Consider the following 72089-nt stretch of genomic DNA (forward strand, 5'->3'; position numbering starts at 1 on the left):
AGGCAGCGGCAGAAGGGAACTCCAAGCATCATTGCAAGGCCCTTTCTGCGCAGCCACATATTCCCATTAATCAGAAATATCTCTGTGGTTACCCAGACCTGCGTCCATATCTGAATCAGGCCCAGAATCAGGCCCAGAGTTCAGAGACGCATTCCAAAGGCTCTCTGCTGACTTCATCATATGCCATGTAATTGTTGTTGCCTTGGTGATCCATGACACTGTACATAATATTAAATCATTGCTACAGAAGCAACCTGAAGAAACAGGATGCTAGCAGAAACAAACCAACAATAATATAAAGAAACAAGTATCAAATCAATAGTGAATACTAAAAAAATGGTAAATAGAAAGTTTCTTCTTATACCTGAAACAGTGAATTACAGTATGTTGAAACACAAAGGATTGCTGCCTTAACATTTTATTTAAGCTTATAGTATGTAAATCAGAAAGGAACAATTGGAGACTAATTTGAGGGTATTGCAAGCAAGAGCTGCATACCACATGATGGGCCTGATTCAGAAGTGGATGCAAGCACAGCATCGGAGAAACATTAGGGCATCGCCATGGGGGTGGTGTTGGGGTCCTTATACCTTCTAGTTACTCCTACCAACTCATACCACCAGAACCATCCCTTACATTCTCTACATTTGAGGTCCATACTATACGCCTCTTCCAACCAGTCCATCTTAGAGTAGCTGTCATTTACCGCCCCCCTGGCGTTGCTTCCAAATTCATCGACAACTTTGCTTCCTGGCTTCCTCACTTCCTCTCTTCTGACATTCCTTCCATTATCCTAGGCGATTTCAACATCCCTATTGACATCCCCACACAATTCCCTGCCTCTAAACTCCTTAACCTCACCTCTTCACTTGGTCTCTCCCAGTGGACCTCCTCACCCTCCCATGTGAATGGGAGCTCACTGGATCTGGTCTTCACTCACCGCTGTGATATTTCTAATTTTTCAAATTCCCCATTTCCCCTCTCTGACCACCACCTGCTCTCCTTTAACCTCTCTCTCTCGACTTCCCCATCTCTACCTCCCAAGGCTACCATCACTAAGCGTAACATTGAGGCTATTGACACCACATTCCTTTCCTCCCTGTTTGACTCACTTCTCTCTCCTATTCTCTCTCTCTCTCATGCCCTGAACAAGCCACTTCCATATACAATGCATCCCTTACTTCTGCTCTTGGCTCTGTTGCTCCACCAACCACTATTCACCCTCGCAAATTAACACCTCAACCCTGGCACACCAAATGCACCAGATATCTGCAAAAATGCTCACGCACTGCTAAGCGACACTGGAGGAAATCCCGCTCTAAGGCAGACTTCCTCCATTTCAAACTTATGCTCTCATCCTTCAGTGCTGCCCTTTCTCTTGCTAAACAGTCATACTTCAAGAACCTCATCTCCTCCCAGTCTTCCAACCCCCGGCGCCTCTTTGCCACTCTCAACTCACTCCTCTGCCCACCTCCACCTCGTCTCCCTTCCTCACTCTCTGCTCTTGACTTTGCCACTTACTTCACATCCAAAATTGACTCCATACGTAAGGACATCACATCACACCAGACCATCAGTAGCCAGCTTTCCCCCATCCCTTACCACCCCTCCCCATCCCTCCCACCTACTCTGACCTCTTTCTCCCATGCAACTGGAGAGGAAGTCATGGCCCTCATTCGTTCCTGTCCCCTCACCACCTCCCCACTTGACCCTATCCCCTCCCGCCTCCTCCGCTACCTCTCTCCTTCTGCTTGTTCCCACCTTTCCCACCTTCTCAATCTCTCCTTCTCAATAGGCACTGTCCCCTCTGCCTTCAAGCATGCACTCATCTCTCCTATTCTTAAAAAACCTACCCTTGATCCAAACACTCTCTCCAACTACCGACCCATCTCTCTCCTCCCTTTTGCCTCCAAACTCCTTGAGCGTATTGTCTGCAACCGCCTTACTGCCTTTCTTTCCTCACACTCACTACTTGACCCATTCCAGTCTGGCTTCCATCCTCTCCACTCCACTGAAACTGCCCTTACAAAAGTATGCAATGACCTCCATGTTGCTAAATCAAAGGGACACTACTCTCTACTTATTCTACTTGATCTCTCTGCTGCTTTTTGACACTGTGGACCATCCTCTCCTACTGCAAATCCTTCACTCCATTGGTCTGCGCGACACTGCCCTCTCTTGGCTGTCTTCCTACCTCTCTGTCCGTTCATTCTCTGTCTCTTCTCATGACTCCACCTCCCCCTCACTTCCACTAACTGTAGGTGTACCCCAAGGTTCTGTCCTTGGTCCTCTCCTCTTCTCTCTCTATATGTCCTCACTAGGTAAGCTCATTAGTTCTTTTGGTTTCCAATATCATCTCTATGCTGATGACACCCAAATCTATCTTTCCTCTCCAGACCTCTCCCCTGCTCTCCTCACTCGTATCTCCAACTGTCTCTCTGTTACCTCTTCCTGGATGTCCCAGCGCTTTCTTAAACTTAACATGTCTGAGACCGAACTGATCATCTTTCCTCCCTCCCGCATAACCTCACCTCCTACAATCTCATTATCTATTGAAGGCACTACTATCTCCTCTAGCCCCCAAGTGCGCTGTCTTGGAGTAATCCTTGACTCCTCCCTCTCCTTCAAACCACACATTCAGCACCTCTCACAAACCTGCCGTTTTCATCTAAAAAATATTTTCAGGATCAGACCCTTTCTGACCCAGGATGCTACTAAGACTCTTATCCACTCACTGGTCATCTCCAGACTGGATTACTGTAATCTCCTCCTGACTGGCATTCCTGACAAACACCTCTCTCCACTCCAATCTATCCTCAATGCTGCTGCCCGGCTCATTTTCCTCACCAAACGCACTATGTCTCCCTCTACTCTCTTACTAGACCTTCACTGGCTCCCCTTCCCTTTCAGAATCCATTTCAAGCTTCTCACACTCGCTTACAAAGCCCTCACCCACTCCTCTCCAATCTACATCTCTGATCTTATCTCCATTTACATTCCCACACGTCCTCTTCGCTCTGCTAATGCACGACGACTTTCCTGCCTACGGATCACCTCCTCCCACTCCTACCTCCAAGATTTTTCACGTGCTGCACCACTTCTCTGGAATTCCCTACCTCTCCCCCTCAGACTCTCCACCTCTCTACAAAACTTCAAATGGGCTCTCAAGACCCACTTCTTCACCAAACCCAGCCAAATCTCATCCTAACCCTCTGTTCTACACTCTCCATGTACCCCATCTATGTCACCCCTGTCTGTCTACCCCTCCCCTTTAGAATGTAAGCTCTCACGAGCAGGGCCCTCTTCCCTCATGTGCTTATCCTTTCTTACTTTAATAATCTTCAACTGCATCAACTCCAGCAGTCTTCTGCCACCTGATACTTATTCCAGTGTCATCTGCTGATGTAACTATGTTTATTTACCCTGTACTTGTCCTATACTGTCATCAACTGTAAGTTGCTGTTTTCCTGTTTGATTATTCATGTACTCTGTAATTGGGCGCTGCGGAACCCTTGTGGCGCCATATAAATAAAGGATAATAATAATAATAATAATAATAATTATAATAATAATAATAATAATAATAATAATCTCAGCAACCCGAAGATTGCACAGAATGTCACCCACAACTAAGCTGCCGGGGCCAGTGAAACTGCATCCAAAGATGCAGTCGCTTGCTTCAGCATCTCCGTCACCTCCTCCAAATGCCTGCAGCCTGCCAATTAAACTGCAGCTAATGGCACACTGCGACAGGCGCACTGCAGCTCCAGCACAAGTGCAGACCACAAAACATTGGTCATTTGCGACCGAATCTAAACTGCATCCACCTCTGAATCGTGTCATATGGCAATAGATTGTATTAATTTATTTTTGTTTCCCATTACAGCAGTAATTCCCAAAGCACCTAAGCAATCCAGGTTTTAGGGATATCCCTGCTTGTGCACAGATGGTATAATCAAACTGACAGAGGTACTAATTAAGCCACCTGTACCTAAGCATGGATATCCTTAAAACCGGGACTGTTGGGGTACCTTGAGGACCCTACTCGGGAACCACTGCATTACAGAGTTTTTTATTTCTGTATTTAAGTATTACCTGTATGTCTCTGCCATGACTTTAGAATTTACTTAGTAATCTAATTGAGAGTTTAATTATACTTTAAACATTTCTTTATTGCAAATAAATCTTTAACCATTTTTATTTTGTCTTTTCAGAAAAAATGGAGATTAATAAGGTTAGTGCCAGCATAGTGCATACACAGGTATTGGATTTTCACTGATTACTCATCAGCTCGTATGAATATTTCTATATATTTTTTATTACATGTTTTCCTGAAATTTTAATATACCTTATTTTTTCTAACAAAGTTTGTAACGGAATTGAAATTACTGTGGGGGGAAAAAATATATTTTTGCAATTGCTTGACACTGTTTGAGTCAAGATACTGTAGATGTTGATTAAGGTTTCATCTATATGGTTCTGAGAGTGAGTAAAATATATATTTACTTTATTACAAGTAGAGATGAGCGGGTTCGGTTCGTCGAGATCCGAACCCCCCCGAACCTATTTACACGGTTCCGAGGCAGCCTCGGATCTTCCCGCCTTGCTCGGTTAACCTGAACGCGGTCATCAACCCACTGTCGGATTCTCGCGAGATTCGTATTCTATATAAAGAGCCGCTCATCGCCGCCATTTTCACTCGTGCATTGGAGATTGAACGGAGAGGACGTGGCTACGTTCTCTGCCTGAAAGTGCCATCCTGTCTGACATTGCAGTGCCACTCCTAGATGGGCCAGGTGTTTGTGCCGCCCCCTTGGGTCGCTTAGCTTAGTCATCCAGCGACCTCGGTGCAAATTTTAGGACTAAAAATAATATTGTGAGGTATTCAGAATAGACTGGAAATGAGTGGAAATTATGGTTATTGAGGTTAATAATACTATAGGATCAAAATTACCCCCAAATTCTATGATTTAAGCTGTTTTTGAGGGGTTTTTGAAAAAAAACACCCGAATCCAAAACACACCCGAATCCGACAAAAAAAATTTCAATGAGGTTTTGCCAAAACGCATCCGAATCCAAAACACGGCTGCGGAACCGAATCCAAAACCAAAACACAAAACCCGAAAAATTTCCGGTGCACATCTCTAAAGTATTCCTTGCTGGAGAGACTGCTGCCAAAAGTTATGCAGGGGAAGATCTGAATAAAAACATACATTCATGATCTGATTTAAAAGACATGTTGACAATATAAAATAATATAAACTCAGATGATATAACTTTCTATAGTTCCAAGTCTGGGCCTTGTCTCATATATTCATTGTAAATGAAGAAATCTGATATTTCCGAGCAGCATGAAGTGTGTTGAAAAACTCTGAATTACCCCCTACATTCCAAGTTATCGCAGCAGCAAATTTGTTAGCATTTGGGCAATACCATGTGCACTGCGGGGTGGGGGGGGGGGGGCAGATATAACGTGCAGAGAGCGTTATATTTGCGTGTGTTATTTTGTTTCTGTGCAGGGTAAATACTGGCTGCTTTAATTTTACACTGCAACTTAGATTTCAGTTTGAACAACCCCACCCAAATCTAACTCTCTCTGAACATTTTATATCTGCCCCCCCATGCAGTACACATGGGGGGGGGGTCATTCTGACCTGATCACTAACTACAGTTCTTCACAGCATAGCGATCAGGTCAGAACTGCGCTGGCGCCACAGTGTGCTGGAGCTGATGGCTGTCATCGCCTAGTGATTGCCTCTGCCTGATTGACTGACAGAGGCGGTCGCTGGGTGGGAGGGGGCAGCATGGCGGCGTTTTGCTGCTGTTTTGTGGGCACAGTCTGGCCAACACAGGCGTGGCCGGACCGTGCGGTGGGCGGGCCACAGTGTCTGTGTGAGGTCACACACACCCGCTGTGACCGGGCAGCAACGAGTAGCTCCCAGCCAGCACGCAAAAGCTGCGCTGGCTGGGAGCTACTCCTAAAGTACAAAAGCATTGCCGCTGTGCGATGCTTTTGCACTTCTGCGACGGGACAGGCACTGATATGTGGGGTGGGCTAGCCCTGTGTTGGGCACCCTTCCCCCTGCATATCTGTGTTCCCAAGGCTGGATTAAGGGCCACATGGGCCTGGAGCTGAAAATTTGCAAGGGCCTATACTGAGAAGGGGAGGAGCAGTGACCAGTCCTGTCTGAATGTGGCCAGAGCCATGTGGGCATGTACACCCTATACACCATGAGCTCTGCTGTCTCCTTAAATACAAAAACACAGAAACATTGCATAATTTTGTGAGAAAACTACAAAAAACTATTTTAATACTTATGTTTTATAACTGGTTGTTTGGTCAGCTATGCAGCTGGATATCATCCTGCTGCCAGGATGATGGGCCTATTTTTATGTGGAGGCCTGGAGCTGGAGCTCCATCCACCCCATTGATAATCTGGCCCTGTGTGTTCCTGATCGTAGCTGTGCTAAATTTAGCGCAGCTACGATCAAGTCGGAATCACCCCCATGGTTTTGCCCAACTGCTAACAAATTTGCTGCTGCGATCAACTTTGAATTACCCCTGTAGTTGTAGGCCAGTGTTATACATATTCCAACAATACTAATGCAGAACTCCACAGCTTCATGTAATTGTCAGTGACAAAAGTCTGTATTTTTGTTAGAAGGGAACAATGTTCCTTTAAGTTGCAAAGTAATAGTAAAAACAAATCACAAATATTTTTTCAAAAACTTTAAAAAATATTGTTTATTGTCAGAAAACTATCGTCCAGGATATCATGTTCTTAATGATGCACTGTACATTACAAACGTGATGGTGTGGTCGACCAGCTAACGGTGGATGCATTGCGACGCTGATGAATCACATCCATGTGTTCTGTTACCAGTAAGCCGCTGATATGAAATTCAAGGGACAGTGTGTTTCTCATAATATTTAAGATGCTACAGCAGTGGTTTCCAAACTTTTTTGAATCACAGTGCCCTAGAATATCAGAATTTATTTCACTGTACCCCTAGGTCAAAAATTTATTGAGAAATTTAGAAATAAATATTACATTAAGTACATCACGTTTATATGTCATCCTTAGGGTCAGTTGTGTGGTGAGGGACAAGATTTGCTTCTGTTTGGCCACATATTTTATGACTGGCAGCCACCAGCACTGGTTTTGCCTATTATATTGACCATGAATAATTTGAATTGATCCTGGACCACCAACCCAGGGCACCCCTGCAAGTGTCCCGAGGCACCCCAGGGAGCCATGGCACACAGTTTGGGAACATCTGTGCTACAGCGTATTTTTATTGTTTCAAAACAAAGTTCAAATAAGTCATATTGTGTTTGATTCAGATTGGATTGTTTATCTGATAAGTAAATTTAAAGTACATTTAAAAGTTGCTGCATAGCCATAATATAGCTGTGTTAGCATGCTGAGAAAATTTGTATACTTTTTAAACTCAGGCCTAAAGTAACTCTTGGTGCCTGTATAGAGTGTGATTTCTTTGTGACAAAGGAGCCGCATGGTCTTTCCTCCATTTTGGCCTAGCCACATGGCCTGTCCACCATCTTGTGTAAGCCTCATGGATGTGGAAGGGGGAGGAGCAGGGCCATTTTAGGAAGGTCACTTTCTAAATAGCTGGCTTTCAGTCTGGTTAGAACAATCAGTTTCCTTTGTCACAAAGTTTCTACATATCTACAAATCCAGCACCATTTATGAGTTACCAATGAATTTATTTAACCCATGCCACAATCAATTACAAATAGTTTCAATTGGGCCTAGTGAGAGTAAACGGTGAGATAAGTGAATGTTTTTTTTTTAATTTCTGTGTGTAATTACCTTACATCAAGTGGGGGGTTGCACACAGATAGAAAAAGGAAAGAGAGGTTTGTTTGTTTTTTCCTTTTCTTCCAAGATTTGTGGAGTCTGTTTACTAGGGTAGGATAGCCATTGAAATGCAAATAAACTTGTGTAACTACTTTTTTTTTTAGTACAGGCAAAGCAAATATCTTTGATATGCAAATTAGAGGCAGTGAAGAGATGAGGTGTCTCATAGGAGTGCAGTAAATGGTGTGTGTGTGTGTGTGTGTGTGTGTGTGTGTGTGTGTGTGTGTGTGTGTGTGTGTGTGTGTGTGTGTGTGTGTGTGTGTGTATATATATATATATATATATATATATATATATATATATACACACACATATATAATATTATTATAATTATGTGTATATTTTTATTAGTGTATGTTCTGCAAGATAGCTATCCAATCTGAATTATATCATTTAAATTAAAGATTATTGCAGTCGTTATAGATCTGTGTGAAATTGGATACATTTATTTGCTATATATATATATATATATATATTTGAAATAAGTGTTAAGGGAGTAATTATAAAACACAAAACGCAGTTCCGGCCTGGTCACTTAGGTTTATACGGAAAAATTGTGTGTTGTGTTTGTGGGCGATAATAGTTTGTATTGATCACATTTAGAGATTGTGTGGTTTGTTGAGTTGCGGACGCACGTTTGTACACGTGTTATGGACAAAGTACAAATTAGAGATGAGCGCCGGAAATTTTTCGGGTTTTGTGTTTTGGTTTTGGGTTCGGTTCCGCGGCCGTGTTTTGGGTTCGACCGCATTTTGGCAAAACCTCACCGAATTTTTTTTGTCGGATTCGGGTGTGTTTTGGATTCGGGTGTTTTTTTCAAAAAACACTAAAAAACAGCTTAAATCATAGAATTTGGGGGTCATTTTGATCCCAAAGTATTATTAACCTCAAAAACCATAATTTCCACTCATTTTCAGTCTATTCTGAATACCTCACACCTCACAATATTATTTTTAGTCCTAAAATTTGCACCTAGGTCGCTGGATGACTAAGCTAAGCGACCCTAGTGGCCGACACAAACACCGGGCCCATCTAGGAGTGTCACTGCAGTGTCACGCAGGATGTCCCTTCCAAAAAACCCTCCCCAAACAGCACATGACGCAAAGAAAAAAAGAGGCGCAATGAGGTAGCTGTGTGAGTAAGATAAGCGACCCTAGTGGCCGACACAAACACCGGGCCCATCTAGGAGTGTCACTGCAGTGTCACGCAGGATGTCCCTTCCAAAAAACCCTCCCCAAACAGCACATGACGCAAAGAAAAAAAGAGGCGCGATGAGGTAGCTGTGTGAGTAAGATAAGCGACCCTAGTGGCCGACACAAACACCGGGCCCATCTAGGAGTGTCACTGCAGTGTCACGCAGGATGTCCCTTCCAAAAAACCCTCCCCAAACAGCACATGACGCAAAGAAAAAAAGAGGCGCAATGAGGTAGCTGTGTGAGTAAGATAAGCGACCCTAGTGGCCGACACAAACACCGGGCCCATCTAGGAGTGTCACTGCAGTGTCACGCAGGATGTCGCTTCCAAAAAAACCTCCCCAAACAGCACATGACGCAAAGAAAAAAAGAGGCGCAATGAGGTAGCTGTGTGAGTAAGATAAGCGACCCTAGTGGCCGACACAAACACCGGGCCCATCTAGGAGTGTCACTGCAGTGTCCCGCAGGATGTCCCTTCCAAAAAACCCTCCCCAAACAGCACATGACGCAAAGAAAAAAAGAGGCGCAATGAGGTAGCTGTGTGAGTAAGATAAGTGACCCTAGTGGCCGACACAAACACCGGGCCCATCTAGGAGTGGCACTGCAGTGTCACGCAGGATGTCCCTTCCAAAAAACCCTCCCCAAACAGCACATGACGCAAAAAAAAATTAAAGAAAAAAGAGGTGCAAGATGGAATTGTCCTTGGGCCCTCCCACCCACCCTTATGTTGTATAAACAGGACATGCACACTTTAACCAACCCATCATTTCAGTGACAGGGTCTGCCACACGACTGTGACTGAAATGACGGGTTGGTTTGGACCCCCACCAAAAAAGAAGCAATTAATCTCTCCTTGCACAAACTGGCTCTACAGAGGCAAGATGTCCACCTCATCATCATCCTCCGATATATCACCGTGTACATCCCCCTCCTCACAGATTATCAATTCGTCCCCACTGGAATCCACCATCTCGGCTCCCTGTGTACTTTGTGGAGGCAATTGCTGCTGGTCAATGTCTCCACGGAGGAATTGATTATAATTCATTTTAATGAACATCATCTTCTCCACATTTTCTGGATGTAACCTCGTACGCCGATTGCTGACAAGGTGAGCGGCGGCACTAAACACTCTTTCGGAGTACACACTTGTGGGAGGGCAACTTAGGTAGAATAAAGCCAGTTTGTGCAAGGGCCTCCAAATTGCCTCTTTTTCCTGCCAGTATAAGTACGGACTGTGTGACGTGCCTACTTGGATGCGGTCACTCATATAATCCTCCACCATTCTTTCAATGGTGAGAGACTCATATGCAGTGACAGTAGACGACATGTCCGTAATCGTTGTCAGGTCCTTCAGTCCGGACCAGATGTCAGCATCAGCAGTCGCTCCAGACTGCCCTGCATCACCGCCAGCGGGTGGGCTCGGAATATTGAGCCTTTTCCTCGCACCCCCAGTTGCGGGAGAATGTGAAGGAGGAGATGTTGACAGGTCGCGTTCCGCTTGACTTGACAATTTTCTCACCAGCAGGTCTTTCAACCCCAGCAGACTTGTGTCTGCCGGAAAGAGAGATCCAAGGTAGGCTTTAAATCTAGGATCGAGCACGGTGGCCAAAATGTAGTGCTCTGATTTCAACAGATTGACCACCCGTGAATCCTTGTTAAGCGAATTAAGGGCTCCATCCACAAGTCCCACATGCCTAGCGGAATCGCTCCGTGTTAGCTCCTCCTTCAATGTCTCCAGCTTCTTCTGCAAAAGCCTGATGAGGGGAATGACCTGACTCAGGCTGGCAGTGTCTGAACTGACTTCACGTGTGGCAAGTTCAAAGGGCATCAGAACCTTGCACAACGTTGAAATCATTCTCCACTGCACTTGAGACAGGTGCATTCCACCTCCTATATCGTGCTCAATTGTATAGGCTTGAATGGCCTTTTGCTGCTCCTCCAACCTCTGAAGCATATAGAGGGTTGAATTCCACCTCGTTACCACTTCTTGCTTCAGATGATGGCAGGGCAGGTTCAGTAGTTTTTGGTGGTGCTCCAGTCTTCTGTACGTGGTGCCTGTACGCCGAAAGTGTCCCGCAATTCTTCTGGCCACCGACAGCATCTCTTGCACGCCCCTGTCGTTTTTTAAAAAATTCTGCACCACCAAATTCAAGGTATGTGCAAAACATGGGACGTGCTGGAATTTGCCCATATTTAATGCACACACAATATTGCTGGCGTTGTCCGATGCCACAAATCCACAGGAGAGTCCAATTGGGGTAAGCCATTCCGCGATGATCTTCCTCAGTTGCCGTAAGAGGTTTTCAGCTGTGTGCGTATTCTGGAAAGCGGTGATACAAAGCGTAGCCTGCCTAGGAAAGAGTTGGCGTTTGCGAGATGCTGCTACTGGTGCCGCCGCTGCTGTTCTTGCGGCGGGAGTCCATACATCTACCCAGTGGGCTGTCACAGTCATATAGTCCTGACCCTGCCCTGCTCCACTTGTCCACATGTCCGTGGTTAAGTGGACATTGTGTACAACTGCATTTTTTAGGACACTGGTGAGTCTTTTTCTGACGTCCGTGTACATTCTCGGTATCGCCTGCCTAGAGAAGTGGAACCTAGATGGTATTTGGTAACGGGGGCACACTGCCTCAATAAATTGTCTAGTTCCCTGTGAACTAACGGCGGATACCGGACGCACGTCTAACACCAACATAGTTGTCAAGGCCTCAGTTATCCGCTTTGCAGCAGGATGACTGCTGTGATATTTCATCTTCCTCGCAAAGGACTGTTGGACAGTCAATTGCTTACTGGAAGTAGTACAAGTGGTCTTCCGACTTCCCCTCTGGGATGACCATCGACTCCCAGCAGCAACAACAGCAGCGCCAGCAGCGGTAGGCGTTACACGCAAGGATGCATCGGAGGAATCCCAGGCAGGAGAGGAATCGTCAGAATTGCCAGTGACATGGCCTGCAGGACTATTGGCATTCCTGGGGAAGGAGGAAATTGACACTGAAGGAGTTGGTGGGGTGGTTTGCGTGAGCTTGGTTACAAGAGGAAGGGATTTACTGGTCAGTGGACTGCTTCCGCTGTCACCCAAAGTTTTTGAACTTGTCACTGACTTATTATGAATGCGCTGCAGGTGACGTATAAGGGAGGATGTTCCGAGGTGGTTAACGTCCTTACCCCTACTTATTACAGCTTGACAAAGGCAACACACGGCTTGACACCTGTTGTCCGCTTTTCTGTTGAAATACCTCCACACTGAAGAGCTGATTTTTTTGGTATTTTCACCAGGCATGTCAACGGCCATATTCCTCCCACGGACAACAGGTGTCTCCCCGGGTGCCTGACTTAAACAAACCACCTCACCATCAGAATCCTCCTGGTCAATTTCCTCCCCAGCGCCAGCAACACCCATATCCTCCTCATCCTGGTGTACTTCAACACTGACATCTTCAATCTGACTATCAGGAACTGGACTGCGGGTGCTCCTTCCAGCACTTGCAGGGGGCGTGCAAATGGTGGAAGGCGCATGCTCTTCACGTCCAGTGTTGGGAAGGTCAGGCATCGCAACCGACACAATTGGACTCTCCTTGTGGATTTGGGATTTCGAAGAACGCACAGTTCTTTGCGGTGCTTTTGCCAGCTTGAGTCTTTTCAGTTTTCTAGCGAGAGGCTGAGTGCTTCCATCCTCATGTGAAGCTGAACCACTAGCCATGAACATAGGCCAGGGCCTCAGCCGTTCCTTGCCACTCCGTGTGGTAAATGGCATATTGGCAAGTTTACGCTTCTCCTCCGACAATTTTATTTTAGGTTTTGGAGTCCTTTTTTTACTGATATTTGGTGTTTTGGATTTTACATGCTCTGTACTATGACATTGGGCATTGGCCTTGGCAGACGACGTTGCTGGCATTTCATCGTCTCGGCCATGACTAGTGGCAGCAGCTTCAGCACGAGGTGGAAGTGGATCTTGATCTTTCCCTAATTTTGGAACCTCAACATTTTTGTTCTCCATATTTTAATAGGCACAACTAAAAGGCACCTCAGGTAAACAATGGAGATGGATGGATACTAGTATACATATGGATGGACTGCCGAGTGCCGACACAGAGGTAGCTACAGCCGTGGACTACCGTACTGTACTGTGTCTGCTGCTAATATAGACTGGTTGATAATGAGATGTAGTATGTATAAAGAAGAAAGAACAAAAAAAACGGGTAGGTGGTATACAATTATGGATGGACTGCCGACACAGAGGTAGCTACAGCCGTGGACTACCGTACTGTACTGTGTCTGCTGCTAATATAGACTGGTTGATAATGAGATGTAGTATGTATAAAGAAGAAAGAAAAAAAACCACGGGTAGGTGGTATACAATTATGGATGGACTGCCGAGTGCCGACACAGAGGTAGCTACAGCCGTGGACTACCGTACTGTACTGTGTCTGCTGCTAATATAGACTGGTTGATAATGAGATGTAGTTTGTATAAAGAAGAAAGAAAAAAAAACCACGGGTAGGTGGTATACAATTATGGATGGACTGCCGAGTGCCGACACAGAGGTAGCTACAGCCGTGGACTACCGTACTGTACTGTGTCTGCTGCTAATATAGACTGGATGATAATGAGATGTAGTATGTATAAAGAAGAAAGAAAAAAAAAACCACGGGTAGGTGGTATACAATTATGGATGGACTGCCGAGTGCCGACACAGAGGTAGCTACAGCCATGGACTACCGTACTGTACTGTGTCTGCTGCTAATATAGACTGGTTGATAATGAGATGTAGTATGTATAAAGAAGAAAGAAAAAAAAACCACGGGTAGGTGGTATACAATTATGGATGGACTGCCGAGTGCCGACACAGAGGTAGCTACAGCCGTGGACTACCGTACTGTACTGTGTCTGCTGCTAATATAGACTGGATGATAATGAGATGTAGTATGTATAAAGAAGAAAGAAAAAAAAAACACGGGTAGGTGGTATACAATTATGGATGGACTGCCGAGTGCCGACACAGAGGTAGCTACAGCCGTGGACTACCGTACTGTACTGTGTCTGCTGCTAATATAGACTGGATGATAATGAGATGTAGTATGTATAAAGAAGAAAGAAAAAAAAAACACGGGTAGGTGGTATACAATTATGGATGGACTGCCGAGTGCCGACACAGAGGTAGCTACAGCCGTGGACTACCGTACTGTACTGTGTCTGCTGCTAATATAGACTGGATGATAATGAGATGTAGTATGTATGTATAAAGAAGAAAGAAAAAAAAAACACGGGTAGGTGGTATACAATTATGGATGGACTGCCGAGTGCCGACACAGAGGTAGCTACAGCCGTGAACTACCGTACTGTGTCTGCTGCTAATATAGACTGGTTGATAATGAGATGTAGTATGTATAAAGAAGAAAGAAAAAAAAAACACGGGTAGGTGGTATACAATTATGGATGGACTGCCGAGTGCCGACACAGAGGTAGCTACAGCCGTGGACTACCGTACTGTACTGTGTCTGCTGCTAATATAGACTGGATGATAATGAGATGTAGTATGTATAAAGAAGAAAGAAAAAAAAAACCACGGGTAGGTGGTATACAATTATGGATGGACTGCCGAGTGCCGACACAGAGGTAGCTACAGCCGTGAACTACCGTACTGTGTCTGCTGCTAGTAGACTGGATGATAAATAATGATATAAAAAATATATATATATCACTACTGCAGCCGGACAGGTATATATTATATAATGACGGACCTGCTGGAGTGGACACTGTCTGTCAGCAGAATGAGTTTTTTAATTTTTATAGAATAAAAAAACACCACACAAGTCACATGACGAGTGTACTTTTTCAGGCAGACATTCAATCACAATATACTATACTGGTGGTCAGTGTGGTCAGGTCACTGGTCACAGTGGTCAGTGGTCAGTCACACTGGCAGTGGCACTCTGGCAGCAAAAGTGTGCACTGTTTAATATGTATTCCTGGCTCCTGCTATAACCTATAACTGCTCCCCAGTCTCCCCCACAATTAAGCTGTGTGAGCACAGTCAGATATTATACATAGATGATGCAGCACACTGGGCTGAGCACAGATATGGTATGTGAGTGTGACTGAGTCACTGTGTATCGTTTTTTTCAGGCAGAGAACAAGAACAGAACGGATTATTAAATAATAATAAATTATAAAACTGCACTGGTGGTCAGGTCACTGGTCATCAGTCACTAGTATAACTCCTCCTAAGCTCCAGTAAGTAAATGAAGTGTCTCACTCTCACTCTCCTATCTATTTTAATTTCTAAACGGAGAGGACGCCAGCCACGTCCTCTCCCTATCAATCTCAATGCACGTGTGAAAATGGCCGCGACGCGCGGCTCCTTATATAGAATCCGAGTCTCGCGATAGAATCCGAGCCTCGCGAGAATCCGACAGCGTGATGATGACGTTCGGGCGCGCTCGGGTTAACCGAGCAAGGCGGGAAGATCCGAGTCGCTCGGACCCGTGTAAAAAAACATGAAGTTCGGGCGGGTTCGGATTCAGAGAAACCGAACCCGCTCATCTCTAGTACAAATCACACGATAGTTGTTCAATTAAAGGTGGAATATTATACATTTAATGCAATAGCACATAACTATCCGATTTTAAAAGCAGATTAGTGTTAGACTTTGTTTAGACGGTACTGCCTCTGGATTAAGACCATCAATCAAAGGGAGTGAAATTTTCTGTACAGAAAAGAAAAACAAGGTGTATCTGAGTGAGTGAAAGTAAGAGTGAAAGGAGCTGAACTCTGGAAATTCGGGTCCCGTGGGAACACTGGGTTAGTAGAGGCCCGGTGGCATAAGGTTCGCTACCTTACGTGAACATAAAGAGAGAAATATGCAAGTCGTGAGGAGACTTGCACAGGAGCGTAATTAGGAATTGTGAATTGAAGTAAAGGTGAATCCCAAACATATAGATTTTTTTTTTTTTTGTTACGCTCCGGCTGAGGAGCGCAGCTTGTGAATTTGACTCCCACGATAATAGGGCATATAGATAACTAGTATCTATAGGCTGTGTGATTGAACCGTACATCCGTGTGTTTTACACAGCACAAAGTGATATTATTGTGTCATATGCGTTGTGGAAGCATACGCAGACGTGATTGTGTAAAAGGAAAGAGGGGTTTTTCTTTGATAACATAGGGAAATCTCCCTGGTGGGCTTCCACTGGAAAGGATGAGAAATAGTTATTAGGAAACTGTTTTTTCACCCTACAAAAATTCCAGTGGAAAGATACCGAAAAGGAATTTTTTTGTTGCCTCTCTCAGGAAAAGATTCCAACAGAACCTCCACCGAAAGAAATTACAGTGCTGTAAGGTCTGATAGGAGCCCTAGGTTGGGTACATTGCAATCCACTATCGACAGTGTATCGTTGTACTGGCCAACGTGGGCGAGAGCGGGTGAAGAGTGCTCAGTGAACTTTCACCGTCTGCTTGCATTGAGTATTTTGGTGTTTGTGGGAAAAGGCCCACAAATATGGGAGCCAGTTGCAAGTCAGAGACGTTCAGTATGCAGGGTTCAGGCTGGAGAATTGTGGCCGAGAGGGTCAGCAAGGTTCATTATGTGTGGGAAATATGGTCCACACATGGAGGCTTGTTGCAATGAATGGGTACGTATGACTGCTGCTGATAGGACATCATTCCCTGGGGTTGGTGAGTTTGATCCTAAGGTATTGCAGGTAGTATGTCTAACCAAAGTCATATAAGACAAGAATGGAAATATAAGAACTATTTGAACTAGTAGCAACAATAAACAAGTAGGAAGAAAAAGAGAAAGCAAGTACACCGCCATATGTAGATGTGGAAGCAGTTACGGCCAGCATACAAACTATAGAATAAAAATATGAAAAATATGAATGTAACCTATATATGTACTAATGAATGTCGAAGTTTTATCTAGGAGGAGAAGGCGACCTGACTGGTTTCAGCCATTTCTCATGCACTCAGAGGAGTATCCAACCGGTAAAAGAAGAGCAGTAGCCTGTGGGGGAAGTGGCTGAGACCAGTGGAACTGGTAAGTATGGTGTCATTCGTGTACAGATATAGTAAAACCCAAAAAATAAAATAAAAATCAAGAAAGTAACATCAGAAATGGAGAAAAACCTGTCCGCACATTAGTATTTGCCAGTAGGAAAGCGGACAAAGACAGGGTACCCCCGGGTATTTCTTTTAGTTACCATATAAGAAGTATTCATTCCTAGTATAATGCCCCTAGTCAAGATGAGCTCGGAAATGTTTGTTTGATCATGTAACGAACCTTAATACGGGATGAGAAGGATTGAATGAATACTTTGCATGACCTAGAAGCTTGTTAAATCTGTCTTTTGCAGTAATAGAAAATTCTCCGTCTGGATAAGATCACTGGTAAACACTAATTCGGCAAATGGGAGGAACGAAAGAAGTGCAACATTACCCTTTGAAAAAAACCTGCTGAAGTTACGATTGGGCCCTTACAATGCTAAACCCTTTCCTTTCCTTCTTTTTCCTAACAGAAATGGCCCCTGACTAACGTAACAGAAACTTTGCTAAATATGAAATACATATATTGTACTCCTGTTCAGGAAGTACAAGGTATGTTAGATACCCTCAAAGAATAATGTTGCATTACACTCTTCTAGATTCATTTCCATCACAGGTAGAGAAAATTATCTCACAGATACCTGGTTCCCTATGAACTTAGGATGGGCAGGACGCTGGATTGATGGCTGAAGTAGTGACACAGCATGCACAAGCTTAAAGTAGGTAATCAATTCCCCATAGTGCCCAATCCAGTTGGCATTTTAATAAAATCCTCTCCACCTCTAAACTTATCTGTCACCAGCCTCTATTCTGTTTCTCCACAGTTTCCTCTTCATCTTTTGCGTTTACACAGGGTGGTACAATACATGGACCCGATTACAGTTCAAACACTACATGCCTAATTGGTCCTCCAGAGTTCTGCCCAAACCCAGTATATCTCACCAGCACGATAACACCAGTATTACTGCAGTGTGCCATGTCATGCAAAAAGGGTGGAGGAAGGATGAGAATACTGGTGAAGGGAAATTTTGTATAGACACTGATATGCCCGTTGGTGAATGCAGACCTGATATTGTCTTTATTCTCTCCTCTAGAGATGTTTTTCTTTTTTCTTTTTTGACTTATGCTCATGGTACTCTACATTGCAAACACACAACAGTTAAATTAAGATACAAATTTGTGTTCCCTACAGGAAAAGGAGGTCTGGAAGGCGAAGGGATATGTTCAGGAGTCCTCAGGACTTTGGACAGATGGACACGGTAAGCCAGTGGCCCCCAGAGCATATTTCCCATGCCTAGCTGAGGCGGCACACGGTCTGACTCATCTAGGTAAAGAAGGTATGTGCAAGCTGGTAAGAGCCTACTGGAGTGCACCAGGGTTCTCTTCTCATGCAGGTAAGAAAGCAATGACATGTTTTACTTGCTTGAGGAAGAATATTGGTAAGGCAATACCAACAGAGCCATCCCATATCCCTCCTGCAGACGGACCTTTTCAGGTAACACAAATTGACTTTGTGCAGTTAACACCCTTTAGGAATTATTGTTATGTATTGGTGTGCACTGATGTTTTCTCAAACTGAGTAGAGGCATTTCCTGCCACCACGGATGCTGCTGTGTTTACTGCAAAGAAAAATTGTGCAGAAATTTGTGTGTAGATATGGTACCCCTAGAAGTAGGAGCAAAGTGAAATTGGACTATTGTGGTCATAGACATTGCCACTAGTATTATGTAGCATCAGAACCACTCCAGATCTTCACTTAACGAATCACCCTCTTCGAAATTTTTGGTTTTGTGTCTTTTTGTTTGTTTTTGGAAGACAACCTCATGTCATGATTGATCCGCACAATGATCAGAAATACACCAATGAGGTGACAGTACAGTACCTTATCGAGATGAGCCAGCATTTGAGAACTTGACAAAAGAACTTGAAACTGTTCATTCCTGGTATGCCAAATACTAACTGTCTTGATTATAAACCAAGAGACTGTGTGATTGTTCTTATGCTTAGGTTGCCTAATAGACAGGTGGGAAGGACCATACCAAGTTTTGTTGACAGCACTATCCCAGTGAAAGTAGCCGAGAGAGAGACTTGGGTCCACGATTCCCATTGCAGGAAAGTCAGTAGTCCGGAAGGAACTCTTAAATGGAGTGAGATCGCAAAAGTATCACCAGAGAGTCTGTTCCGTGAAGACTGAGAGGCGGCACTGTTGAACACTACCTGAGCATGCTAAAGGATTACAGAAAGATCAGTCGTTGTAATTGATTTGCTAAGATTTGTTTTGTTCTATTTTCTCTTTTTTCTCTCTTTCCCGCTGACAAACATTTTTTTCAGGACATTCTATTTTTGCGAGGTTTTTCATGAGGAGTCGAGTGTGGGACTGGAACTGGTTCTGGAGGAAGGAGTGATTTCTTTATAGGATCCCAGGATTAGCCGATCAGTTTGTTAAAGCCAGAGAAAAATCAAAGGTCTGGTAGTTACGGAGTTCGGAGGTAACGTGATATGCTATTGTCTGAGGAATACTGTATTTTGTAGTTATTGTGACCCCATATTTGAAGATGAGAGCATCCAGAGATGTCAGTCTAGCAATAAGGTGACAGACATCCCTTGAGTGATTACATCTCACTAGTGGGTAAGGTCTTAAACCAATCGGAATGTTGGATGTGCTCATAGGTACCTCTAAGACGAAAAGATGCAGGATTAGTGCCATATTTTTTTTAGAGTTAGCTGAGATACTTGAATTACATGGAAGGGGGAGGGGACCGGTGGACAAAAAATATAATATAACTAGACCCCCTAGTCTTAAGATCCACCAGTACCATAGATAAATCCTTGGTATGTTTAAATCTCACCAATTTCAAGAAATTGGGAGGTAATCAGGAACAATCAGACAATGGCTATTCACACATTGCAGATAAAGAGCTCATTGATAAGTGTGGAAGAAAGGTTTATGAGTGTCTCTCCCCGAACTCCGAAGGTTTATGCTATTTAGAAAGGACACTACTTATATAACCCTTGTTCAATGATTAAACAGACCTAGCATACATTCCAGAAATGGAAACAATGTTCAGAAAATGATAGGAATATGTAAATCATGAAAATATGTCACCTTCATGATTTGTTTGTGTTTTCTCCCTCTACCCAGCAGAACCTCGATCGAATCCGAACATCAGTATACAAAGACGTAGGTACATGTATGTGTGAAATGTTTGTCCAAATCAGACATTATAGGCCAAAGCACTGTCCCAGCATACTCTATAGGTTGAATGTTGTCCCACACCCAACCAGTGGTCCCGTGAACGCCGAGTGCATATAGAGGATGTCTCGTCCTCCTCCCTGTCTTCCCCAAATATAGTCAAATGTCTGATTTGCAAAATGAATTCATACGTGTGTCTAGGTCACCGATGATTGTTTGAAAAATTTTTCTTATGTTAATGATTTATGGCAGTTATTGTTTACTGCCAAAGGGTGGACTGTCGAAGTCAGAAATATATTACATAGAGAGAACATACAGACTCCACACATTATGAGTCGCTATGCTTGCAAATACGCACAGCGAGCACAGCAATATATGGTAACATACGCATTTACACAGACATGTCACAAAGATAGATTCGACACATATTTCATACAGCACATCATTTGAACATATCAAGCACCAGACATCATAATGTTTTAAATTATATAATGGAGTAACATCATGTATGTGTATTATTGGAGCAGAGCAAGATGGACATGTCGTGCTTGGAGTCATAGTAACCAGATTAATGTGTACATTAATTTGATGCCTGTTATTAAGTTGTAGCACATTGCCATTAGTAGATATGATTAAATGTATGAAAGCTAAAGTCACTCTTCTTAGAACAATGGATTTCCTGGACCAGTGGCTATTTCCTGTAATTACACCATCAAGGCTGGACCTTGCTTGCATATGAACTGACCAGTGACTCATCATGAATGAGAAAGCTCCCTCCCCTAGACTAGTCTCTGCACTCCCCCAAAATACATAGTATATAGCTGATTGCAGACACAAGAGCAGGCTTTTTCTGTTTGTCCCAGATAATGGTGGAGATGATGTCTGTCCAGTGGCTGCATGATTTTACTGAGAGAGTGATATGGAGTGGAGACTTTATTTGAGCAAAATACGGTAATTGTATCACTGGCCATGTATGTATTTGAATTAGTTTGTAATAACTGCTTACTGTGTAAATTGTAACTATATATATATATATATATATATATATATATATATATACTGTACATTGTGATATATTGAATACATATCCTTTTAATAACAAATATATACATCAATGAGCTTTTGAACTCAGATAATGTGTGGGTGTATTGCTTTCTCTTATGGGATGCAGTGTTTTGCGATGTATAGCGCACATTCATAGCACATGGTAATAAGATGCGCAGGCGTCCACAATATATATTAGTAGCTGGCATTTTAAAATATTTGTTAGAAAGCAATTTGACTTTTACAACAAACAGAACATGCAAACAATATTGAAGTAGCCAAGGCCCTTAGCTTTCCAGACAGTACAAAACACAGGTTTGTTCTTTTAGAAAACTTAACAAAAGGTGATCATCACTATAATATACAAGTGTTCAACTTGGAGACAGATACACAGTAACTGACACAGTAAATCATGATAAAAGGATTTAGCCACTGTGACTAATGGGTCTATTTACTAAGCCTTGGGGAGATATAAAGGGGATGGAGCAGGGGCGTCTTCAGAGAGGAGGAAGCCCATATGCAGTCAACTTCTGGACTCATCCCCTCTAGCCGGCAGCACTCAGGGAAAATGGCGCAGCAGCCATTTTTCCAGTTATTTTCCTACTGCGCATGTGCAATACTCCAGGAAAATGGCCACCGCATTGTTTTGCCAGTGGTATCTGCAGCACTGCTGCTGCTACGTGGCACTCCGGATGGAAAGTTTTGAAAAAATGGGTGCAGGGTGTGCAGACTGCGGGGGCCCATGAGAACCACACACACCCTGCACCCATTATAAATATGCCAGTGGGATGGAGATAAAGTACCAACCAGTCAGCTTCTACCTGCCATGTTACAGGCTGTGTTTGAAAAATTACAGTTATAGGAGGAGCTGGTTGGTTAGTAATTTATCTCCATTCACTTTAGGGATAGTTAATAAAACATAATTATCTCAAAAGCTGGAAAATGTGATATTTATGTTTTCTGAAGATGGAGATAAATATCTCCTCTCCAGTGGCAGTTGCAGAGCAGTCCACAATTCAAATAGGGAAACCACACCAACTGCCACCCCAAAAACTGCCAGACATTGCAGTTCAGGACTCACTGGCAGTTGGTGTGGTTCCCCTGTTTAAATTTTGGACTGAGCTGCAATTATCACTGGAGAAGAGAGATTTATCTCCATCTCCAGAGAACATAAATATCACATTTTCCAGCCTTTGAGATAATTATGTGTTATTAAATATCCGCCTATATCTCTCTCCAAGCCTCACGTGCCTAATGGAAAATTTGCCACTGGCCTTCATATGCCATGGCTGCTAGACAGAAAGCAGAAGATAGCTCCGATTCCGCCAGTTTTCTATATTGGTACATACCAGTGACACTTAATTCTGCCATTTAGGTTGGGTTTGTTGTGTCGGTGGTTGGGATGCCAGCATTCAGAATACCGACTGCGGCATCCTGATGACAGTAGTCCTGACAGGGGACAGTAAGTACACTTACCTTCCCCACCCCTGGCCCCCTAACCCTAATTCATCCCACAGCCAAACCCTTGGTGGCGGTGCCTATACCCCCCTCCCTGCAGCCAAAACCTAACCCTGACAGGGGTGCCTAGCCCTAACCCTTCTTCCCCCTCCCCCGCAGCCTAACCTAAACCTAACCCCCCCCCCCCCCCGGGGCCGCAGCCTAACCCTTCCCCAGCAAGTATAAACTTAACCTACCCCACCATGGCATACCTGTCCTGTGTACCGCTGACATGTCGTTCATCATCTGGGGTACCAGAATTCTAGCACCGGGATGGTGAACCTATTTGGGACTGGATTGTCATTAGGCATCCTGGGTGTTGGGATTCTGGTGCCGGGATGGTGAACCTATTTGAAATGCCGATGTTGGTATTCAGTATAGTGGGCCTTATTCAGTATGCGCAATTTCATACTGAACTATTAATGCCCGGTGGGCACATGCAGCAGACGTACTGCGTATGTGCACTCAGTGAGATGTGATTACATCTGCCTGATTGAAAGGCAGAGGCAGTCGCAGGGCGGTCTGGGTTAGCGACACAATGTTAGTCAAGCGTTTTTGTAAGAAGAGGGGGCGGGTTGGGGGGGCTGCGTGACATCACACACAGCTGCTGTGACCCGAAAAATGGCGGCTCTGTGTCTGCCTAAGTAAATGCTTCTCAACTAATTAAAGGCTATATCTGTGTGGTCACAATACAGACTGGATCCTATAGACCAGTGATGGCTAACCTTGACACTCCAGTTGCTGTTGAACTACAAATCCCAGCATGCCCTGCATCAGTTTTAGCATGGCCAAATAGCAAAACTGATGCAGGGCATGCTGGGATGTGTAGTTCAATAACAGCTGGAGTGTCAAGGTTAGCCATCACTGCTATAGACTCAGGCATGTCAAACTCGTGGCCCTCCAGCTGTTGTGAAACTACAAGTCCCAGCATGCTTTACCAGCTGATCAGCGGAAGGTATGCTGGCAAAGCATGCTGGATCTTGTAGTTTTTAAAACAGCCGGTAGGGCCACGAGTTTGACATGCCTGCTCTAGCCACTATCATACAGCCACTATCATGTTCATCCAGTGAAAGAAAAATTGTGAAAAAATAGTGAAAGGTGGTTTATTTGCTAAAACATTACATGTGTGAGCCACTCAAAATCTGTATGTGAACCTGCATACACACAGTGCGATATGAACTACCAATATGGACTGTATAGTCCATATCAGGCACTGAAAAATCACCTGTCCTTCAAAGCCTACCCTTCCGCATAACCCAGTCTTGAGGCTTCTCTCCCATCCTCATGCCTTGGCCATCTCTGCCTCGCTTACTTCCTGACACCAGGCCACCTTCCGCTTGCATGTACCTCATGTCACCTGTCTATCTCCCTCTTCCCCTAGATTGTAAGCTCCTTGGAGCAGGGCCCTCTTCCCTGCTGTTCTCACAGCCCTCTTCTCCTGCACTTCAATTACAGCTCTTTCCTACTCTGTGACTGTCTATACCTGCATTTTCTCCTGCTCATGACTGTTCATCTCTTCCAATGGCTGCCCGCCCCCAGTAGTAAGCAGATTACTTCTCTGCTTCCTGACATCTTGGCTGTATTGTGTACTGAGAACTGTGGTGCTCATTGTTACCTGTGCTCTGTTTTTTTTTTTTTCTGTTATGTTAAGTTCTGTTTACCCTGTGTTGTTCTACTGTGTGTATGTACGGCGCTGCAAAACACTTGTGGCGCCTCATAAATAAATTGTAATAATATCGGTAGAAAACATGATAGTACATATCAGCCATAAAATCCGCCACCAGAATCGCACCATGTGTAGGCCCCGTGGGAGTTATTGTGGGAAGGTCGCAGACCCTTATCTGGCTACACACTGTATACCAGTTCTGCCTGCATTGCAGCTACAGATCAGTGGCATGCTTACAAACTACTTGCTATCACTCATCACTTTATTAGAGTTCCCAACAGTCTGTTTAACAAGTGCACTATCTTCTAATAACATTCATTAATATTAATTTGCTGAGTATCGTATACTCAAGATGGATACTTTTTGAATTAATTTGAATGTTTATATGGATTTTGGTTCCCAATGTTACATGTGGCAGACCTCATCAATTAACTGTTATTTGCATGGAGTCCCTCCCGGAGTAACTATCTTTTTTTGAAGTCTTTTGCAGAGAAACTCTTACCATATTCTTAGCACAGTAACTGGGTAGTGTGTATATATAGATGCTGTAAACAACAGACATTTATTTATTCTGAGGATCTACAAGTTGTCTCAGATTCCAATAATGGAATGTTTACATACTGTAAATTATCTACCTCAGTGGTGTCTGAAAGACATTCACTAACTGGAAATGTTCAGTCTTATCCATTTTAGCATTTGAATCCAATTCACAGGTTATATTCATATGAGAGTTGATTTTATTAGGCATAGCTTGTTTTTAGATTTTATACAATTTGTGACTATTAAATCATTGTACTGTACCTGCAATTGATAGGTTGTGTGGTATGTAGTACATTGGGAGTGTAACCAACCTCACACTAACCGGTTTCCAAATACTGTAGATTAGTTAGTACATACAATAACAGTCACATGAATTTTCTTGCATATAAAAGCACTAGGTGGTTTTACCTTCCCCTTAGTGTTCACTACCATGCCACATATTATTTCAGTTTAAAGGATTCTGTTCCTGGAGTTTGGACTGTCATACTTTCACACCTCCCAACCATCCTCATTCCAGCAGAACTGTCATAATTTGAGGGGAATTCAATTTACCAACATCATGCAATCGGCACATTCACCCCAATTTGTAGGAGGCTGGAATTTGCCTCCAGTACATCCAACTTTTGTTAGAAAGTGCTCTTATGGGAACTAATGGGCTAGCTGCAAGCTCAGATTCATTGCTGGACATAATTACTAACTTACTGTACCTACTACCTATTTAATAAAGTTATTAACATTTGCAATCAGCATTCAGCCATCCTCCAAACAAAATAAGCTATGTTAGAAGCAAATAAAATGTGCCATTCAATTTGCAAAAGATGTGATGGGCAAGGGGTATTAAAGAGATTTGGCTAAACATCAGAGTGACAGATCAACTTGCCAGTTGGAGCATTTAAGGATTATGTGATCCATGATGTGAAATAAAGAAATACGTGTAAAAAATTACACAGGAATGCCAGGCTTTCAGCTTCTGTGTTCTATAAGTGTATGTGTATTGTACTAGAACATGGTGGGGTTATTCCGACCTGTTCACACGCTAGTTTTTTGCGCTGCAATCAAGTCAGAACTACGTATGCACCGCAATGCGCAGGCGCGTAGCACAGGCACAAAGCGGGTTGTTGCTGTGCGATGGGATTTACGAAAAATCCATTCACACGGACGATCGCAAAGAGATTGACAGGAAGAAGGCATTTATGGGTGTCAACTGACTGTTTTCTGGGAGTGTTTGGAAAACACAGGCGTGGCCAAGCGTTTGCAGGGCGGGAGTTTGACGTCAATTCCGGCCCCGGACAGGCTGAAGTGATTGCAAGGGCTGAGTAAGTTCAGAGATACTCAGAAACTGCACAAAATGTTTTCGCACAGCTCGGCTGCACATGCGATTGCACACTTGCAAGGCTAAAATACACTCCCCTGTGGGTGACGACTATTCGTTCACACGGCTGCTAAAAACAGCTAGCGAGTGATTAACTCGGAATGACCCCCATGGTTAGTATAGTGTGCATAAAATAGAACATGTTCTAAAATCCATGGGAGTGACAGATTTTAATTATGTTGAAGCTGTTGGAATCTTGCTGCTCCTATAAAAAAAATTACTTCCCCTCCGTTAATACTGTATCAGTGAAGTGGAACTAGAGCTCCGCTTGAAAACAGAAAAAAAAAGTAATCAGCCAAAAACTTTTTCCAAATATACAGTGGCTGTGAAAAATATTCACTCCATCTGTCATTGTCCATATTTTATTTTCTTACATCATGGAATCAAAATTAATTTCCCCATTCTTAATACTGTTTAACCAAAATTATTATTTAGGGGCTTAGGACCTTATTCAGCATCAGTTGCGTGCTTGCGATCGCATGCTGGGGGCCACCCAGCACAGAGCAAGGATCCCCAGCATGCAAATGCCCGCCAGCGTTGCAAATGCAATTCAATTGCGATCGCTTTTCTGAATTAGGGATGCCCCTGCCTGCCCAGCCTGCCTGCAGCATGCGGCCGCCCTGAAGACTCTGCCGACCACCCCCTGTTTGAGCTGCCCCACCCCTTCAATGCCACTACGCTACCCCAAACAGCCCCGCGAATGCCATTCGTATTAGTGTTATGCGATCGCATCTCCTTGCCTGTGTATGCGCAGTGTGGGCCCTGTGTGTGCACACTTAGCATATATTCAGCGAGATGCGATTGCATCTCAGTAGCGACCGAATAGGGTCCTTATTTATCAAGAGTCAGGTTATAAAACCAGTCATTGCTAATCATGCTGATAACTCTGTATTTAAAAGCACAATGCTTCTACTAGCAAGACAAGGCTAGTAACAGCATTGCCCTTTTAAATATCGGGCAGAAATACAATCCGAAATTACAGGTTTTACAACTCTACTCTTGATAAATGAATCCCTTAGTGTCATGAAGTCTAAATTGGAAACTTACTAAATTGGAATTTTAGAAATCTTAATTGTTTTTAGAATTTGTATGTGTGGTTTATGAACCATGCGACCTACTAAACTGTATTATTTCTAACCACAGGATCTCAAACCACTATCGTGATTTTTAATCACAGAATCCATACAAATCATGCAAGATCTCAAAATGTGCAAGTAAAGTCACTACAAAAAGATGCAGATTTCCCATCTGAGGATGGCCTCTAGTGTGAACGATGAACCATCTGTGTATGCAAACACTTTAGTCATACGAATATCACACTCCAATAACGCAGCAATAACATGGACCATTTTTAAGGGTTTTACCAGTCACCACACAGGAACGCCCATCGCGATCTGATACCATGCTCTCAATCGCAACTGCATTTGCCATACGAGTTTACAGATTTTTGCATACACGCAATAGCAAATAATTGCTCACATTGAAAGTAGTGATGAGCGGGTTGGGTTTCTCGGAATCCGAACCCTCCCGAACTTCACCTATTTTACACGGTTCTGAGGCAGACTCGGATCCTCTGCCTTGCTCGGTTAACCCGAGCGCGTCCGAACGTCATCATCCCGCTGTTGGATTCTCGCGAGATTCGTATTCTATATAAGGAGCCGCGCATCGCCGCCATTTTCACTCGTGCATTGGAGATGATAGGGAGAGGACGTGCAGCGTTCTCTCAGTTTCTGTGTTCAGTGTGCTGCAAATATCTGTGCTCAGTGTGCTTGCAAATATCTGTGCTCAGTGTGCTGAAAATATGTACGTTCTCTGCCTGAAAAACGCCCCATATCTGTGCTGCATTGTAGTATAGGAGGACAGTGCAGAATTTTGCTGACCAGCGACCACCAGTATTATATAGCAGTACGGTACAGTAGTCCACTGCTCTACCTACCTCTGTGTCATCAAGTATACTATCCATCCATACCTGTGGTGCATTTTAGTTGTGCGCAGTATTATATAGTAGGAGGACAGTGCAGAATTTTGCTGACCACCATTATATAATATATAGCAGTACAGTACAGTAGGCCATTGTTCTACCTACCTCTGTGTCGTCAAGTATACTATCCATCCATACCTGTGGTGCATTTTAGTTGTGCGCAGTATTATATAGTAGGAGGACAGTGCAGAATTTTGCTGACCACCAGTATATAATATATAGCAGTACGGTACAGTAGGCCACTGCTCTACCTACCTCTGTGTCGTCAAGTATACTACCCATCCATACCTGTGGTGCATTTTAGTTGTGCGCAGTATTATATGGTAGGAGGACAGGGCAAAATATTGCTGACCACCAGTATATAATATATAGCAGTACGGTACAGTAGGCCACTAGTCTACCTACCTCTGTGTCGTCAAGTATACTATCCATCCATACCTGTGGTGCATTTTAGTTGTGCGCAGTGTTATATAGTAGGAGGACAGTGCAGAATTTTGCTGACCACCAGTATATAATATAAAGCAGTACGGTACAGTAGTCCACTGCTCTACCTACCTCTGTGTCATCAAGTATACTATCCATCCATACCTGTGGTGCATTTTAGTTGTGCGCAGTATTATATAGTAGGAGGACAGTGCAGAATTTTGCTGACCACCAGTATATAATATATAGCAGTACGGTACAGTAGGCCACTGCTCTGCCTACCTCTGTGTCGTCAAGTATACTATTCATCCATACCTGTGGTGCATTTTAGTTGTGCGCAGTATTATATAGTAGGAGGACAGTGCAGAAGTTTGCTGACCACCAGTATATAATATATAGCAGTACGGTACAGTAGGCCACTGCTCTACCTACCTCTGTGTCGTCAAGTATACTATCCATCCATACCTGTGGTGCATTTTAGTTGTGCGCAGTATTATATAGTAGGAGGACAGTGCAGAATTTTGCTGACCACCAGTATATAATATATAGTAGTACGGTACAGTAGGCAATTGCTATTGATATATTACTGGAATATAATTCCACACATTAAAAAATGGAGAACAAAAATGTGGAGGGTAAAATAGGGAAAGATCAAGATCCACTTCCATCTCGTGCTGAAGCTGCTGCCACTAGTCATGGCCAAGATGATGAAATGCCATCAAAGTCGTCTGCCAAGGCCGATGCCCAATGTCATAGTAGAGAGCATGTAAAATCCCAAAAACAAAAGTTCAGTAAAATGACCCAAAAATCAAAATTAAAAGCGTCGTCTGACGAGAAGCGTAAACTTGCCAATATGCCATTTATGACACAGAGTGGCAAGGAACAGCTGAGGCCCTGTCCTATGTTCATGGCTAGTGGTTGAGCTTCACATGAGGATGGAAGCACTCACCCTCTCGCTAGAAAAATGAAAAGACTTAAGCTGGCTCAAGCACAGCAAAGAACTGTGCGGTTTACTAAATCACAAATCCCCAAGGAGAGTCCAATTGTGTCGGTTGCGATGCCTGACCTTCCCAACACTGGACGGGAAGAGGTGGCGCCTTCCACCATTTGCACGCCCCCTGCAAGTACTGGAAGGAGCACCTGCAGTCCAGTTCCTGACAGTCAAATTGAAGATGTCACTGTTGGAGTACACCAGGATGAGGATATGGGTGTTGCTAGCGCTGAGGAGGAAATTGACAAGGAGGATTCTGATGGTGAGGTGGTTTGTTTAAGTCAGGCACCCGGGGAGACACCTGTTGTCCGTGGGACAAATATGGCCATTGACATGCCTGGTCAAATTACAAACAAAATCCCCTCGTCGGTGTGGAATTATTTTACCAGAAATGCGGACATTTGTCAAGCCATGTGTTGCCTTTGTCAAGCTGTAATAAGTAGGGGTAAGGACGTTAACCACCTAGTAAACATCCTCCCTTATACGTCACCTGGAGCGCATTCATTACAAGTCATTGACAAGTTCAAAAACTTTGGGTGACAGCGGAAGCAGTCCACTGACAACTAAATCCCTTCGTCTTGTAACCAAGCTCCTGCAAACCACACCACCCACTCCCTCAGTGTCAATTTCCTCCTTACACAGGAAAGCCAATAGTCCTGCAGGCCATGTCACTGGCAAGTCTGATGAGTCCTCTCCTGCCTGGGATTCCTCAAATGCATCCTTGAGTGTAACGCCTACTGCTGCTGGCGCTGCTGTTGTTGTTGCTGGGAGTCGATCATCATCCCAGAGGGGAAGTCGGAAGACCACTTGTACTACTTCCAGTAAGCAATTGACTGTCCAACAGTCCTTTGTGAGGAAGATGAAATATCACAGCAGTCATCCTGCTGCAAAGCAGATAACTCAGGCCTTGGCAGCCTGGGTGGTGGTAAACGTGTGTCCGGTATCCACCGTTAATTCACAGGGAATTAGAGAATTTATTGAAATAGTGTGTCCCCGGTACCAAATACCATCTAGGTTACACATCTCTAGGCAGGCGATACCGAGAATGTACACAGATCTCAGAAAAAGAGTCACCAGTGTCCTAAAAAATGCAGTTGTACCCAATGTCCACTTAACCACGGACATGTGGAGCAGGGCAGACTCAGGACTATATGACTGTGACAGCCCACTGGGTAGATGTATTGCCTACCACAGCAACAACAGCGGCGGCACCAGTAGCAGCATATCGCAAACGCCAACTTGTTCCTAGGCAGGCTACGCTTTGTATCACCGCTTTCCAAGGGAGGCACACAGCTGACAACCTCTTACGGAAACTGAGGAAGATCATCGCAGATTGGCTTACCCCAATTGGACTCTCCTTGGGATTTGTGACATCGGACAATGCCACCAATATTGTGCGTGCATTACATGTGGGCAAATTCCAGCACGTCCCATGTTTTGCACATACATTGAATTTGGTGGTGCAAAATTATTTAAAAAACGACAGGGGCGTGCAAGAGATGCTGTCGGTGGCCCGAAGAATTGCGGGCCACTTTCGGCATTCAGCCACCGCGTGCCGAAGACTGGAGCACCAGCAAACACTCCTAATCCTGCCCCGCCATCATCTGAAGCAAGAGGTGGTAACAAGTTGGAATTCAACCCTCTATATGCTTCAGAGGATGGAGGAGCAGCAAAAGGCAATTCAAGCCTATACAGCTAACTACGATATAGACAAAGGCAAAATGCACCTGACTCAAGTGCAGTGGAGAATGATTTCAATGTTGTGCAAGGTTCTGCAACCCTTTGAACTTGCCACACGTGAAGTCAGTTCAGACACTGCCAGCCTGAGTCAGGTCATTCCCCTCATCAGGCTTTTGCAGAAGAAGCTAGAGAGATTGAAGGAGGAGCTAAAACAGAGCGATTCCACTAGGCATGTGGGACTTGTGGATGGAGCCCTTAATTCGCTTAACCAGGATTCACGGGTGGTCAATCTGTTGAAATCAGAGCACTACATTTTGGCCACCGTGCTCGATCCTAGATTTAAAACCTACGTTGTATCTCTCTTTCCAGCAGACACAAGTCTGCAGAGGTTCAAAGACCTGCTGGTGAGACACTTGTCAAGTCAAGCGGAACGTGACCCGTCAACAGCTCCTCCTTCAAATTCTCCCGCAACTGGGGCTGCGAGGAAAAGGCTAAGACTTCCAAGCCCACCCGCTGGCGGTGATGCAGGGCAGTCTGGAGCGAGTGCGGACATCTGGTCCGGACTGAAGGACCTGCCAACGATTACTGACATGTAGTCTACTGTCACTGCATATGATTCTGTCACCATTGAAAGAATGGTGGAGGATTATATGAGTGACCGCATCCAAGTAGGCACGTCAGACAGTCCGTACGTATACTGGCAGGAAAAAGAGGCAATTTGGAGGCCCTTGCACAAACTGGCTTTATTTTTCCTAAGTTGCCCCCCCCCCCTCCAGTGTGTACTCCGAAAGAGTGTTTAGTGCAGCCGCTCACCTTTTCAGCAATCGGAGTACGAGGTTACTTCCAGAAAATGTGGAGAAGATGATGTTCATCAAAATGAATTATAATCAATTCCTCCGTCGAGACAATCACCAGCAATTGCCTCCAGAAAGTACACAGGGACCTGTGATGGTGGATTCCAGTGGGGACGAATTAATAATCTGTGATGAGGGGGATATACACAGTGAAATGGGTGAGGAATCGGAGGATGAGGAGGAGGTGGACATCTTGCCTCTGTAGAGCCAGTTTGTGCAAGGAGAGATTGATTGCTTCTATTTTGGTGGGGGCCCAAACCAACCAGTCATTTCAGTCACAGTCGTGTGGCAGACCCTGTCGCTGAAATGATGGGTTTGTTAAAGTGTGCATGTCCTGTTTATACAACATAAGGGTGGGAGGGGTGGGAGGGCCCCCAGGGACAATTCCATCTTGTGCCTCTTTTTTTATTTATCTTTGCATCATGTGCTGTTTGGGGACTATTCTTTTAAGTGCCATCCTGTCTGACACTGCAGTGCCACTCCTAGATGGGCCAGGTGTTTGTGCCGCCCACTTGGGTCGTTTAGCTTAGTCATCCAGTGACCTCGGTGCAAATTTTAGGACTAAAAATAATATTGTGAGATGTTCAGAATAGACTGGAAATGAGTGGAAATTATGGTAATAGAGCTTAATAATACTATAGGATCAAAATGACCCCCAAATTCTATGATCTTAGCTGTTTTTGAGGGTTTTTTGTAAAAAAAAACACCCGAATCCGACAAAAAATTTTCAGGGAGGTTTTGCCAAAACGCGTCCGAATCCACAACACGGCCGCGGAACCGAATCCAAAACCAAAACACAAAACCCAAAAAATTTCCGGTGCACATCACTAATTGAAAGTGACATTGTGCATTGTGATAAATTGCCTTTGGGAGTGATTCAGACCTGATCGCTGGGCTGCTAACTTTGCTGTCTTGTCTTCATAAAGTCGCCGCCCCCCAGGGGGAATGTAAATGAACTGTGCAAGTGTGCAATCCTATGTGCACGCCGGACTGCTAAAATCCACTTTGTGCAGTCTCTGTGCAGCCCAGGACTTAATCCTACAGTGCGATGAAAACAGGCCGATCGGAGCCAGAGCTGACGTCAGACACCCTCCCTGAAACCGTTTGGGCACACCGGCATTTTTCTGGACACTACCAATAAATGGTCAGTTACCACCCACAAACGGCTTCTTCTTGTCAATCACCTTGCAAAAGCCTGTGCGTCTGGATTTTTCGCACCATCCCGTTGATGACCGGCGATGCCCGTTGATGACCGGCGATGTTGCTGTCCGATGCACGTGCGCATTGCGGTGCACACGCATGCACAGTTAGTACCTGATTGTCCACTGTGCTAAAATGCACAGCCAGGGGTGTAGCAAGGGTGGCTCCGGTGGAGCGCGAGCTCCAGGCGCCAGAATAGTTAGAGGGCGTGCCACAGAGCAGGAGGAGGAGCAAAGGAGGCGCACACTGACTCGGGCTCTGATACTAGGTAGTGAACAGGACAGGCAGAGGCAACAGCAAGAGGCACTGACAGCCAGCACATGCTGGAGCTCTCCTTGCTCCTCAAGCTGCTGTAGAGCAGCTATTTCTGGCCCTCAGGCAATTCTGGGACATTATTTTCATTGAGAAATTGGGAGATTATCAGGTCAGCATTATTTTCAATGACAGATTGGAGGGATTATCAGGTCTGTGGAAGGTCACATTTAGGGCATTATTTTCATTAAGGGATTGGGCGGTTGGGAGGTCAGGTCAGTTGAGGCATACATAGTATTTTTAACTTATTTGAATTAAAAAAGTAAATAACTGACTACAGCTACTTCCATTAGTGGCTCTACTGTGGAGTAAAGTGTATGAGAGGCTCTACCATGGCATAACATGTTAAAGGGGCTTTAACATGCTGTAACATATATAAGAGGCTCTACTGTGGCACGTGACATAATGTGTTTAAGCAGCTCTACTGTGTGGCGTAACATATATAAGCAGCTCTTCTGTGGTGTAACAGTATAAGCGGCTCTACTGTGTGGTGTAATGTGTATAATCAGTTCTACTCTTTGGCATAATGTATGTAAGCGTTTCTACTGTGTGGCATAACATGTATAAGCAGCTCTAGTGTATGGTGCAATGTAAATAACGGACACTACTGTGCGGTGTAATGTGAATTGGTACTATTATGTATCCATGCCCCAATATGTTAGTTGACTTTCCATATTTTATACATGGGGCAACCAGAGGAAACTATCGCAATGAGCTTTATAAGGTCTAGAACTGACCCTGTCACCAATTTAAATATTGTTTCTTTTCAAATGTAACATGCCATCACATGTTGGCCAGGCCCCCACTTCAGTACAGGGGAGAAGGGCCCCAAAACATACTCTTGCTCCGGACACCATGGCACCTAGCTACACCTCTGTGCACAGCAGTGATCCGGTTTGAATCACCCTCTTTATGAGACTCTCTCTGAGGCTTCCTGTTTTTCCCAGCCAGTTTATGTTTGATCTATATTAGCTAGAGATGAGCGGGTTCGGTTTCTCTGAATCCGAACCCGCCAGAACTTCATGTTTTTTTTCACGGGTCCGAGCGACTCGGATCTTCCCGCCTTGCTCGGTTAACCCGAGCGCGCCCGAACGTCATCATGACGCTGTCGGATTCTCGCGAGGCTCGGATTCTATCGCGAGACTCCGATTCTATATAAGGAGCCGCGCGTCGCCGCCATTTTCACACGTGCATTGAGATTGATAGGGAGAGGACGTGGCTGGCGTCCTCTCCGTTTAGAATCAGAATAGATTAGAGAGACACTTGATTTACTAATTTTGGGGAGCATTAGGAGTACTCAGTAGTGTACAGTGCAGAGTTTTGCTGATAGTGACCAGTGACCACCACTTTTATTTATAATCCGTTCTCTGCCTGAAAAAAGCGATACACAGCACACAGTGACTCAGTCACATACCATATCTGTGTGCACTGCTCAGGCTCAGGCCAGTGTGCTGCATCATCTATATATATTATATATCTGTCTGACTGCTCAGCTCACACAGCTTATAATTGTGGGGGAGACTGGGGAGCACTACTGCAGTGCCAGTTATAGGTTATAGCAGGAGCCAGGAGTACATAATATTATATTAAAATTAAACAGTGCACACTTTTGCTGCAGGAGTGCCACTGCCAGTGTGACTAGTGACCAGTGACCTGACCACCAGTATATAATATTAGTAGTATACTATCTCTTTATCAACCAGTCTATATTAGCAGCAGACACAGTACAGTGCGGTAGTTCACGGCTGTGGCTACCTCTGTGTCGGCACTCGGCAGCCCGTCCATAATTGTATATACCAGTGACCTAACCGTGTTTTTTTTTTTCTTTCTTTATACATACATACTAGTTACGAGTATACTATCTCTTTATCAACCAGTCTATATATTAGCAGCAGACACAGTACAGTGCGGTAGTTCACGGCTGTGGCTACCTCTGTGTCGGCACTCGGCAGCCCGTCCATAATTGTATATACCACCTAACTGTGGTTTTTTTTTCTTTCTTTATACATACATACTAGTTACGAGTATACTATCTCTTTATCAACCAGTCTATATATTAGCAGCAGACACAGTACAGTGCGGTAGTTCACGGCTGTGGCTACCTCTGTGTCGGCACTCGGCAGCCCGTCCATAATTGTATATACCACCTAACCGTGGTTTTTTTTTCTTTCTTTATACATACATACTAGTTACGAGTATACTATCTCTTTATCAACCAGTCTATATATTAGCAGCAGACACAGTACAGTGCGGTAGTTCACGGCTGTGGCTACCTCTGTGTCGGCACTCGGCAGCCCGTCCATAATTGTATATACCACCTAACCGTGGTTTTTTTTTCTTTCTTTATACATACATACTAGTTACGAGTATACTATCTCTTTATCAACCAGTCTATATATTAGCAGCAGACACAGTACAGTGCGGTAGTTCACGGCTGTGGCTACCTCTGTGTCGGCACTCGGCAGCCCGTCCATAATTGTATATACCACCTAACCGTGGTTTTTTTTTCTTTCTTTATACATACATACTAGTTACGAGTATACTATCTCTTTATCAACCAGTCTATATATTAGCAGCAGACACAGTACAGTGCGGTAGTTCACGGCTGTGGCTACCTCTGTGTCGGCACTCGGCAGCCCGTCCATAATTGTATATACCACCTAACCGTGGTTTTTTTTTCTTTCTTTATACATACATACTAGTTACGAGTATACTATCTCTTTATCAACCAGTCTATATATTAGCAGCAGACACAGTACAGTGCGGTAGTTCACGGCTGTGGCTACCTCTGTGTCGGCACTCGGCAGCCCGTCCATAATTGTATATACCACCTAACCGTGGTTTTTTTTTCTTTCTTTATACATACATACTAGTTACGAGTATACTATCTCTTTATCAACCAGTCTATATATTAGCAGCAGACACAGTACAGTGCGGTAGTTCACGGCTGTGGCTACCTCTGTGTCGGCACTCGGCAGCCCGTCCATAATTGTATATACCACCTAACCGTGGTTTTTTTTTCTTTCTTTATACATACATACTAGTTACGAGTATACTATCTCTTTATCAACCAGTCTATATATTAGCAGCAGACACAGTACAGTGCGGTAGTTCACGGCTGTGGCTACCTCTGTGTCGGCACTCGGCAGCCCGTCCATAATTGTATACTAGTATCCAATCCATCCATCTCCATTGTTTACCTGAGGTGCCTTTTAGTTGTGCCTATTAAAATATGGAGAACAAAAATGTTGAGGTTCCAAAATTAGGGAAAGATCAAGATCCACTTCCACCTCGTGCTGAAGCTGCTGCCACTAGTCATGGCCGAGACGATGAAATGCCAGCAACGTCGTCTGCCAAGGCCGATGCCCAATGGCATAGTACAGAGCATGTCAAAACCAAAACACCAAATATCAGTAAAAAAAAGGACTCCAAAACCTAAAATAAAATTGTCGGAGGAGAAGCGTAAACTTGCCAATATGCCATTTACCACACGGAGTGGCAAGGAACGGCTGAGGCCCTGGCCTATGTTCATGGCTAGTGGTTCAGCTTCACATGAGGATGGAAGCACTCAGCCTCTCGCTAGAAAACTGAAAAGACTCAAGCTGGCAAAAGCACCGCAAAGAACTGTGCGTTCTTTGAAATCCCAAATCCACAAGGAGAGTCCAATTGTGTCGGTTGCGATGCCTGACCTTCCCAACACTGGACGTGAAGAGCATGCGCCTTCCACCATTTGCACGCCCCCTGCAAGTGCTGGAAGGAGCACCCGCAGTCCAGTTCCTGATAGTCAGATTGAAGATGTCAGTGTTGAAGTACACCAGGATGAGGAGGATATGGGTGTTGCTGGCGCTGGGGAGGAAATTGACCAGGAGGATTCTGATGGTGAGGTGGTTTGTTTAAGTCAGGCACCCGGGGAGACACCTGTTGTCCGTGGGAGGAATATGGCCGTTGACATGCCAGGTGAAAATACCAAAAAAATCAGCTCTTCGGTGTGGAGGTATTTCACCAGAAATGCGGACAACAGGTGTCAAGCCGTGTGTTCCCTTTGTCAAGCTGTAATAAGTAGGGGTAAGGACGTTAACCACCTCGGAACATCCTCCCTTATACGTCACCTGCAGCGCATTCATAATAAGTCAGTGACAAGTTCAAAAACTTTGGGTGACAGCGGAAGCAGTCCACTGACCAGTAAATCCCTTCCTCTTGTAACCAAGCTCACGCAAACCACCCCACCAACTCCCTCAGTGTCAATTTCCTCCTTCCCCAGGAATGCCAATAGTCCTGCAGGCCATGTCACTGGCAATTCTGACGAGTCCTCTCCTGCCTGGGATTCCTCCGATGCATCCTTGCGTGTAACGCCTACTGCTGCTGGCGCTGCTGTTGTTGCCGCTGGGAGTCGATGGTCATCCCAGAGGGGAAGTCGTAAGCCCACTTGTACTACTTCCAGTAAGCAATTGACTGTTCAACAGTCCTTTGCGAGGAAGATGAAATATCACAGCAGTCATCCTACTGCAAAGCGGATAACTGAGGCCTTGGCATCCTGGGTGGTGAGAAACGTGGTTCCGGTATCCATCATTACTGCAGAGCCAACTAGAGACTTGTTGGAGGTACTGTGTCCCCGGTACCAAATACCATCTAGGTTCCATTTCTCTAGGCAGGCGATACCGAAAATGTACACAGACCTCAGAAAAAGAGTCACCAGTGTCCTAAAAAATGCAGCTGTACCCAATGTCCACTTAACCACGGACATGTGGACAAGTGGAGCAGGGCAGGGTCAGGACTATATGACTGTGACAGCCCACTGGGTAGATGTATGGACTCCCGCCGCAAGAACAGCAGCGGCGGCACCAGTAGCAGCATCTCGCAAACGCCAACTCTTTCCTAGGCAGGCTACGCTTTGTATCACCGCTTTCCAGAATACGCACACAGCTGAAAACCTCTTACGGCAACTGAGGAAGATCATCGCGGAATGGCTTACCCCAATTGGACTCTCCTGTGGATTTGTGGCATCGGACAACGCCAGCAATATTGTGTGTGCATTAAATCTGGGCCAATTCCAGCACGTCCCATGTTTTGCACATACCTTGAATTTGGTGGTGCAGAATTTTTTAAAAAACGACAGGGGCGTGCAAGAGATGCTGTCGGTGGCCAGAAGAATTGCGGGACACTTTCGGCGTACAGGCACCACGTACAGAAAACTGGAGCACCACCAAAAACTACTGAACCTGCCCTGCCATCATCTGAAGCAAGAAGTGGTAACGAGGTGGAATTCAACCCTCTATATGCTTCAGAGGTTGGAGGAGCAGCAAAAGGCCATTCAAGCCTATACAATTGAGCACGATATAGTAGGTGGAATGCACCTGTCTCAAGTGCAGTGGAGAATGATTTCAACGTTGTGCAAGGTTCTGATGCCCTTTGAACTTGCCACACGTGAAGTCAGTTCAGACACTGCCAGCCTGAGTCAGGTCATTCCCCTCATCAGGCTTTTGCAGAAGAAGCTGGAGGCATTGAAGGAGGAGCTAACACGGAGCGATTCCGCTAGGCATGTGGGACTTGTGGATGCAGCCCTTAATTCGCTTAACAAGGATTCACGGGTGGTCAATCTGTTGAAATCAGAGCACTACATTTTGGCCACCGTGCTCGATCCTAGATTTAAAGCCTACCTTGGATCTCTCTTTCCGGCAGACACAGGTCTGCTGGGGTTGAAAGACCTGCTGGTGACAAAATTGTCAAGTCAAGCGGAACGCGACCTGTCAACATCTCCTCCTTCACATTCTCCCGCAACTGGGGGTGCGAGGAAAAGGCTCAGAATTCCGAGCCCACCCGCTGGCGGTGATGCAGGGCAGTCTGGAGCGACTGCTGATGCTGACATCTGGTCCGGACTGAAGGACCTGACAACGATTACGGACATGTCGTCTACTGTCACTGCATATGATTCTCTCAACATTGATAGAATGGTGGAGGATTATATGAGTGACCGCATCCAAGTAGGCACGTCACACAGTCCGTACTTATACTGGCAGGAAAAAGAGGCAATTTGGAGGCCCTTGCACAAACTGGCTTTATTCTACCTAAGTTGCCCTCCCACAAGTGTGTACTCCGAAAGAGTGTTTAGTGCCGCCGCTCACCTTGTCAGCAATCGGCGTACGAGGTTACATCCAGAAAATGTGGAGAAGATGATGTTCATTAAAATGAATTATAATCAATTCCTCCGCGGAGACATTGACCAGCAGCAATTGCCTCCACAAAGTACACAGGGAGCTGAGATGGTGGATTCCAGTGGGGATGAATTGATAATCTGTGAGGAGGGGGATGTACACGGTGATATATCGGAGGGTGAAGATGAGGTGGACATCTTGCCTCTGTAGAGCCAGTTTGTGCAAGGAGAGATTAATTGCTTCTTTTTTGGGGGGGGTCCAAACCAACCCGTCATATCAGTCACAGTCGTGTGGCAGACCCTGTCACTGAAATGATGGGTTGGTTAAAGTGTGCATGTCCTGTTTTGTTTATACAACATAAGGGTGGGTGGGAGGGCCCAAGGACAATTCCATCTTGCACCTCTTTTTTCTTTTCTTTTTCTTTGCATCATGTGCTGATTGGGGAGGGTTTTTTGGAAGGGACATCCTGCGTGACACTGCAGTGCCACTCCTAGATGGGCCCGGTGTTTGTGTCGGCCACTAGGGTCGCTAATCTTACTCACACAGTCAGCTACCTCATTGCGCCTCTTTTTTTCTTTGCGTCATGTGCTGTTTGGGGAGGGTTTTTTGGAAGGGCCATCCTGCGTGACACTGCAGTGCCACTCCTAGATGGGCCCGGTGTTTGTGTCGGCCACTAGGGTCGCTAATCTTACTCACACAGTCAGCTACCTCATTGCGCCTCTTTTTTTCTTTGCGTCATGTGCTGTTTGGGGAGGGTTTTTTGGAAGGGCCATCCTGCGTGACACTGCAGTGCCACTCCTAGATGGGCCCGGTGTTTGTGTCGGCCACTAGGGTCGCTAATCTTACTCACACAGCTACCTCATTGCGCCTCTTTTTTTCTTTGCGTCATGTGCTGTTTGGGGAGGGTTTTTTGGAAGGGACATCCTGCGTGACACTGCAGTGCCACTCCTAGATGGGCCCGGTGTTTGTGTCGGCCACTAGGGTCGCTTATCTTACTCACACAGCGACCTCGGTGCAAATTTTAGGACTAAAAATAATATTGTGAGGTGTGAGGTATTCAGAATAGACTGAAAATGAGTGTAAATTATGGTTTTTGAGGTTAATAATACTTTGGGATCAAAATGACCCCCAAATTCTATGATTTAAGCTGTTTTTTAGTGTTTTTGGAAAAAAACACCCGAATCCAAAACACACCCGAATCCGACAAAAAAAATTCGGTGAGGTTTTGCCAAAACGCGTTCGAACCCAAAACACGGCCGCGGAACCGAACCCAAAACCAAAACACAAAACCCGAAAAATTTCAGGCGCTCATCTCTAATATTAGCAGGATGTAGACATTGTATGGGAAAGTCTGGTTACTCTAGGTGGACATAGGCCTCAACTTGTCACTCAGACAAATCACTGTATGAATTGTCATGTAGTCCACATCAAGCTATCAGTCACAGCACTGCACTATTTCCACTTCAGAATGAAGAGTGTCCATCTCTTCACTGTAGTGTACAATAGCAACTAATACCAAGCAATATAACCCTAGTGGTCAAACAAACATATTGTATTTGCAGCTGTACTAAACCATTAATTGTCCAACAGATAATCTGGGGCCACCATTATGTTTGCACAGTTAAAATGCACATTTCAAATACAAATACATGTTTATCTGTGAACTGTATGCTCGTTGAATTTCACATGCAGCGTGTGAATGGCATGCATCGGTGCAATTTCAGTTTTCAGCCTCCAATCCATTGGCTAGTAAGTCCAGCAGTTTGGCTATGAAAACAGCATGCAATCTTTAGCAGTTTGCAAATTGCATACAAAACCAGCGCTAGCTAAATTTCTCCCTAATGCTTTTATTTAGAGCTGTGATCCTGTGAAAATGAATTCAGTGTGAGATTTAACTGCCTACCTGTTTTGGTTCAATCTGCCACTTATGATTTACATTTTATGTCAATTTATACAGATAATGCAGACACATAACTTAGAGGGTGGAATTCCATGTGCCATTTATGGCACAACACATCCCTAACATCGCAAGTTTTCCCTCTCACTCCACAAAGGTGCATAGGAAAACATGCAATGTCTACACTACAGTAACAGGAATATGTGTGCAGCAAAGCATTGTGGTATTGCTCAGAGGCACATCACTTGCAATTGATTTTCCTTTGTGATGTAGTGAGTAGAGAGGCTTTGAAACAACCCTGGTCTCGGAATGTCTATTAAAAGCACAACCTCAGGGTCAGCAGATAAACTGTGGGCACCATAGGCCATGACTCATCAGTGATGGTACTTCCGTTCAGAGAAGGGGAGCTCCACTCAACCTGCTTTATACTAGCAATGAGTAGGTCCAGTTCTCCGAGAACAAGACCCACCCAAACTTTCCAATCCAGGCCGGGGTCCAAATCCAGCTTGGATTATCCCGCCTGACTCTGGTCCAAAAATGAGGCAAAAAATCGGATTCTCATGGGTTTTGGATTCTATATAGTTTTGGATTCTATTGCTCCATCTTTACTCCGGCTGTGGAGCTTGTAGTGAGTGGGCATGTCCTGTGTGTCCATCCAGGTGTGCTATGAAGTCCATCTAGGGGTGCTTCTGTGTTGTCCATCAAAGGCCTGGGGCTGCTCTGTCAATCTAGGGGTGCTCTGCCTCAGTGTAAAAAAAGTAAAAGCAAATATAAATGTATATATAAAATCATACATGTACTGTGACACTGTAGGTGGTACCCCAACTGTAGGTGGTCTGTCCCCAGGGGTGCTTTGTTGTACATGAAGGGGATCAGTGTTGTCCATCAAGGGGCTACTGTGTCTGACAAGGGACTGCTGTGTCCATCCACACTTTAATAATCACATAGATATCTAGTCATTTCAAGCATGTCCACTCTGAAAATCCCACCAGGGATACCTTTGCTGTAGTGGCTTGTCCCATTCTCCTGGCTCCACAAGACCGCTGGAAGTCCCGTGAGAGCCAGGTGATGCGCTTTGCCTCCAAGTGCTAAGCACGCATGCGACCTGTTAGAACACATCAGAAGTATCAAAAATAAGCAAGATCCTTACACCATTCCTAGGCGCTTTAAAACGTTTCACAACTCGGATACCAAAGGGTTAACTATTAAGGCTATAGAGAATGTGAAGTTGGGACCGACAGGAGGAGATTGCGAAAAAAAATTAGCAACGTGAAATGTATTGGATACGTGAACTCAATCTAGCCCCTACAGCTCTCAACAATAATTATGAGATTGCTCTATTATGATTTTCAGCTAACCATTATACCATATATTTTTGTATATAAATTCCATTTTTTTCTATATTTTATAGACTGTTTTTCATATTTTTATCTGTGTTAAAGAGCTCATATGTTAAATTATGTCTGAATTTAACTATATTATGTAGAATACATTGGGTGCACAACTGAACAACATCCATAACCTTCATGGAACAAATTAACTATATTACTTACCCAGGAAAATACAAAACTTTATTTTTATATTAAGTATTTGCATAGTAGAAAATTGCATTAGTCATGAGACCTCTGTTTTAATCAACATAAAAATGAAATGCGGTGATGTAGCGTCAACTAAGCAGTTCCGTGACCAATCACTGCACGCTTAGCACCCAGAGGCCATGTGACTTACCCGGCTATTGTGGGACTTCCGGCGGTCTTGGGGAGTCAGGAGAATGGGACTAACCACTACACCAAAGGGATCTTGGTGGGAGTGGACCTGCTTGAAATAACTAGATATCTATGTGATAAGTGAACAAGGCTTTTTATGATTTATCACTCTATTACTGATAAACCTGAGCACTTTCAGTTGGGTGGTATACATGCCCCAAATTATCAGAAGTTACCTGGGGTATAAATATAGGGACAGTGAACAGGAGACCTCACACTCCTGAGGAAGTCCAGCAGTAGCATCTAAGGATGAAACATGTTGAGTGGAAGGATGATTACTCTACCCCTTTGCAGATGGGAATAAGAGTCATCTCAGATGAGCTGTTTTTTATTCTTTGATATTGTATTTTTGTTTGTGTTTTATCAATAAATTTGTGTCAAATTGTATTATACTATTGTGCTCGTTTTCTATCTCCTTATATGTGACATAGTCCATGGATATGTACTGAGGGGAATCTTCCAGACTGCCTTGGTACTGTGAATACATGTGATACTGACCCTGCAATAACAATAAGTGGTTTAATAACCACCATTTATGGTACGTATTTAATCCATAGGTTGTTTTCTTAAGGTGAAGGGCAAAAACATATGGTTACATACTACACCACGCTGCAGGCTCGGTGGACACCCACGAGTAGGAATAGTCCCCGTCAGTCGGCATTTTCCTCAGACAGGATTCCGGCATCGGTATAGTGACCATCGGTCTCTCGACTGCCGGTCACATAACCACATCCCTAATTTTTATTATATATATATATAAATAATATTTGTGCTATATTATTATTTTTCTGTGACACTGATGGTCAGACCGAGGTGTATAATCATACATCTATTGTGACTCTGTAGGCGGTACCCCAGCTGTTAGTGGTCTCTTCCCAGGGGTGATTTGTTGTACATAAAGGGGGTGCTGTGTTGTCCAAAAAAATTATAGCAAAACAAAGAAAAAAAAAAAAAAATATATATATATATATATATATATATATATATATATATATATATATATATGAGAAAGCCCTATATATAGAACCCTGAAACCACTGGAAATATGACATCTAAGCAAGGGCTTAAGTTTTGTGCCTACAAATAGACACAATGGGGTAAATTTACTAATATGGGAGTTCTATTTAAGATGGGTTGTTGCCCATAGCAACCAATCAGATTCCAGGTATTATCTTCTAGAAGGTGTTAGATAAATGAGAAGTAGAATCTGATTGGTTGCTATGGGCAACATCCCATCTTGAATAGAACCCCCATCTTAGTAAATTTACCCTAATGAGTTTAACTGGAAAAGGGACGTGCACAAATTCTCTAGAAAATTAAGACTGAAGGAATATTATCAATATCATTTAGAATCTTCTGATACTACTATTTTGGATCCTTTTCTGAAACTAACAAATAGTTCTAAATTTGACCCATATCCAACAATGCATCATTGAAGATCTTTGGGAGATTGTTGATGCAGCAGTCTCCAAATTCACAGCAGCTCGTGGTGTGGTGCGACATAATTTATCGAGAGAAGAAACAAAGGCACTGCAAGACCTTGAAACCTATGAGGACATTATCATCAGGCCCGCCGACAAAGGTGGTGCCATAATTATTCAGGACACAGGGGATTATAGAACGGAGATAATGTCTCAATTAACTTAATAGTTAACATTTAGCATTTAGGTGGGGGTACCTGTTCGGTGATAATTACAGGCATGTGTAAGGGGGCTGGTTCTGGACATTAGGGTGTGCGTGTGCATGCCTTTGATGGCAGTGATGTGCGGGCAGGGTAGGCAGAGCCTGAGCTTTCATAGTACAGTATATTCCAGAGATTTGACTATAAAAAAATTAGAATAATACAAAGAAGATATTTATAAATACTGTATCATCTTTGTATATTATGCCTCCCCAGCTATTGCCCTCTTGGCACCTTACTGCTTTACAGCAGGGTTAGTGTTCTTGGGGTAATGCACAGTATTAGCCTTGAGACAAGCTCAGTGCCTGAGATCAAATACATAAATCTTTATGTCATCCAATCATATGATCTTATTACACATGGTATGTAGGTCTCCCACATGGGCATTGCTAAGTCATTCTCCATGGCAGTCAAGTCCCAATTTTAAAAAAAATTGTATTCCCAACAAGAGCAGATTTATGAAATGCATCAGCTACATATACTGTACTGTGGTCACATTGTAGTCTCTCCCATCTCTGTCTTGGAAAACAAACTCTATCAGAGTCGCCATAAGGATTAGAGATGAGCGAGCTTGTATCTCAGAGATTCTGGCAATTTATCAAATCTGGGGGAATCCGATTCCACCGCTTGTATCTCCCTGCCAATTCTGGACTTCAGAACAAGGCAAAACATCATCTATATTAAGGCACTGGATTATTGATATTGGAAAAACACTGTAGAAAATATACCATAGTCGACCTGTGCAGTATAAGGATTTCCTCTGTACCCCTGTGGGACAGTTTGACCCTTACTGAATATTTACAATATACGGAACAAATGCGATCTTTGGAAATTTCACTTGTTCATTAGGGAAGTATGGTTTCAAGCAATATTTTGAACTATAAGAAAACTGCTAATAAAACAATACTACTTATCATATTTCAAAATATTTATGTATACAAATGTAAAAAATAGCCTTAAATCATATAATATAATATAATATAATATAATATAATATAATATAATGGAAAGGAATGTAATTATTTTCAAGCTTCTTGTCAATGTAGCAGTGAGGTTGTTGAGACCACTATTCAAGCTTCCAAGTACAACAATAGGACAGCCTGCAGCTTTCTCAATACCTATAGTACCTACAGCAGAAAGCTGACCCTCATGACCTGAATCATCTCCAGCTTGGAGGGGCTACAGCAGCTCAATGGCACCCGGAAGCAATAATACACAATGCAGCTTTTATTTGATTTTTATACACACTGTACAAAAGGGATCTCACAAAACTCCTATTGAATCCTGTATGTGACTACAGTAAAACCACAGGGCACAGTTGGAAAATTATGTTTAAATTTTTATACAATGATTAGCAAGTTACAAAAAATATATTGTACTGTATATTGAAACACAAATTATAGTACTTACGAGTATTAATAGATAAAGATATAGATACAGACTATGGGGTAAATTTACTAAGATGGAAGTTCTATTTAAGATGAGATTCCAGGTATTATCTTCACAAAGGTGCTAGATACATGAGAAGTAGAATCTGATTGGTTGCTATGGGCAACATCCCATCTTAGATTTAACTCCCATCTTCGTAAATTTACACCATTGTGTAGAGATATATACAAATGGGTGAGCTTTGAAGCTGAGCTCCCTAAAGGTAACCCTTGTACTTTAGTTCCTGTAAAAACTCTGTTTCTTTGTTACCCAGTTTGGATTACATTTGTGTTGCCATTGATATCCAGTATTTCCACGAGTCTGAACTTAAAGGCACAGTACAGTATTCCATAGTCTCCACTTAAAGGCACAGTTGCAGTGTTTCATCTTAAAGGCACAGTACAGTATTCCACTGTCTCCACTTAAAGGCACAGTTGCAGTGTTTCATCTTAAAGGCACAGTACAGTATTCCATAGTCTCCACTTAAAGGCACAGTTGCAGTGTTTCATCTTAAAGGCACAGTACAGTATTCCACTGTCTCCACTTAAAGGCACAGTTGCAGTGTTTCATCTTAAAGGCACAGTACAGTATTCCATAGTCTCCACTTAAAGGCACAGTTGCAGTGTTTCATCTTAAAGGCACAGTTGCAGTATTCCACAGTCTCAACTGAAAACTACAGCTGCAGTATTCTACCATCACAGCCGCAGGGTTCTTTAGCCTCGTACTAGAGTTATAGCCACAGTCATCGTTCTACTTTCAGTTGCGTTTCCAGTTATATCCGGTACCAGCATGCATTACAGTTGCATCCCAGTCTTACCAGTAACCAGTCCGTCTTACTATCTTGCCAGTAACCTTGAGTACATAAGCACCTACTCCTGTGACACTATATTCAGTACAGTCTCACCTATACATTCATCATCCTGCTATCAAAGTCCCTGGTGATCCAGTGGTCAGGATACGGCTTCCTCTGCAGAGGCCCGGGTTCGATCCCCAGTCAGGGATTGCTCCTTCTTCTCACTGATTCCTACAGACCAGCCTAATATTCACATAGTCCTCCAGTTGCCCGCACAGACTTCACTAACACCGGGTTCACAAAACCACAGCCATGACAGTAGGAACTGGCCCCATGGACCCGGTCGAAAGTGTTTGTTTGACGCAGGACCTCCTAAGCAATATTGCAGGACGCTTGGAGGGTTTGGAGTCGACTTAGCATCAATTGGCACAGTGTCTGCAGCGGAATTCGTTCTCCAGAGATTCTCTGACCTTCTGCACTAGGACTCCTGACCAACTGCAGATTTTCTACCAGATGTTATTACAGTTACAAGAACTTTTGTCTAGTATTCTTTCTGTGATGCCTGATCTCTTCAGGAATACTACCAATGTTGTTGATCCTGTTTTGTCCCATCCAGTTAATAGAGTCTCTTCCTCTGTGCAAGGAAAAGTTTTTCATCAGAGCTATTCACGGCCCAAGCTCTCTGAAGCTGAACGTCAGTGGCGTAGGGAGCTACACCTCTGTCTTTACTGTGGAAATTCCGGTCATTTTGTTAAAGACTGCATTCTTCGCAAGCCAGGGAATGGTGACAAATCTCAGTATCATAGTGCTCATGTCTACAAGTCATCCACAGAAGCCGATCCTGCTACTGCTGACGGGGGTATCAAGAAGGCTACTCTGAAAGAGACTCAAATTTATGACTGGGATCTGGTGATTAAAAGACCTTATCCCAAGTTGGGTGTCCAGAGAAGAATGTTCAAGCCATTTAGAGCCACAGAGGAGTACGTGTCTACAGTCCAAGGAGGGGCGTCCGTGTCTACAGCCCAAGGAGGGGCGTCCGTGTCTACAGCCCAAGGAGGGCCGTCCGTGTCTACAGCCCAAGGAGGGGCGTCCGTGTCTTCAGCCCAAGGAGGGGCGTCCGTGTCTTCAGCCCAAGGAGGGGCGTCCGTGTCTTCAGCCCAAGGAGGGGCGGCCGTGTCTTCAGCCCAAGGAGGGGCGTCCGTGTCTTCAGCCCCAGGAGGGGGTTCAGAGCGTGCAGCCCCAGGAGGGGGTTCAGAGTGTGCAGCCCCAGGAGGGGGTTCAGAGCGTGCATCCCCAGGAGGGGGTTCAGAGCATGCAGCCCAAGGAGGGTTATCCAGTGTTCAGGCTCTAGTAGGGGCATATGAGTCTTCTACTCAGGAAGAAGTGTCTGATCTGTCAACCCCAGGAGGGGTGCTGGAGATAGCAACCCTGAGAGAGGTGTCTGATTCGTCAACCCCAGGAGGGGTCACCACAGTTTCAGCTCCAAGCAGGCCCGGCGACAGGGGGGGTCAAAGGGGACTCCCGTCCCGGGCCCCATCGATGTGAGGGGCCCCAAGCTCCAGCGGCGGCAGCATGTCAGATTTAAATAATTATATAAATTGCAGCATCGCACAAGCCGCAGGCCGCCTGCTGTGTATTTAAAAGGAATCAGTAACTGCCTTTTTTTCCCTAGCGCGCCCCCCTGGCCCTGTTGTCACCCCTCAGTGCCCCCAGCCCAGCCCCCAGGTCATCTGTCACTCAGCCAGTGTCCCTGTGCAGTGCAATGATGTTGCACTAGTCACACAGGACGCTGCGTCTGGACCGTCCCTCCTCTCTGAGTCCCCCCCGCCCACCCTGTCTCTGCTGTGAGGAGCGCGAGCGGCAAAGCTGGAGTGGGAATGCAGGAGTGCTGGCAGCTTGTTGCTGCATGGACGTCACTGACACTCGAAGCCTGGATGATTAGCAGCGCCGGCGGCTGTGTGTTGCTGGTAAGTCAAGTGTGTGCACTGCCAGCATGCTCGGCTCTCCAGCAGGATGATATAGTGCCTGCACTATGATCTAATGCTCTGGAATACACCTTATTTGCACTAAAAAAATCCATGCAGTGCCATCTGGTTCTTATGTTGCTAGTGATTGACATGCAAGTCACCCCAGGGAACCCATTTATTCCCGTATCTGTCAAGGAGAGCACCCTGGTTGTTAATGTTGGAAAGTATGTGCCATATATATATATACATATAGATAGATATAGTGTGTCATATATATTAATATAACACAGTGCGTGTGTGTGTGTGTGTGTGTGTGTGTGTGTGTGTGTGTGTATATATATATACATACATACACACACTTTTTTTTAAAGACACCCTCTGGTTTAAGAGTGGGTGACCATGGGGGGTTGAGGGGGCCCCAGAAATATCAGTGTACCGGGCCCCAAATTTTCTGTTGCCGGCCCTGGCTCCAAGGGAAGTATCCAGAGTCAAGTTTCCAGATGGGAATCTTTGTGCTACAGATGCAGTTATGAACTCCTGTTTGCAGTCTTCTGAGAGCACCACCATGTTGGCATCCAGCATGGTTCAGGTCCAGGGTGGACCATCTGAACACTTGGATTCTACTCACTCCGGTTCCAGCCGGAATCCGTCTCCCCCGGTTCCAGCCAGTCCAGCAATACTCCAGGCCCAGCCTGGTCAGTCCGTCCCGGTTCCAGATGGTTCAGCAATACTCCAGGCCCAGCCTGGTCAGTCCGTCCCAGTTCCAGCCGGTCCAGCAATACTCCAGGCTCCACCTGGTCAGCCCGTTCCGGCTCCTGCCGGTCCACCAATACTCCAGGCCCAGCCTGGTCAGTCCGTCCCGGTTCCAGACGGTCCAGCAATACACAAGGCCCAGCTTGGTCAGTCTGTCCCGGTTCCAGCCAGTCCAGCAATACTGCAGGCCCTGCCTGGTCAGTCCGTCCCGGTTCCAGCCAGTCCAGCAATACTCCTGGCCCAGCCTGGTCAGTCCATCCCAGTTCCAGATGGTCCAGCAATACTCCAGGCCCAGCCTGGTCAGTACATCCCGGTTCCAGCCGGTCCAGCAATACTCCAGGCTCCACCTGGTCAGCCCGTCCCGGTTCCAGACGGTCCAGCAATACTCCAGGCCCAGCCTGGTCAGTACATCCCGGTTCCAGCCGGTCCAGCAATACTCCAGGCCCAGCCTGGTCAGTCCGTCCCGGTTCCAGCCAGTCCAGCAATACTCCAGGCCCTGCCTGGTCAGTCCGTCCCGGTTCTAGCCGGTCCAGCAATACTCGAGGCCCAGCCTGGTCAGTCCGTCCCGGGTCCAGCAATACTCCAGGCTCCACCTGGTCAGCCCGTCCCAGCTTCTGCCAGTCCAGCAATACTCCAGGCTCCACCTGGTCAGTCCATCCCAGTTCCAGCCGGTCCAGCAATACTTCAGGCCCAGCCTGGTCAGTCCATCCCGGTTCCAGCCGGTCCAGCAATACTCCAGGCTCCACCTGGTCAGCCCGTCCCGACTCCTGCCGGTCCAGCAATACTCGAGGCTCCACCTGGTCAGTCCGTCCCGGTTCCAGACGGTCCAGCAATACTCCAGGCCCAGCCTGGTCAGTCCATCCCGGTTCCAGCCGGTCCAGCAATACTCCAGGCTCCACCTGGTCAGTCGGTCCCGGTTCCAGCCGGTCCAGCAATACTCCAGGCCCAGCCTGGTCAGTCCATCTCGGTTCCAGCCGGTCCGGCAATACTCCAGGCTCCACCTGGTCAGCCCGTCTCGGCTCCTGCCGGTCCAGCAATACTCGAGGCTCCACCTGGTCAGTCCATCCCGGTTCCAGACGGTCCAGCAATACTCCAGGCCCAGCCTGGTCAGTCCATCCCGGCTCCTGCCGGTCCAGCAATACTCCAGAACCAGCCTGGTCAGCCCATCCCGGTTCCAGCTGGTCCAGCAATACTCCAGGACCAGCCTAGTCAGTCTCCTTTGGTACCAGCCAATTCAAGTATCCTCGGATCCAATCCGGTCCTACTCATCCAGCCAAATATTTCTCCAGTTTCAGTCTGTTCAAGCTCATCTGGAGTCAAACCGATTCCAAGCATTGGTCCGAGTAAAGAACTTTTGTCAGTTGGTCCCAGTAAAGGACTTCCACCATCTAGTTCTAAAATTAGACTTCAGTCTGTCTCTGATTCTGTTTCCTTGTCTTCCAGCACTGAGTCCACAGCTTCTGTGGGGAAATCTAATACCTCTTCTCATCAATGTCAGAATAATTCTGCTGTAGCCGCCAAAGTCAAGAAAAATCCCAAGGCTACTCACTTAAAGTCTGAACGTGCTACAGAGCTGGTTACCGATCTGAGTACAGTTTTCTCAGCTTTGTCCCTAAGCTTGTCTGAGCAACCTAATGTTCCATCTGCTGATTTGGATACGGGACTTCAGGCTAATTTTGCTGAGAAGGATACCGAAGTTACTTCCTCAATCCAGTCACCAGAGTCGTTTACCTCAGTCGCAGACGCAATTTTCAGTTTCGGGGAGAATTACTAGCATCTCCATCCAGAAGGAGATTTCAAGTGATTTCTCAGTCTTATTTGAGGATTTCAGCCAGACTACTTCAGAAGGGATAGTTTCTCATCAGCCTGATGTTCCACTAACTAACTCCAATCTAGCTTCTGAGAGTGCATCATCGGTTTCAGCCTCTAAGCTGTCGTCTGATGCTTTACCACCTATTTACTTTGATGGAGATTTATTGCAATATGCCGCTCTGGTGGATCGTTTTCTCTCTCTGATGGAGTCGGATCCTTCATGTGCAGTAACTCCTTCCAACGTTACTTGATATCTGTTCCTGGCATTCAGAGGAAGAGCTTTGGAGTGGGCCAACATGCTTTTTGAGAGTAATGATCCTGTGTTCCATGATTTACAGACTTTTAGTAATGCTGTGGTTAAAGAATTTAGTCCTAAACCTTTGGAATCTGACTCAGTAAAAGAATCATGCTCTAAAGGGAATGCAGAAGGAAGTTTGAGCTGTCCTCCCAGGGATAATCTAAGTTTCTCCTTCGGTAAGAATCCGACCATTAAAATTAGTCATGTAGGAGTCTCTCCTAGCCCAGAGAATTTAAAACTCCAGTGCACTTCCTTTTCATCTGCAAACTGTGTATCTAAGGGAGATTCATATTTTCCATTAGACTTGGACTCAGACTCTGAGTTTGATCCAGTTCATGATGCTACTCCTTTCATGGGAGGTCCCATGTTTTCTAAGGAAGTTTTTTCTTTACAGGAGATTCCGCTCTCCCTGGTCAAAGCCAAATGTTCCCGTAAGAAGAAGAGGCATCGACGAAGGTCCTAAGTTCTTCTGTATGAATTTCTCAAGTTCCTCTAAGACCAAAGATGGGTGTCCGGAGTCCACCCTTGAAGAGGGGGTACTGTCACGATCCTGACTGTAGTTCTCATATATGGTGACTTACCCCTGCCATCTGTCCTGGATCCTGTGCCTTTTTGCTCACTGAGATAAACAGCATGCCAATACAATGAGTTTCCTGAGTTCTCTGCCTGGAAGGTAATAGTTAACGAGCTCCACCTGTGGTGATCTTCTGTGTGAGTCTGCATTCAGCAATCTGAAGTTTAGGCCTAAAAGGCCAGCATCCTGTGTTTGCAGAAGTTCAGGCTTTAGTGTTCTCTCGGCCTGCTAGGCCTCACTCCACTTCACAGCCTAGTCTAGAGTACTCACATGACAGTGACTGTTTTCACCTGACCCAGAGCTGTCCAATCCTTTGCCAGCCTGAGACTCTCTGAATCACCTGACACTGCTTACCAATCACCAAGGACCAGGAAGTATAAGTCAAGTCTGGAGTTGGAAACGCTGCCAGTTCCTCGTGTCACACACAGCTCTGTGTGAGCTTTGAAGCTGAACTCCCTAAAGGTAACCCTTGTACTTTAGTTCCTGTAAAAACTCTGTTTCTTTGTTACCCAGTTTGGATTACATTTGTGTTGCCATTGACATCCAGTATTTCCACGAGTCTCAACTTAAATGCACAGTACAGTATTCCATAGTCTCCACTTAAAGACACAGTTGCAGTGTTTCATCTTAAAGGCACAGTACAGTATTCCACAGTCTCCACTTAAAGGCACAGTTGCAGTGTTTCATCTAAAAGGCACAGTACAGTATTCCATAGTCTCCACTTAAAGGCACAGTTGCAGTGTTTCATCTTAAAGGCACAGTTGCAGTATTCCACAGTCTCAACTGAAAACCACAGCTGCAGTATTCTACCGTCACAGCCGCAGGGTTCTTCAGCCTTGTACTAGAGTTCTAGCCACAGTCATCGTTCTACTTTCAGTTGCGTTTCCAGTTATATCCGGTACCAGCACGCATTACAGTTGCATCCCAGTCTCACCAGTAACCAGTCCGTCTTACTATCTTGCCAGTAACCTTGAGTACATAAGCACCTACTCCTGTGACACTATATCCAGTACAGTCTCACCTATACATTCATCATCCTGCTATCAAAGTCCATGGTGATCCAGTGGTCAGGATACGGCTTCCTCTGCCGAGGCCCGGGTTCGATCCCCAGTCAGGGATTGCTCCTTCTTATCACTGATTCCTACATACCAGCCTAATATTCACATAGTCCTCCAGTCGCCCGCACAGACTTCACTAACACCGGGTTCACAAAACCACAGCCATGACAAATGCGAGTAGAAATGAGTAGAGAGAGGTGGAATCCCTGACGTGTGCCATTAGAGATAATGAAAGGTGGTAAGGTCAGACCGTTTGCAGACTGTAGCTGATGGTGAGTGGTAAAGGGCTGCTATTCCCTGCAGAAATTTGCCAGAGAAGCCCATTGACCCGAGAACGCCAAACATGAATGGCCAGGATATGCGGTCGAAAGCCTTTTTGGCATCTAAGGACATAATCAAAGCGGAATCTTTACATCATAAATGGAGTGAATCAGGTCGATGGTCCTTCTGGTGTTGTCAGTAGCTTGCCTTCCCGAGATAACCCCCACCTGATCGGGGTGTATTAAAGTTGACAGAAGGGGATTCAGTCTATTAGCTAGGACTTTAGAATATAATTTGAGATCGACGTTGAGATGGGAAATCAGTCTATAGTTAGAACAAAGTGAAGGACCCTTTCCGGGTTTCGGAATCAGTTATGTTAGCCGTAGTCATGGCACAGTCAAAGGATGCCCCGTACAACACTTTATTTAAAAAGTCCGTCAGATATGGAGTAAGGACATCAGAGTATGTTTTGTAATATTGGGTCGAGAAACTGTCCGGTCCGGGGGCAGCTTTTAAGGGATTTAATGGCAGCCCTCACTTCGTCCTGCAAAATCTTAGTGTTAAGTGAAGACGGTTGATCTGAGGAAAGTTTAGGAAGGGAGGAATTCGCCAGATAGGAGTCCAAGCTGACAGACTTAGGGAAATGGTTGGCACAGGGGCTCTGAAGATTATACAAAGAGGAATAGAAGTCTCTAAATTCGTGGCCAATTTTGAGTGGGTCATAAGTGGATGAATTAGTGTGAGGAGACTGAATCTTCATTAAATTGAGGGAGCATTACTTTCTGAGTTTTTTTTGGCCAGCATAGAATCAGCCTTGTCGGCTTTATCATAGAAGCACTGTTGGAGTTTTTGCAGGGTAATTGCAGCCCTTCTAGAAAGAAGGGTATTAAGTTGGCCTCTGACAGACGTAATCTCGGTTAGTAGGGCTGAGGTGGGGTTGCATTTATGACTGTCTAGAAGAGCAACAAGCTGATGCTCTAAAGAGGTTATTTCTTTGCAGCACGTTTACGCATGGCAGAGGCGGAGCTAATAAGTTGGCCGCGAATGGTGGCCTTATGGGCCTCCCAAACAACACCCAGGTGATACATCTGAGGTAGAATTAATTATAAAATAATCAGACATAGCCTGCTTGATTGTAGAGAAGGTAGTCGGATGTAACAAAAGGGAGTTGTTGAGACGCAACCTACGAGGGCGGGGACACTGTCTGAGGAGGTCGAGGAGGATAAAGACTCCTGCGTGATCTGTCCAGGAAAGGGGGATAATTCCGGCATGGGTAGTCAATGAGGTTAATGAGTGGGAGACAAAGATCATGCCAATGCTTGAATACATATTGTGCGGTGGGGAAAAATGGGTATAGTCATGAGCAGTAGAGTTTATAAGATGCCAGGAGTCCTAAAGATTATATTGTTTAAGCAAGGAAGATAGTCATTGTGTCTTTTGAAAGAGGAGGCAATGATTTAAGTGAGAACGGTGAGGACCTATAAAGGCTCGCATTAAGGATAACATTAAAGTCCCCCCTTAAAGATGACTCTGTGCATGTCGCTCAATGTATTTGAACAGCTTAGAAAAAAAAGGTCCTTGAGTGCATATACTGAAACAAGAGCAACATTGTGAGAGCAAAGCGAGCCAGACACAATACGAAAAAGGGACCTTCCGGGTCAGAATAGGTTGCAGAGTGCAAGAAAGGAGTCTTGTTATGAATAAGTATTACAACACCTCGTTTCTTGCATTCCGCAGAAGCAAAATATGTTTGAGAGAATTGCTTCCCCTGTAATAAAGTGTAGGTTCCCGTGAGGTGAGTCTTCTGCAAAAACACTATTGGCTTTTTCCCTCCAACAGGCCTCCAGGGTAACAATGCACTTGTGTGGGGAGTTAAGACCATTTACATTAATGAACAGTAGTTTAAGGGCCATGGAGTCAAGGGTATAGTCGCTACACAAGAAAAGGCAATTGAGAAAGTGACAGGGTGAAAACACTAAGCAAATACACCAGACACAAGAAGAAGAAGGAAAATATAGGAGAGTAGCCACAAGAAAGTAAGGGGGAAGAAGCCCAACTGTGCGTAAACCCTTAAACTTATGAACCCGTGAGGGGTTCAGAGTAATAAGAAGAATGATATAGAAAAGAATGTACAATAAGTACAGGGTGCATGGGGGGCAGGTCATAGAAAAGTGGGGGATAAGACACCCCACATGGGTACCTGGGGTCCTAGATAGAACAGCAGTAAAAGGAAAACAGAAAGTATTTGTGGAAAAAACAAAAACATATCAATACATTTGTGTACAACAACTACAAAAACCACTAGAAGTTGAAACATTGAAAAAAAAGGATATAAAGTCCAGGAAGACCTAAACATGACTAGGAGAAACCTATGAATATGGTAAAAAAAATTGACTAATACCCCAGTCATAGGCCGGTAACCACCTAGGACATCATCCAAGGGGAGGGTGCGGGTTGAAGCATCCAGTAAGTAGAGAAGGCAAGATAAGTGGAACCAACAGTATCACGGAGGGGCAGCATCACGCTCACAATTCTGACATCTCGTAACAGTCAACCATACCGGAGCAGGGGGGTGAGATCGTTGGGGTTTGGGTGAAGCAGGGGGCAGAGACGAAGATTCAGATTGAAGTTGGAAAGGAAAACCCCAACTGTATCTGACATTATGTTGATTTAAAAGGTGCGTGATTGGTTGGTCGTCTCTCTGTTTCTGGATTGGGGAGGGGTCGAGGTCCTGAAATAGCTGGATATCCATATCTTGAAAAGTAATGAGCTGGGTAGCTCTGGTGGCTTGGAGTAACTGTTCCTTAGTAAGGTAATAATACAGCTGGACAATGATTTCACGAGGAGGCTGAGCAGACGATAGCTTTTCTCTAAGGGCCCTGTGGGCTCCATCCATCAAATAGTCTTTGCAGACAAATCTGAGAGGATGTGTCAGAAGAGGCCACCAAGAAAAGACTGAAGGTCAGAGGTAGAAATGTTTTTGGCCACATTGTGTATCCTCAGATTATTCCGTAGAGAACGATTCTCTACGTCCTCTTGTTTTTCCTTAAGAGATTCGACCTCATTTTGTAACCGCAAAAGTTCTTTGTCAAGGCTAATCTGAGAACGGCAGAGACTGTCAGTCATGGATTCCAGGGTGTCTGTCCTGGCGACAAGGGAGGATAGTTCCGATTTAAAGTCATTGACAGCCTTGGAAAGTTCCTGCGCAAAGGCCCTTTTGACTCCCTCCAGAAGATTAGTCATAACCGCTTGTATTTGCAGGTCAATTTCAACGTCCGTGGGTGGTGGTAAACTGGATGAGGAGCAAGGGTCAGGTGACGGTGGAGTTGGCTTGTTTTTAGGGCCAAAAAAGGAAGCCGATGGGGCTTGGGATGCCCTCTTGATTTTAGACATAGTGTATGAAGGAGTACATGGAGAAATCAAGATAATGGGCCTACAACACTTGAAGGGGTATCATGTCCCAGGTTAGAGTAACGGAGAATGTGAGTTGCAGGGAGAGTACACAAATAAACCAAGTCACTGCAGTTCAGATTGATTGAAAAGAAAACCTATAAGAGGTCCCCAGGTCCCCGGGCGTCATCAATGCAATCACTTGAAGAGATGAGTGGTTATATTATTTCCTATAGAGCCTCAGGGAGAAGGGTGGACAGGAGATTACTGGGAGCAGGCCAGCAGAGACCCAAACTACATGGCAGCTTCAGCCTGGGATGTGGAAGCTGACACCGCAGATCAGTGCAGGCTCATATAATCTAGGCTGATCCATATAACACTGTGTGACAAGATAATGAAATCCCAGTAACATCAATCCAGCCACAGGGGACTATAGATCTGGTGACCTAAAGTTAATGTAGGCAACGGTAACTGAACACCAGAGAGCACTCTGGCTATTTAGGAGTAAGGCACAATATTTATGAGAGATTCACAGGGGAGAAGGGTGCCAGCAGCTCAGGAGCACTCCTCCAGCACTCACCCCACCGGTATAACTTCAGGCCAATGCTGCTGTGAAAAGGGGATCCAGGGATCTGCTGCATATTATTGCCAGCCAAGGGGGGAACAGCAGCCCTGTACACAGGCCAGTCACTAATTGCAGGAACTAATTGCAGAGAAGGGCTGGTACAGAGACGCAGCTCACAGCCCCAATGCACCCCCAGCCAGCGGCACCAGTCACCAAGGAGAGTGGGAGCAATCAGACCCCCTCAGAGCACAGCACCACTGACCCCCAGGGAGCCACCACCCCTCACCTCCAGCCACGGTCCGTGGCTGCAGCACTCTCCCGGGGGATCTGCAGTCACCGACGCGGTAGAAGACTGTAGCTGCCACCCCATTGTTTGCTCTCTCCGGTCCCTGTAGCAGCGGCTGACAATTGGAGGTGGGAGGGATCACGCCACCGCAGTCTTCACAGGGGAAGACGATCCGGGGGGGGGGAAGCAAGGTCCAGGCTTGGCGTGGGTGGGGAGGCCACAACCTGCAGGAGCGGGTAAACCCACTCCCCGCCTCCGTGACACTGAACCACTGGTGCTAGGAAGGGGCAGGAGGCAAAGAAGAGCCAGGAGGGAGCAGAAAAGAGTCAGGGACAGGGCAAAAGGCTCACTTTAGAAGAGCAACAGCAGGAGCTCTTGATATACACGTCTGCACGGCTTGCCTGTTAAGCCACACGCCCCACCCCCCAGCTGTTTTACTATTTTGATTATTTGTTTATGTACTCTGTAATTGGGCGCTGCAGAGCCCTTGTGACGCCATATAAATAAAGGATAATAATAATTTGGACTGTAGTTGGTTGAGCAGCAGATAGCTGATTTCAAGCAAGATGGATGTGCTCATGTCCTGGCAGCGCCAGCTCCACATGAAGAAATCAAACAGTCTAACTTGTTACTATTTATTATTATTATTATTTATTATTATTATTATTATTATTATTATTATTATTATGATGATGATGATGATGACAGGCAGGTTATTCACACATACAGTACAATGGACATTGACCTAATCTGGATTGTTGTAGAATTCTCTAATCTGGAGTGTACTCCGGTGTATATATATTTTTTCACTATATGGCAATAGGTTGGGAACAACGGTAATATGACCAGGATGATTTTGGAATAACAGCAAAGAAACAGGACAGGAAGCATACTGGAATAGTCCTGGAATCTTCATAAATCTCTGGGATGTGTCTTAGATTTCTTCTTCTTCTTCCCTTTGTGCTGGCATCTTGCTTTCTATTTTCCTCTGGGTTTCTTTATAATTTCAGCAGGACCCACACTCTTTCTGCTACTCTCAAAGCTTGCACAGAATCCTTAGTAACTACATTAAATTTAGCTATGGTAGACTTATGCAATTCTTACTGCATTTCCTTGATGATGTCCTGCACGACTCACGATCGCATTGCAGATATGCGAATGACTCTGCCTGATTGACAGGCAGAGGCATTCGCGGGGAGGGATGGGGGCAGCTAGCTTTGGAGAAAATGGGGGCATGTCACCCCCATTTTCCGGGAGTGGCGAGGCCAAGGATCGCATTGTGAGATGCAGTTACCTTGGCCTCGAAATGCACACTGCGATGGCAAGGCTGAAAAAGGTTAAGCTTACTCAGCCTGCCATCGCAGATGAACACTGCGACTGTTCATCTGAGATACGATCGCATCACAAATGCAGGGAGGAGGTGGTATGCACCTCCTCCTCCATTTGCATTACTGAGGACTGCAATTGCAAAGCTGCTGGAAGCATCATAGAATTTCTAATCCTTAATAAATTAGGCCCTTTGTTGCATTCAGTAGATAAAAAGATAGACAGAAAGTTCTACAGGACAAACTCTGGGTAGTGTGCCAATTCAAAACCGGTGCATACTGGCAAACTACTGGATTAGAAGTGGGGCGTATGACAAGAAAGACCTATTCTCTTTCTATTGTGCTCCTACTGTAACATCAGATGTACAGTCTGTTATTTAACAATGACATCCTGGATTTTGCTGAAAATAAATGGCAGTGAGTGTCAAAGGAATACCAATACAATTAGTGGGATCTGGAGTATGGGTCAACAGTCATTAGGTCAACCCTATATGGTCAACAGACACAATGTCGACATGGACAAAATGCAGACAGGGACAAAAGGTTGACATAAGAAAGGTTGCTATATAAAAGGTTGACATGTTCAAAAGGTTGACATGTTCATATTGTCGGCATTACAAAGGTCGACGCAGATATGGTCAACAAATGTTTTGTGGGACGTTTTCATGTTTTTGGACTTTTTCCATCCTTGACTATCCATGTCACAAATCATAACCTATAGTAACCTTCTAGCAAGCGAAGCGTAGCAGAGTGAGCCTGAAGAGTGAGGGGACGCATTTTAACAAATGGTGGTTCCAGATGAAAAACCTATCCACACTAACCCCAAGAATGCAAAAAAAAAGTGTGTCAACCACTGTCATGTCAACCTTTTGACCCTATCGACCTCTTGTCCATGTCAAGCTTTAATATGGTGACCTTATGGGGTCGTCCTAATGATTGTAGACCTAATGCATATAACACTTGTATACCACACCCACAATTAGTTAGGGATTAACCGAGTGCTACAGTCGCTACTTAACATTGGTATTACCTTCAAATATTTAAACAGGTATCCCCTCTTGTAGTGCTCTTGTGCATTAATTTCTTGATTCACTCCACATCAAATGGTAGGGAATCCTGCATTATGTAGTCGTCTCTCTGTGTGGTATAATTCTCAATTAATCATGGATATGAAATCAATATAAAAACAAAGCACGTCTATTGCATTATTCCTTTTTACATTGAAAAAATATATTTTAATAGGTCACATAAAGCACATATAAAAGATGTAGTAAAATATAAACTTCTTTAACTAAACAAAATTGGAATAATAGACACAAATGTGTCCATCCCACATTAGGAAGGCTGTACATGTGGATAAATAATGGTATGTGCAGATTTACAGTACTTATTATTAGAGATGAGCGCCGGAAATTTTTCGGGTTTTGTGTTTTGGTTTTGGGTTCGGTTCCGCGGCCGTGTTTTGGGTTCGACCGCGTTTTGGCAAAACCTCACCGAATTTTTTTTGTCGGATTCGGGTGTGTTTTGGATTCGGGTGTTTTTTTAAAAAAACCCTAAAAAACAGCTTAAATCATAGAATTTGGGGGTAATTTTGATCCCAAAGTATTATTAACCTCAAAAAACATAATTTACACTCATTTTCAGCCTATTCTGAACACATCACACCTCACAATATTATTTTTAGTCCTAAAATTTGCACCGAGGTCGCTGTGTGAGTAAGATAAGCGACCCTAGTGGCCGACACAAACACCGGGCCCATCTAGGAGTGGCACTGCAGTGTCACGCAGGATGGCCCTTCCAAAAAACCCTCCCCAAACAGCACATGACGCAAAGAAAAAAAGAGGCGCAATGAGGTAGCTGACTGTGTGAGTAAGATTAGCGACCCTAGTGGCCGACACAAACACCGGGCACATCTAGGAGTGGCACTGCAGTGTCACGCAGGATGTCCCTTCCAAAAAACCCTCCCCAAACAGCACATGACGCAAAGAAAAAAAGAGGCGCAATGAGGTAGCTGTGTGAGTAAGATTAGCGACCCTAGTGGCCGACACAAACGACACAAACACCGGGCCCATCTAGGAGTGGCACTGCAGTGTCACGCAGGATGTCCCTTCCAAAAAACCCTCCCCAATCAGCACATGATGCAAAGAAAAAGAAAAGAAAAAAGAGGTGCAAGATGGAATTATCCTTGGGCCCTCCCACCCACCCTTATGTTGTATAAACAAAACAGGACATGCACACTTTAACCAACCCATCATTTCAGTGACAGGGTCTGCCACACGACTGTGACTGATATGACGGGTTGGTTTGGACCCCCCCCAAAAAAGAAGCAATTAATCTCTCCTTGCACAAACTGGCTCTACAGAGGCAAGATGTCCACCTCATCTTCACCCTCCGATATATCACCGTGTACATCCCCCTCCTCACAGATTATCAATTCGTCCCCACTGGAATCCACCATCTCAGCTCCCTGTGTACTTTGTGGAGGCAATTGCTGCTGGTCAATGTCTCCGCGGAGGAATTGATTATAATTCATTTTAATGAACATCATCTTCTCCACATTTTCTGGATGTAACCTCGTACGCCGATTGCTGACAAGGTGAGCGGCGGCACTAAACACTCTTTCGGAGTACACACTTGTGGGAGGGCAACTTAGGTAGAATAAAGCCAGTTTGTGCAAGGGCCTCCAAATTGCCTCTTTTTCCTGCCAGTATAAGTACGGACTGTGTGACGTGCCTACTTGGATGCGGTCACTCATATAATCCTCCACCATTCTATCAATGTTGAGAGAATCATATGCAGTGACAGTAGACGACATGTCCGTAATCGTTGTCAGGTCCTTCAGTCCGGACCAGATGTCAGCATCAGCAGTCGCTCCAGACTGCCCTGCATCACCGCCAGCGGGTGGGCTCGGAATTCTGAGCCTTTTCCTCGCACCCCCAGTTGCGGGAGAATGTGAAGGAGGAGATGTTGACAGGTCGCGTTCCGCTTGACTTGACAATTTTGTCACCAGCAGGTCTTTCAACCCCAGCAGACCTGTGTCTGCCGGAAAGAGAGATCCAAGGTAGGCTTTAAATCTAGGATCGAGCACGGTGGCCAAAATGTAGTGCTCTGATTTCAACAGATTGACCACCCGTGAATCCTTGTTAAGCGAATTAAGGGCTGCATCCACAAGTCCCACATGCCTAGCGGAATCGCTCCGTGTTAGCTCCTTCTTCAATGCCTCCAGCTTCTTCTGCAAAAGCCTGATGAGGGGAATGACCTGACTCAGGCTGGCAGTGTCTGAACTGACTTCACGTGTGGCAAGTTCAAAGGGCATCAGAACCTTGCACAACATTGAAATCATTCTCCACTGCACTTGAGACAGGTGCATTCCATCTCCTATATCGTGCTCAATTGTATAGGCTTGAATGGCCTTTTGCTGCTCCTCCAACCTCTGAAGCATATAGAGGGTTGAATTCCACCTCGTTACCACTTCTTACTTCAGATGATGGCAGGGCAGGTTCAGTAGTTTTTGGTGGTGCTCCAGTCTTCTGTACGTGGTGCCTGTACGCCGAAAGTGTCCCGCAATTTTTCTGGCCACCGACAGCATCTCTTGCACGCCCCTGTCGTTTTTTAAAAAATTCTGCACCACCAAATTCAAGGTATGTGCAAAACATGGGACGTGCTGGAATTTGCCCATATTTAATGCACACACAATATTGCTGGCGTTGTCCGATGCCACAAATCCACAGGAGAGTCCAATTGGGGTAAGCCATTCCGCGATGATCTTCCTCAGTTGCCGTAAGAGGTTTTCAGCTGTGTGCGTATTCTGGAAAGCGGTGATACAAAGCGTAGCCTGCCTAGGAAAGAGTTGGCGTTTGCGAGATGCTGCTACTGGTGCCGCCGCTGCTGTTCTTGCGGCGGGAGTCCATACATCTACCCAGTGGGCTGTCACAGTCATATAGTCCTGACCCTGCCCTGCTCCACTTGTCCACATGTCCGTGGTTAAGTGGACATTGGGTACAACTGCATTTTTTAGGACACTGGTGAGTCTTTTTCTGACGTCCGTGTACATTCTCGGTATCGCCTGCCTAGAGAAGTGGAACCTAGATGGTATTTGGTAACGGGGGCACACTGCCTCAATAAATTGTCTAGTTCCCTGTGAACTAACGGCGGATACCGGACGCACGTCTAACACCAACATAGTTGTCAAGGACTCAGTTATCCGCTTTGCAGTAGGATGACTGCTGTGATATTTCATCTTCCTCGCAAAGGACTGTTGAACAGTCAATTGCTTACTGGAAGTAGTACAAGTGGGCTTACGACTTCCCCTCTGGGATGACCATCGACTCCCAGCGGCAACAACAGCAGCGCCAGCAGCAGTAGGCGTTACACGCAAGGATGCATCGGAGGAATCCCAGGCAGGAAAGGACTCGTCAGACTTGCCAGTGACATGGCCTGCAGGACTATTGGCATTCCTGGGGAAGGAGGAAATTGACACTGAGGGAGTTGGTGGGGTGGTTTGCGTGAGCTTGGTTACAAGAGGAAGGGATTTACTGGTCAGTGGACTGCTTCCGCTGTCACCCAAAGTTTTTGAACTTGTCACTGACTTATTATGAATGCGCTGCAGGTGACGTATAAGGGAGGATGTTCCGAGGTGGTTAACGTCCTTACCCCTACTTATTACAGCTTGACAAAGGGAACACACGGCTTGACACCTGTTGTCCGCATTTCTGGTGAAATACCTCCACACCGAAGAGCTGATTTTTTTGGTATTTTCACCTGGCATGTCAACGGCCATATTCCTCCCACGGACAACAGGTGTCTCCCCGGGTGCCTGACTTAAACAAACCACCTCACCATCAGAATCCTCCTGGTCAATTTCCTCCCCAGCGCCAGCAACACCCATATCCTCCTCATCCTGGTGTACTTCAACACTGACATCTTCAATCTGACTATCAGGAACTGGACTGCGGGTGCTCCTTCCAGCACTTGCAGGGGGCATGCAAATAGTGGAAGGCGCATGCTCTTCACGTCCAGTGTTGGGAAGGTCAGGCATCGCAAACGACACAATTGGACTCTCCTTGTGGATTTGGGATTTCAAAGAACGCACAGTTCTTTGCGGTGCTTTTGCCAGCTTGAGTCTTTTCAGTTTTCTAGCGAGAGGCTGAGTGCTTCCATCCTCATGTGAAGCTGAACCACTAGCCATGAACATAGGCCAGGGCCTCAGCCGTTCCTTGCCACTCCGTGTGGTAAATGGCATATTGGCAAGTTTACGCTTCTCCTCTGACAATTTTATTTTAGGTTTTGGAGTCCTTTTTTTTCTGATATTTGGTGTTTTGGATTTGACATGCTCTGTACTATGACATTGGGCATCGGCCTTGGCAGACGACGTTGCTGGCATTTCATCGTCTCGGCCATGACTAGTGGCAGCAGCTTCAGCACGAGGTGGAAGTGGATCTTGATCTTTCCCTAATTTTGGAACCTCAACTTTTTTGTTCTCCATATTTTATAGGCAGAACTAAAAGGCACCTCAGGTAAACAATGGAGATGGATGGATTGGATACTAGTATACAATTATGGACGGACTGCCACGGTTAGGTGGTATAAAAAAACCACGGTTAGGTGGTATATATTATAATAATAATACAATTATGGATGGACGGACTGCCTGCCGACTGCCGACACAGAGGTAGCCACAGCCGTGAACTACCGCACTGTACACTGGTTGATAAAGAGATAGTAGTATACTCGTAACAACTAGTATGACACTATGACGACGGTATAAAGAATGAAAAAAAAACCACGGTTAGGTGGTATATATTATAATAATAATACAATTATGGATGGACGGACTGCCTGCCGACTGCCGACACAGAGGTAGCCACAGCCGTGAACTACCGCACTGTACACTGGTTGATAAAGAGATAGTAGTATACTCGTAACAACTAGTATGACACTATGACGACGGTATAAAGAATGAAAAAAAAACCACGGTTAGGTGGTATATATTATAATAATAATACAATTATGGATGGACGGACTGCCTGCCGACTGCCGACACAGAGGTAGCCACAGCCGTGAACTACCGCACTGTACACTGGTTGATAAAGAGATAGTAGTATACTCGTAACAACTAGTATGACACTATGACGACGGTATAAAGAATGAAAAAAAAACCACGGTTAGGTGGTATATATTATAATAATAATACAATTATGGATGGACGGACTGCCTGCCGACTGCCGACACAGAGGTAGCCACAGCCGTGAACTACCGCACTGTACACTGGTTGATAAAGAGATAGTAGTATACTCGTAACAACTAGTATGACACTATGACGACGGTATAAAGAATGAAAAAAAAACCACGGTTAGGTGGTATATATTATAATAATAATACAATTATGGATGGACGGACTGCCTGCCGACTGCCGACACAGAGGTAGCCACAGCCGTGAACTACCGCACTGTACACTGGTTGATAAAGAGATAGTAGTATACTCGTAACAACTAGTATGACACTATGACGACGGTATAAAGAATGCAAAAAAACCCACAGTTAGGTGGTATATATTATAATAATAATACAATTATGGATGGACGGACTGCCTGCCGACTGCCGACACAGAGGTAGCCACAGCCGTGAACTACCGCACTGTACACTGGTTGATAAAGAGATAGTAGTATACTCGTAACAACTAGTATGACACTATGACGGTATAAAGAATGAAAAAAAAACCACGGTTAGGTGGTATATATTATAATAATAATACAATTATGGATGGACGGACTGCCTGCCGACTGCCGACACAGAGGTAGCCACAGCCGTGAACTACCGCACTGTACACTGGTTGATAAAGAGATAGTAGTATACTCGTAACAACTAGTATGACTGACTATGACGGTATAAAGAATGAAAAAAAAACCACGGTTAGGTGGTATATATTATAATACAATTATGGATGGACGGACTGCCTGCCGACTGCCGACACAGAGGTAGCCACAGCCGTGAACTACCGCACTGTACACTGGTTGATAAAGAGATAGTAGTATACTCGTAACAACTAGTATGACACTATGACGGTATAAAGAATGAAAAAAAAACCACGGTTAGGTGGTATATATTATAATAATAATACAATTATGGATGGACGGACTGCCTGCCGACTGCCGACACAGAGGTAGCCACAGCCGTGAACTACCGCACTGTACACTGGTTGATAAAGAGATAGTAGTATACTCGTAACAATTAGGATGACACTATGACGGTATAAAGAATGAAAAAAAAAACCACGGTTAGGTGGTAGGTATATAATAATAAATAATACAATTCTGGTCGGACGGACTGCCTGCCGTGTGCCGACACAGAGGTAGCCACAGCCGTGAACTACCGCACTGTACACTGGTTGATAAAGAGATAGTAGTATACTCGTAACAATTAGGATGACACTATGACGGTATAAAGAATGAAAAAAAAACCACGGTTAGGTGGTAGGTATATAATAATAAATAATACAATTCTGGTCGGACGGACTGCCTGCCGTGTGCCGACACAGAGGTAGCCACAGCCGTGAACTACCGCACTGTACACTGGTTGATAAAGAGATAGTAGTATACTCGTAACAATTAGGATGACACTATGACGGTATAAAGAATGAAAAAAAAACCACGGTTAGGTGGTAGGTATATAATAATAAATAATACAATTCTGGTCGGACGGACTGCCTGCCGTGTGCCGACACAGAGGTAGCCACAGCCGTGAACTACCGCACTGTACACTGGTTGATAAAGAGATAGTAGTATACTCGTAACAATTAGGATGACACTATGACGGTATAAAGAATGAAAAAAAAACCACGGTTAGGTGGTAGGTATATAATAATAAATAATACAATTCTGGTCGGACGGACTGCCTGCCGTGTGCCGACACAGAGGTAGCCACAGCCGTGAACTACCGCACTGTACACTGGTTGATAAAGAGATAGTAGTATACTCGTAACAATTAGGATGACACTATGACGGTATAAAGAATGAAAAAAAAACCACGGTTAGGTGGTAGGTATATAATAATAAATAATACAATTCTGGTCGGACGGACTGCCTGCCGTGTGCCGACACAGAGGTAGCCACAGCCGTGAACTACCGCACTGTACACTGGTTGATAAAGAGATAGTAGTATACTCGTAACAATTAGGATGACACTATGACGGTATAAAGAATGAAAAAAAAACCACGGTTAGGTGGTAGGTATATAATAATAAATAATACAATTCTGGTCGGACGGACTGCCTGCCGTGTGCCGACACAGAGGTAGCCACAGCCGTGAACTACCGCACTGTACTGTGTCTGCTGCTAATATAGACTGGTTGATATTTAAAGAGATATTAGTAGTATACAACAATACTATACTGGTGGTCAGGCACTGGTCACCACTCCTGCAGCAAAAGTGTGCACTGTTAATTAATATAATTGTACTCCTGGCTCCTGCTAACAACCTGCAGTGCTCCCCAGTCTCCCCCACAATTAATTATAAGCTTTTAATTTATACATTGATGACTGTGCAGCACACTGGGCTGAGCTGAGTGCACACAGACTGAGTCACACTGTGTGACTGACTGTGCTGTGTATCGTTTTTTTTTTTCAGGCAGAGAACGGATATAGCAGAGAGAAGTGAACGGATATATTATATTAAATAAAAGTTAACTAGCAACTGCACTGGTCACTGACTGTGGTAAACTAACTCTGTCTGCGACTCTGCACAATCTCTCTCTATCTAATCTATCTATCTCTATTCTAATGGAGAGGACGCCAGACACGTCCTCTCCCTATCAATCTCAATGCACGAGTGAAAATGGCGGCGACGCGCGGCTCCTTATATAGAATCCGAGTCTCGCGATAGAATCCGAGCCTCGCGAGAATCCGACAGCGTCATGATGACGTTCGGGGCGCGCTCGGGTTAACCGAGCAAGGCGGGAAGATCCGAGTCGCTCGGACGTGGAAAAAAAAGTGAAGTTCGTGCGGGTTCGGATTCAAAGAAACCGAACCCGCTCATCTCTACTTATTATTGTTTGCATAGTGTCAGAGGAATCAATGTGAGTCTAAGTTCAGAAACTACAGAGGATGTGATAAATTGTCCTTCAGTGTAGAAATCAGAGAAAATGTGTGGTTTTGCTGAAAATAAACTTAGATGTTGAAAGGCTTGGTTGCTTGAGGATCTGGGGAGTGTCCAGGGCTTGTGCAAAGTATCTTGATGAACTAGACAAAGTTTAGTCCCCAAATACTTACTTCTCAGGCCCTCATACAGTTGACGTTTCTAAAATAGTAGCTTTTACCTACTCCTGGCTATTGAGGCTGCAGTAAGGGTGAGCACAAGCTGTCAAGATGTGTAGATATCTGATGCAGGCTCCACAATTTACAATTCCCCTGAACTTTTCCACTGCTGCTGTCGGAGTACAGCTTTGTGTGTGGCCTCAGTGACACAACCCAGAGCTGCCCGACAACCGCAGCTCTGTGAGCTCCCCACCAGACTCCCAGGTCAGACCTCTGTCCCCTCCTGAGATGTGTGTCCAGACAGCCCATGATGTGCACCATGCTTGTGGAGAACAAGACAACAAGCTTACCAACCTGCCTGCTGCCAGTGGAGGACACAGAGAAGCTAGCATTCACAGCAATGGATTTCTCCTCTGACAGACGCTTCCTTAAGTGCAGACCTTACCTTCCAGGTGACCTGGGAGCTGAGGGGAAGAGTGCAGGGACCGGTTTGTGGCTGCCATCTTGAAATCTGCATGTTGGCCTTGCTGATTGGCCACCATCTTGCCGCCTACTCCCCTGCTTGAATGCTTTCCTGCTGCTGGGCCACTTCACCTGCCCAGACACTTGCAATCCCCAGTCCAGACGCCTCAAATTTTTACTGCATGGGACTGAGAACGGCACTGATCGTACTGGCGGGATCTATATTGGATTCTTGAGGCCGCAGCAGGCCTTCTATTCAATACAATCTATATAAAATAGCATTCCCGTTATTACAAAGGGGGCTGCTTGAAAGTCCTCAGATATGACTATTTCCAAAAACCCAAAAGTTCAATATATAGAAATGGTAGGACCCAGCGCCTTCCATGCAGACGATATTGATAACTCAATAAGCATTTATATGCGTACCAGATAGATGATTCATTCAAACGTGGTCTTTTGATTCCTGTCGTTCCTTTCTGCGCGCTTCAGACTCGTCCGATATGTGGAGTAAAAAAGGAAAACAGGGACCCAGATAGTGCAATATTGCAAGGCGTACTACACCACGTGCTCCAAAAAAGTAAAAATTAATTTCTCAAAAACAGTGACTTTATATTTATGAGATCAGACAGCTCACCAATAGTGAATATAAATAAACCTTGTGTACCCACATCCTTGTGAGAAGGAGAAATGTATATAATAATATCCTCTGAATATAAATTCTTCTCATATAGCGGTGGTCTTTAGGATTGCATTTCAGGTTTTGCAGGATAACTTGACACCTTAAAACCAAAGATAAATACTCCCATACGGGAAAGAGCCAATAGTGTAATACGTCTTTTTACAGATTTTTTATTAGCACACAAAACACATATAAATTGGACTCGTACGTGGTCATTCCGAGTTGATCGCTAGCTGCCGTTGTTCGCAGCACAGCGATCAGACTAAAAATCGGTATTTCTGCGCATGCGTACGGGCCGCAGTGCGCACGCGCGACGTACTTTCACACAAAACTATGCAGTTTCACACAAGGTCTAGCGACGCTTTTCAGTAGAGATGAGCGGGTTCGGTTTCTTTGAATCCGAACCCGCACGAACTTCACTTTTTTTTTCACGGGTCCGAGCGACTCGGATCTTCCCGCCTTGCTCGGTTAACCCGAGCGCGCCCGAACGTCATCATGACGCTGTCGGATTCTCGCGAGACTCAGATTCTATATAAGGAGCCGCGCGTCGCCGCCATTTTCACACGTGCATTGAGATTGATAGGGAGAGGACGTGGCTGGCGTCCTCTCCATTAGAATAGATTAGAAGAGAGAGAGAGAGAGAGAGATTGTGCAGACAGAGTTTACCACAGTGACCAGTGCAGTTGTTGTTAAGTTAACTTTTATTTAATATATCCGTTCTCTGCTATATCCGTTCTCTGCCTGAAAAAAACGATACACAGCAGTCACACAGTGTGACTCAGTCTGTGTGCACTCAGCTCAGCCCAGTGTGCTGCACATCAATGTATAAAAGCTTATAATAATTGTGGGGGAGACTGGGGAGCACTGCAGGTTGTTATAGCAGGAGCCAGGAGTACATAATATTATATTAATTTAAAATTAAACAGTGCACACTTTTGCTGCAGGAGTGCCACTGCCAGTGTGACTAGTGGTGACCAGTGCCTGACCACCAGTATAGTAGTATATTGTTGTATACTATCTCTTTATCAACCAGTCTATATTAGCAGCAGACACAGTACAGTGCGGTAGTTCACGGCTGTGGCTACCTCTGTGTCGGCAGTCGGCACTCGGCAGGCAGTCCGTCCATCCATAATTGTATAATTATATACCACCTAACCGTGGTATTTTTTTTTCTTTCTTTATACCGTCGTCATAGTCATACTAGTTGTTACGAGTATACTACTATCTCTTTATCAACCAGTGTACAGTGCGGTAGTTCACGGCTGTGGCTACCTCTGTGTCGGCAGTCGGCAGGCAGTCCGTCCATCCATAATTGTATTATTATAATATATACCACCTAACCGTGGTTTTTTTTTCATTCTTTATACCGTCATAGTGTCATAGTAGTTGTTACGAGTATACTACTATCTCTTTATCAACCAGTGTACAGTGCGGTAGTTCACGGCTGTGGCTACCTCTGTGTCGGCAGTCGGCAGGCAGTCCGTCCATCCATAATTGTATTATAATATATACCACCTAACCGTGGTTTTTTTTTCATTCTTTATACCGTCATAGTGTCATACTAGTTGTTACGAGTATACTACTATCTCTTTATCAACCAGTGTACAGTGCGGTAGTTCACGGCTGTGGCTACCTCTGTGTCGGCAGTCGGCAGGCAGTCCGTCCATCCATAATTGTATTATAATATATACCACCTAACCGTGGTTTTTTTTTCATTCTTTATACCGTCATAGTCAGTCATACTAGTTGTTACGAGTATACTACTATCTCTTTATCAACCAGTGTACAGTGCGGTAGTTCACGGCTGTGGCTACCTCTGTGTCGG

The sequence above is a fragment of the Pseudophryne corroboree genome, chromosome 1 (assembly GCF_028390025.1).
Source record: "Pseudophryne corroboree isolate aPseCor3 chromosome 1, aPseCor3.hap2, whole genome shotgun sequence".
NCBI classification, from domain to species: Eukaryota; Metazoa; Chordata; class Amphibia; order Anura; family Myobatrachidae; genus Pseudophryne; species Pseudophryne corroboree.